Raw genomic sequence first — 68,896 nt, forward strand, 5'->3', positions numbered from 1 at the left:
ATACATTATTTACACAATGGGCCCCCCTTGATTGGCTAATTCCGGGATTCGCCTGTAAGCCAATCAGGTTGTGGATTCACTTCCACCTGGAGCTGGATTGGGTGGCTCCTGTGGACCAAGCAGACTGCTGCACTCTGAATCCTATTGTTCTAGGACCAATCAGACTGCTGCCTTTTGGATCCTATTCAACTCAGTACATTAGAGGTCAGGAAATCGCATGGCCTGGTCACCCCACTCTTTCCAAAAGGGAAGTAGGAGAGGATTTCTCGCAAGGAGTCCTCAACCAGGTAGCTCCAGCAAGATTTAGATTTCCTTCTTATGCAAGAGTGTGTGACTAAGTCCTACCCGGATGGAGCCAGGGGTGTAGTGTGGGAGTGTCAGGGGGGCAGTGGCCCTGGGTGCAAAATTTTTGAGTGGGCGCAAAGCAGGCAACCCCATGCAGACAACCCCAGAGCAGCCCAGCGCCCCTTTCCAACCCCATCGCCCAGCTGGGCTTCCCCCTACATGGGTGGGCAAGCAGCTCAGTGCACACCCAATTTACTCTGGTGGGGGGGGGGTCACTCCAGCCTAGGGCTGCCTACCTGGGCAGTTACCGGTACCTTTCCACAAGAGCTGACACTGGTGCCAAAATCCAGCATCGCCTGAGCTCTGTGAGTGCAGCTTTCTCCCGATTGAAGTGCAGAGTGTTTGAGAACCAGGACATTTGCAGGGAAATCAAAATGCTTGTTTACAAAGCTATTGTACTACCAACCTTACTATATGCTTGTGAAACGTGGACCACTTACAAACGCCATCTCCAACTCCTCAAAAGATTCCATCAACGGGGTCTCCGAAAAATTTGACACATCACTTGGGAAGACAGGCAAACTAATACCAGTGTACTGGAAGAAGCAAAGATCACCAGTGTTGAAGCAATGATTCTTCAACATCAACTTCGTTGGACAGGTCATGTTGTGCGGATGCCTGATGATCGCCTTCCAAAGCAACTACTCTATTCCAAACTTAAAAAGGGAAAGCATAATGCTGGTGGTCAACAAAAGAGGTTCAAAGACTCTCTCAAGGCAAATCTTTAAAAATGTAGTATAAACACCGACAACTGGGAAACACTGGCCTGTGAGTGCTCCAATTGGAGAACAGCCTTTACTAAAGGTGTCATGGGCTTGTAAGATGCTCGAACTCAGGACAAAAGGGAGAAATGTGCTAAGAGGAAGGCACCCTCGGCGGGATCAACTCCCGCCTGGAAACCTCTGTCCTCACTGTGGACGGACGTGTGGATCCAGAATTGGCCTCCACAGTCACTTATGGACTCACTGTTAAAACCGTGTTCAAGGAAGACAATCTTACTCGGCTACGAGGGATTGCCAAGCCATACATCCAGCCATATCCGGAATTCGGCCGTCCAAAATGGCGTCCGGGGAGGATTTCCGCAAATCGGCAAAATGTCCGGGGAAAACTGGACGTATGACAACCCATTTCGGAATATATTTTTCTTAAAAATAGCTTTAGAACCTCATTCTTTTGGGGGTTTTCCCAAAAAAATTAAACAACTTTGGCCAAAAGGAAAGGAAAGGAAAGGAAAGGAAAGGAAAGGAAAGGAAAAGCTTTTTCCGGGATTTTCACTTTTTGAAATATGGCAACCCTACTCCATCAGCTGACAACTGCCGCTATGCCACTGGTTGGAGGAACTCCCCTATGAAGAACGGTTGCAGCCTTTGGGACTTTTTAGCACTGGGAGCACAAGTCCCCCCCCCCCCGACACCCCCTTGCACTTGGAAGCTCCCTTCCGTCTCCCACCCATCGCAGCTCCGTTACTGAGCTTGGCGCACGTCAACAATATGCCTGTTCTGCTTCTTGTAATTAGAGAGACTGCATGGCGAGGGCACACGGCACTGTTTAAGATATAGGTCAAACCCTGAACCATCCCTGGCATCTTGGCCATGCCATGGGACCAAATCTTCTGTGCTGTTCATGAATGCATCCTGCATGAAGAAAGCAGGCAGGTAATTTTCTGGTACACCAAACACAGAAAATTGCTGATGTATTGACCAGACTGAAGTTGGTTGATGCAAATCCAGTAGACACACCGATGGTGACAGGTTACCAGGTAGATAGTACTGCTGGAGCATTTTCTGACACCACACTGTACAGATGCATTCTAGGCAAGCTGAATTCCATTGCTAGATGTCCAAGACCTGACATAGCTGTAGGCAGACATGCCAACAATCCTACTGTTCAGGAATGGAAAGCTCTGGTGCGCATAGCCCACTATTTGAAGGGGACTTTGCACTACAGACTGAAGTTCACAGGTCAGAAGACTGGAGGTCTTGAAATCTTTGCAGATGCTAGTTTGGGAAGTGACACCACGGATGGTACGAGCACTTCTGGAGTGCGCTACATGTACAACCACTGTCTGTTTGACTGGCTGTGCAAAAAGCAGACGACAGTGAGCCTAAGTTCCTGTGAAGCAGAACTCAATGCCTTGTCATTTCCACTTATGGATTGTGAATGGTTGATGCAACTGTTTAAGGACATCAAGGTTTCTGTGAAATGTCCTAAACAGGTGTATCAATAGATCCTGTTTGGCTTTGCTGAACTCAGAGAGTTGCAAGCAGAGGCACAGCAGGGCAGGAGGAACCCAAGGTCCTTCTCAGTCTGGGAAGGGCTCCCTCATGTTCCCAAGCTGCCTGTCTCAGGGCTCTCTGTGTCCTTCCATGACTGCGGAACAAAATACGACCCTTCTCTTCCCCAGACACTTCAGTCCTGCTGTGAAATCACCTCCTCATATCAACTTTTAGGAAACCAACCAACCACTGACAGGACTATACACCCTTAATGCAGTTAGGTCCTCAGAACGTTACCGACAAAAGAAGAATGGCAGATGAAATTGATGGACTATGCAGAATTAGATAAATTAACAGCAAGGATTCGAAACCTGCGGGACCAGAGATTCTTAGAAGACTGGAGTAAATATACAAACTATTTGAAAAGTAACTGTAATGAACAGATTACGCTAGCAGGACTGCAAGAAGTTTTGTAAGGAGGACCATTTCAAATATTGCAAGAAAGACTATGAGGAGAGTTATTAGTTAACGATAATTAAGAGTAATTGCGAAATAAAGAAATGCAGAATAAGTGATAACGGAAAATCATCAGAGGTGTTGACGGAAGTCTAAAATGTTGTATAAGATAAGAAGTTATGTTATATGATTGTTGGAATTGATATGTTAAAAAAATCAATAAAAATGTATATTTTAAAAAAAGAACGTCTTTAATTTTTAAAAAAGATTTATAGGCTCTTTTTCCTTTTTGCTGTATTTATTTATTTATCATACTTATATACCACCTTTATCTTCCAGGGGTCTTGAGGCCGTATACATTTCATCATCACAACAACCCTGTGAAGTAGGTTAGGCTGAGAGACAGCGACTGGCCCAGGCTCACCCGGTGAGATTCGAACCCTGGCCTCTCCCAGGTCTTGGTCCGTTACGCCACCACCTTGATATCTGTAGTGAACAAACACAGGCGGGGAAACGGCTGTGTATTTTTACTCGGTCAAAACAACGCCTTGCAATGTTTCCTCGTCAAAAGGAATATTACTTTATTCTGTTATTCGATAGAGAATGCGACACATCTTAACACCTTCCATCTCTCTTTCTGCCGTCTTGGTGGCTCAGCACACCTGGGTTCAAGTTTGTTTTAAAAAAAGGAACACCCCTCTTTCCCCATCTCTTTCCATGTTGTAACATCCCCTTACGATGCAATGCTGGATAGGTCCCGTTTCAATTTCCTGTTACTATATATAAAATTCCAGTCTGAACCGTATTGTTATAGGTTGGGGGGGTCAGTGTGGATGATCTCCTGAGTCGCTTCCAATTCTTGGGCTCCTTCATCTGTGTCAAAGTGAATTGCAGCTCCTCTCTGATCAGATATCCTAAGGATTGCCACTGTCTGCCTTAAGGTAGTCTCCCCTGGTGAAATTAATGTCTGAGACGGGTTTTGAGCTAGTGCACTGACCTCTGCACCAGCCCTTAGTCATGTGAGCACTAATTTCAGCAGGTCTATGCCGAGTAAAGTCAGTTGAAAAGAACCCGATGTGGATATTTCCCCCAGTGCTGCCCTGTAAGAATATTGCTAGACTCATTGTTCTTTCTGCATCGTTTTTTTGTACCTGCTCTTACTCCTTGTCTCACCTCCCCCTTGGTGACAGTTCTAAAAATATCTTCTTTTTTGGTGGCTTTTCTAACAGTGGCAAGAATATACTAGGGATATGCACAGTGCATTCACTTATTTATTTATAAAGTGTTTAGCTAAAAAAAAAGGCTTCCAGATCAATGAAATACAATCTAAAATAGATGGCATAAAAGGAAAGGGGAATGGGGAGGGAGGAGGAAAGGAATAAGCTCAAGTACTAGATCTTAAAGTTATAATGACCAGTTGGGGTGCAAACAGTGCAGAGAGCTTGGTGGAAGGGCTGCTGCAAGGTGACAGTTGTGGAAGAGCCCAAGGCAGCTCTGAGCAGCCGTGATAGAAACACCTGGCTTCCTTTTTCCCTCTTTCTGCTCTGCAGCCTCCTGGAATATGGGCATTTGCTCAGTGCCCTGTATGACTATTTCCAGCAATGTCTGCTTTTAAAATGTTTCAATCTAAGCCCTGATCCATAGTTTCAGACGGCATTATGCACCTTCAAACAGCCTTCCCAGACATGCCTATTTCTCCCATTGTTCTTCTGCATTCTGACTGCGAGTGCAAGAGAAGTGTTTTAGGGACACAGCTAACAACCTTTGGGGGGCGTAATATTCCAGCCAAAATGGCCACTCGTCAGCTTAAATCCTGGGCTCCCCAACACAGCACCATGGTAGTGAAATAAAAAAATTAAGGATAAATGTTCATAACTGCATATATAAACCACATGTCTGAAACCCCACAGAAAAAGTCCTGAAACCATTTTGTCCCTCCCAAATTGACCCCAAATAATTTCTCTGCAAGGTCGAAGGAAAATGGAAACACCTCCCCATTGTCTTTTCGTTCACAAATCCTGTCTGAAGGGTATGTCTGTGTATGAATAGGGTGAGCCTGTGATGTGGCTCAGGAAATAAGTATTTTGTCATTACAAAAGACTGGCCAGGCTCCCCAGGGTATCCAATCAAGTAAGCATTAAGAGGTAATCTGCCAGACAGGAGATAAACAACACACTCAGATTTCTGTTGTAGACCACCCTTTCTGTGATGTAGGTATGATGTCTCTGGGGGTGGTCTTGGACTCGAAGGCGGGCAATTTAAAATGTATATATAAGGGCGGGCACACCTTGGTTATGGGTCCTCCTCTTTTCCTGTGTGTGAAGGGGGCACCCTGTTGCAACAGTTAATAAAGATCAGGCTTGCTTTGCTTCTCAGTATTCTCTGGTTGGCCTCTGTTATTTTCTGCTACCGATAAAGAACCTGCAAAGGACTCTATAAGGGCTCTTGTGTCCCCCATAAGGGAATAAGGGCGGATTTTTGTTTATTACAGTAGCCTCATGCCCAGGCCCTTGGCCCCTCCCATTTTTAATTATTGTTTTTATGGGTTGCCTTTTTAACCAAGGATGGGGCTAAATAAAGTCATATTTATGTATATGACCACAGCTGTGCGGATGCTATTAGCCCAGAGATGGGAAGAAGATAAAGTCCCGACCAGAGAAGGCAGGCAGATCAAATTGACGGATTATGCCAAAATGGCCAAAATCACCGGAAGAATCAGAAATCAGGAAGACCAAAATTTCAATAAGGAATGAGGAACATTTATAACTTATCTTAAAGACCATTGTAAACAGTTTAAATCCTTAGTAGGATTGGAATATCACTCGTAGTTTAAAGGTGAATTTTGGACACAAAGGAGAGGTAAAAGATTTGGATTGTCATAAAGGATGCAGGAAGAAATGATTAACAGTGGGACCCACAAAGGGGAGGAGGGAAGTCTGGGAGATTCCTGGGAGTCTAGTTTCTATGTTGTATGTTGGATATGTGGCTGTAAAATTTTAATCTGAAAAACGAAATAAATACTTTAAAAATAATAATGAAGTGACTGGAAAGTGGGATGCAGGCATCTCGTGACCCCTTGACCTTCCCCCAGAATGTCTCTGTGCCCCACATGGGGCCCACAGGGAAGGAAGGGCAGGCAGACAAGCTAGACTAGAGGGATAAGGTGCACCGGATCAGGGCCGGGGCTTAGCTGAGGCCCCCAAACTTTTATTCAAGTTGGTGCCTTGGGGGGGGGGGGGGGCTTACAAAAACATATTCTACTAGTTTAAGTTGGTTTGCAAATGTATGTGCATTGTGCAATAGTGCATCAGATGTGTGTGCACTAAAATTCTGCTAAATTTTCAAGGGAACTTTTTGCAAACTGATGCAGACATGTGGAGAACTGGGAAAGAAAGGGAAAACGAGAAGCCACATTTGACAGATTCATCCGTTCTTCATTAGGGCAGAAAAAGTGTTGCTCACATATGAAGGTACGGATATTGCTGTCATAGATGTCCAATAATCAGGGAGAAAATTCCAAAAATCCAATTGATTGTAGACTTTTATTTGGATGAAACGTATTTTAAGATTTAAGCTCTTTTACGCTTGTTGAGGATTACATCATTTTTGTGGCTGTAAACTGGACGGTGGGGGAGCCTGCCATGAAGAATAAATTTTGGCAATATAATAATTTACAGGAAAATTATTATATTAGCAACTGTAAGTTAAAGATCCGATCCATTTGTGCTTATTAAACAACTCAGACCTTGACACACACACAAAACAGGGTTGGGGGAGATTATTGTGGAAAACTGAGACCACGAGGGGGTTTATGTGTCTTTTGCAGAAATAAGCCAGAAAAATCTGCTCCGTCAGGGTGGCAACTGGAACATAACATCCACTTCCGCTTCCCTTGCCAGGTTCATTATTGCCGAGAGCTTCACGGCCATTTTGGCGGCTTTATCCAGATCGTCGCAGGCCAAGATCCTCAGGCCGCTCTCGGCGATCAAAACCTTCGCGTCTTCGACCCGCGTGCCTTGCAACCGCATGACAATCGGTACTTTGAGATCCAGGTCTTTGACCGACATGATGATGGCGTTCGCGATGACGTCGCACCTCATGAGCCCCCCAAAAATGTTGACCAGGATGGCCTGCACGTTTCCGTTGGACGTGATGAGCTTGAAGGCCTCCGTCACTTGCTCCACGGTGGCGCCGCCTCCGACGTTGAGGTAGTTGGCCGGGGTTCCTCCGTAGAGCTTGATGATGTCCATGGTAGCCATCGCCAAGCCGGCGCCATTCACCAGGCACCCGATGTTCCCGTCTAAGCCGATGTAGTTGAGCTCCGCATGGGCGGCATCTCTGTCTTCCTCCGTCACCTGGGTCCAGTCCTGCAGGTCAAAGATCTTCTTCTGGCGAAACGCCGAGTTGCTGTCGAAAATGATCTTGGCATCCATGCACATCACCTTCCCCGTTGAGTCCTCCACCAGGGGGTTGATCTCCACCATGAGGGCGTCATGCTGAATGAAGAAGTCATAGAGCTTCATCATATTGTCTGCAGCGTCGTACGTCAGGTTAGAAGGGAAGCCCATCTTCTGGGCAAGCTTCAGGGCCTGGTCGTTCTGAAGGCCTTCGATAATGTCGACGGGCTCCTTGATGATGGCCTCAGGTTTCCCCGCCGCGATGTCTTCAATGTGGACGCCCCCCTGGGAGCTGGCGATGATCACTGGGCCCTGGAAGGACCTCTCCATCATGATCGCAAAGTAGTGTTCCCTCCGGAGGTACCTGCGCTCGCAGATGAGGACTTGGTTGCAGATCTGCCCCTCTTCTCCCGTCTGCTTGGTGAAGATCTTCTTGCCAATCATCAAGGAGGCGATCTCCCGGGCTTCTTCCGGAGAATAGACGATCCTCACTCCTCCTTTCAGGCCGCCCTCAAAGGTCCCTTTCTCCCGCCCTCCTGTCAAAACCTGCGCCTTAACCACCAGGTCCATGGTGCCCATGTCTCTTGCCACCTGGTAGGCTTCTTCCGGTGTCTTCGCAACCAGTCCGTAGGGAACGGAAACGCCGGCGTCTTTCAAGAGCTTCATGCACAGGTACTCGTGCAGAGACAAGCTCCTTTGTTGCTGCTTGGGCAGCCCGTGGCTATTGAATCCTGGGTTCCCACCCAGCACCCTGGCCATGACCGCCCTCCCCAGCAGCTTCACCATGCTCACCGCCTGCCTGCAGATCATGGAGGCAGCTTTCACCCACTTTTCCCACTTCTTCTCCTTCCCAGACTTGCCAACTGGCCCCTGGAGAGAGACTTCCCAAGGTTCCTTTTCCAACAGTCCACCTCCCTGGCCTTCTCATTGGCCAGGGCAAAGAGTTCACAGTGACATCATAGAATCATAGAACTGTAGAGGGGGAAGGGACCCTGGGGGTCATCCAGTCCAGCCCCCTGCAATGCAGGAATCACAACCCAGTGCTATAAGAATTCTAAGGTCCCAAATCCCCTTCATGGATCACTGCCTTGCCGTGGCGAAGGGGCTTGAATAACTCAGAGAAGCTATGAGCTACGCCCAACTATAAAATAAACGCTCATAAATGTACAAGGCAAACACATACATAAGTATATAAACCATATGTCTGAAATAGTACAGGAGAGCAGTCCTGAAGCCATTTTGACTCTTGCAAACCATTTTTACTCCCAAATTGACTTCAAATATTTCTCTGCAAGGAAGAAGGCCGTCCCTTTGTCTTTTTGCTTACAAATCCTGTAACTTGTGTATGAATAGGGTGAGCCTGTGGCCTGGATTCAGGAACTGATGTATTTACCATCACAAAAGAATGGCCAGGCTGCCCAGGTAAAGCAATCAGTGACCATTATCAAGTATCCTGGCAAACCGGATTTCTGCTGTAGGCTGCCCCCTTCTGTGATGTATGCATTATGTTTTTGGGGGTGGTCTTGAGCTACACGGTGGGCAATTTCAAAAGTTTATATAAGGGCTTGCGCACCATTGTTGTGGGTTCCTCCTCCCTCCTGCGTGGGGTGAGCGGGAGACCCTGTTGCAACAGTTGATAAAGATGAGGCTTACTAGCTGCTTTGCTTCTCAATATTCTCTGCTTGGCCTCTGTTATTTTCTCCAACCAATAGGGAACCCGCGTAAGGATTCTGTACAGGCTCTGGAATACCCCATAAGGGAAAAGAAGCAGGGTTTTTTATATAACACCAGTGACTGCAGAATGCTGCAGCACAATTGCTGATGGGAAGGTGGCCTTGCCAGCACAACACACCTGTGCTGAGAGATCTGCCCTTGTTGCCCATTTGCCGCTGGGACAAGTTAACTTTATTAGGGCATGCTGAACTTTCCAACGTTCACATTCCAAAACTGAGGGGTGCTAACAAGTTGCAACACAGCTTGGGAATTCAAAAGCTATTTTAGTTAAATTAATATAATTAGTAAGCGAAATATATGTAGAACTGCGTAGAAATAACTGCCAAGTACTTGCAGTTTTATTTTATATTGATTATTATTTATTTAGCATTACCTGACATTTTCAGAAGGTCAAATTAAAGTTCTTTGGTTTTCCAAGGGAAGTTTGTGTGATTTTTAACCAAACGTAGATTTACCAAGCTAAATGTTGTCCAGTCTCTAAAATAACAGCAAGCTTTAATTCCTCACACCCAAAAACATATTTTTAGAAATTCTCACTGAAAATTTAAATAATTAAGTTTCACCCCCTAAAACGACATGCCCAATAGGCATATGTACATTCCTTGGTAGAACAATAAACTCTGCACTTCTTCAGGGTGGGGAAAGTAAATATTGCAAACAAACATCACATCCCCTCCTAAAGGTAAAGGCAAAGGGACCCCTGACCATTAGGTCCAGTCATGACCGACTCTGGGGTTGCGGCGCTCATCTCGCTTTACTGGCCGAGGGAGCTGGCGTACAGCTTCCGGGTCATGTGGCCAGCAGGACTAAGCCACTTCTGGCGAACCAGAGCAGCGCACGGAAACGCCATTTACCTTCCCGCCGGAGCAGTACCTATTTATCTACTTGCACTTTGACGTGCTTTTCAACTGCTAGGTGCCCAGGAGCAGGGACCGAGCAACGGGAGCTCACCCCGTCACGGGGATTTGAACCGCCAACCTTCTGATTGGCAAGTCCTAGGCTCTGTGGTTTAACCCACAGCGCCACCCGCATCCCCACATCCCCTCCTACCTACCCACAAATCTTGAGGGGTGTCCCACTACAATAACATCATTTAGACACCAAAGAGGCGTGTCCGGTCAGGGTGGCGATGTAATCGTGGAATCTTGGCCCTAGCCAATGAGAAGGCAGGTTGAGGACCGTTAAAGAAGGAATCTTGGGAAATGCCCTGCACCTTAAAAGGGCAGTTGGAAGGTCTGTTGGAGGAGATCTGAGCAGGAGCAAGAGAAATCTCCAAAGAAGGGAACGGGAATCGCCCCTCATGATCTGCCGGTGGACCTTGCGAGTGGCTGGCCTGATGGCCAGAGAAGGTTGCCTGGTGTTTGGCGGGAGCCCAGGGTGGTTTAAAAGCCTTGGGCTGCAAACACAGCAGCGGAGGCGCTTGTCTCTGCATGAGTACCTGAGCATGGGGCTGCTGAAAGAAGCCGGCGTTTCCGTTCCTAACGGCCTGGTGGCCAAGACGCCGGAAGAAGCTTATAAGGCAGCGAAAGAGATTGGGACGGAAGACATAGTGGTGAAGGCGCAGGTTTTGGCGGGCGGCCGGGGCAAAGGGACATTCGAAGGGGGCCTGAAAGGAGGGGTGAAGATTGTCTCCTCTCCGGAAGAAGCCCGGGAGATCGCCTCCAGGATGATAGGCAAGAAGCTCTTCACCAAGCAGACGGGACAGCAGGGCCGGATCTGCAACCAAGTCCTCGTCTGTGAGCGCCGCTACCCGAGGAAGGAGTACTACTTTGCCATCACAATGGAAAGGTCCTTCCAGGGCCCCGTGCTCATCGGCAGCTCTCAGGGGGGTGTCAACATTGAAGACGTGGCCGCCGAGGACCCCGAAGCCATCGTCAAGGAGCCCGTTGACATCGTGGAAGGCATCCGGAAGGACCAGGCCCTGAAGCTCGCCCAGAAGATGGGCTTCCCCGCCAAGGTGGCGGATGAGGCTGCGGACAATATGATGAAGCTCTACAACATCTTCATTAAGTACGACGCCCTCATGGTGGAGATCAACCCCATGGTGGAGGACTCAACGGGGAAAGTGATGTGCATGGATGCCAAGATAAATTTCGACAGCAACTCGGCATTCCGCCAGAAGAAGATCTTCGCGCTGCAGGACTGGAGCCAAGAAGACACGAGGGACCGAGAGGCGGCCAGCGTGGACCTGAACTACGTGGGGTTAGATGGGAACATCGGGTGCTTGGTGAACGGCGCCGGCTTGGCAATGGCGACCATGGACATCATCAAGCTCCACGGAGGGACACCAGCCAACTTCCTGGACGTCGGAGGTGGTGCCACAGCTGAGCAGGTCAAAGAGGCCTTCAAGCTCATCACTTCGGACGACAGGGTCCAGTCCATCCTGGTGAACATTTTCGGCGGCATCATGCGCTGCGATATCATTGCGGAAGGGATCATCATGGCGGCCACTGAGCTGGAGCTAAGCATCCCAATTGTCGTGAGGCTTCAAGGGACACAGGTGGAGGCAGCCAAGGCCTTGATAGCAGAGAGTGGCTTGAAGATCTTAGCCTGCGACGACTTGGACAAAGCTGCTGAGATGGCCGTGAAGCTGTCGGAAATCATGACCTTGGCAAGGCAAGCTCACCTGGACGTGAAGTTTCAGCTGCGAACCTGAGGGAGTACCAGGTCCTCTTGGCTCATGTGCCCAACCCATTGCAGAATTCCGCTTTCAGTTGGTTCCCACCCACCCCAAATTTTGTGTGTTTTTTTCACTTAATAAGTACGTTTGTTTCTGGTCTTTAAGTCATGGTTGATAATTAAAATTGTCACTATTCATATGAACGTATTATATTGCTAATATTTACTGTTTCTTATGTTGCAGTTTTTATTTTCTCCAGTTTACAGCTTCATAAATGAAGTCAATTTTAACAAGTTTGTTTGTTGTCAAACAGAGTTTGAAGCTGAAAATGCAGTTATCCCTAATAAAAGTCTGAAATCAATTCAGTTTGCATCCCTGATTATTTGGCTAGAAAGTCTGCGCAACAGCAGAGTCCATCTTCACATTACCTCCTTGAAGTCGAAAGGGATCTTTGATATTTCTACGTTCTTCAGCAAGATGAATAAACTCAAACATACCACGTTCTTTGTGTGAACAGGCTATTTTACACTTGGCCTATTTGAATCAGCACTTGTTTTACCGTGATTCTTGAGTTGCCACAGAAAGTCCTGTAGTTTTTCTGGTTCTGATTTACTTTCATTTACAGTGGTGCCTCGCAAGACGAAATTAATTTGTTCCGCGAGTCTCTTCGTCTAGCGGTTTTTTCGTCTTGCGAAGCAACCCTATTAGCGGCTTAGCAGATTAGTGCTATTAGCGGTTTAGCGGCTATTAGCGGCTATTAAAGGCTTAAGGGATTAGCGGATTAGCTGCTAAAAGGCTATTAGCGGTTTAGTGGCTTAGAAAAAGGGGGTGGGGAGCAGAAAAAAATCTCAAGACTCGCAAGACATTTTCGTCTTGCGAAGCAAGCCCATAGGGAAATTCGTCCTGCGAAGCGCATCGAAAAACAGAAAACCCTTTCATCTAGCGGGTTTTCCATCTTGCGAGGCATTCGTCTTGCGGGGCACCACTGTATTTACTTATTTAGCAGGGAAGACACAGTTGAATTTGCAACTCACCATTGAGGATGTGGAACTGGTCAGCCGAGTCGCAAAACCCTGAGGGAAAGGACCAAAGGAAGAAAAATGAGCAATTATCTCAGTTGTGGAGAGTAAAGAAAACCTGCTGGGGAACTCTAACCGCACCCAAACATAAGATTTAATCAATGGCAGCAACATGGCATACCATGATGCATGAATTTTTTTATATATTGAAATTAAAGGGGGGGGTGAAAAATCTACAGCCTGGAATCTTTTGCAGCATCACAACTTTATGATGATAAGGGGACTCAGCTTGCGGGGCTCTGCAAAACATGGGGTTTTCACTGCAAAACTGTTGCCAAAACTTGGCACCAGTTTAGAGTGATTTGAACACTGTCGGATTTTTGAGTGTCAGCCTCGTATTTGAGATATGGATTACTCAGATTTGGGGTGCTGCAAAATGTGGGGTTTTTGCTGAATAGCAACAGCAAAACTTTGGCACACGGGGGGGCATGCCAAATTTTGGCTTTCGTGGTTAATTATCTGGGGGGGGGGGGAGCGGTAACCTCATGGCTTTTAAAACCCCGAATGGGCCCATAGCCTTTTGTGGGTGTGAAACGATCTCATACTCATTCACTCCTCTCTTTTACGTTGAAAGTGCTAGCAGCCGGGGACTTTCTAAGGGCAGAACGTGAGCCCTTGACTGCAGCCTCACCCCATAACGCATCATCCATTGAGGCATCCAATGGTGTCAGGATCCGCAGGGACCCCAAATCCAGAGACCTGTCAAGTCCACTATGTCACCCAAGAATAATGGCACCCACGGGATGGACCTCTCTGACAGAGGGGGGCCTTTCCCCATCACTTGTGGAGGGCCAGGGGACTTCTGCATGTTCAGTATTATGTATTCAGGGGTCTGTGTTTGCCTGAGCTTGAGTCTGGACTAAGAATTCTGAGCTCCTGTGTTCTGATTCGATACATGGTGTCCAATCACAGAACACTTCAGGATTTGGGCCTCTGCCATTGGCCCTTGAACTCTGAGTCGTGATTCGCAGCTTGGAAGTTTAGACAGCCAATCACGTTGGGAGTGGGAGTGGCCCAGGCCTTCAGAAATGTATATAAGCAGTTGCTTTGCCCCTGTTTCCCAGTTATGTAGTTCTAGAAAGGTTCTTGCTGTTATCACTATGTCCTGCCTCGTGGGAACCTACCTACTCTTCACTATCCCAGCCGGACCCCAGAAATTATAGCCCCATCCTCTACTCACCATAGACAGGGAAGTAGTAGGTCGTGTCCTCGTTCAGGCCTATGCCAGCCACATGCTGCTCAAATTTAGCCGTGACGGCGTCGTTCACCCGGACGGCTCGTCCTTTCATAAATTTAAGTGAAGCGTTAATGCTGTCTTTGTTGCCTAAGCAGCTGACAGGCAAATCACAATTCCCCCCTCCTACCCATGGAAAGGTCCAGTTCTGCAATGTCTGAAGTGAGTATGCGCTGCTCTGTCAACAAGTCTCTTGGCGTAAGTCTCTGCTCCTGGAATGCCTCTGGCGTGGATGGAGAGAAGCCTAGGGCAGTGATTCATACAGAGAAGCAACGGGAAACCTTGGGGCAATTTGCCTGCATCTCTGCAGGGTGAGCAGCTGAATGCAGACCCTCCGGGTGTCCCAATTTCCTAGGGACAGTCCTGGAACTACAGAAGCCGTCCCAGTTTCTGATTTGATCCCACTGTCCTGCTCGCCCCTTTTCCTCCACATCTCGGAGAACAATTGAAAGTGTGAAAACAGAGTCCTGTTTCTATGGAAGGAGAAGCAAAAGTCTACCCCTAGCATTTAGCACTTTTGAAGTAGACTACCCCTGAGCCGAGGGACGCGGGTGGCGCTGTGGTCTAAAGCACTGAGCCTCTTGGGCTTGCCGATCAGAAGGTCGGCGGTTCGAATCCCCGCGACGGGGTGAGCTCCCGTTGCTCGGTCCCTGCTCCTGCCAACCTAGCAGTTTGAAAGCACGTCAAAGTGCAAGTAGATAAATAGGTACCGCTCCAGCGGGAAGGTAAACAGCATTTCCGTGCGCTGCTCTGGTTCGCCAAAAGCGGCTTCATCATGCTGGCCATGTGACCTGGAAGCTGTATCCTGGCTCCCTCAGCCAATAAAGCAAGATGAGTGCCACAACCCCAGAGTCATCTGCGACTGGACCTAATGGTCAGCGGTCCCTTTACCTTTACCGCTGAGCCTGGGGGCTCCATTCCTATCCTGGCTAACAAGGGCATAAGCAGAGTCCTGCTGACCGAGACCACAGGCAAACTGGGCCAGTGTCCTTCTTGCCACTGCTTCCAGGGGTCTCCCAAGAGGGGCTTGAAGACCTTTCCTCGTTTTTGCCCCACCACTGATACTTGGAGGTGCACTGCCTCTGTAGGTTCTTTTTAGCTCTCAAGGCTGAGCTTAGACAGAGCTCCCCCCCCTCCTTCAGGAATGTTTCCAGCCCACCAGAAACATGCACAGCGATTCCAAGGAGTCCTCACCATAAAGCTTCGCTGAGATCTTCCGGGCTTTCTGGTAATACACGATGGCATAGCTGCTATAATCCGTTTCCACCACCGCCACGTCCACAGGGCTGCCACGGCCTGCGGGGGGAGGGGGGAATACACAGAGCGCCCTAGGTCAGCGCATGGAGAAATGGCGCTTTGCCTGCTCCCCTGCAAGCAAAGGGGCTTCTGAGGTGCTTTTACCCCTGTGCCTTTAAAGAGCAGCACAGCAGGCAGAAATCCAACAGGTGACATTCCCCCAGTATAGAGACCTGGTGGAGCAGAGTTTGGCTTGCTTTGCGGAATATATAGCCCAGTTGCTGGTTGGCTGCTGAAGACACCAGATAAGAATGGCATTTTGAAGTAGAAGATTTATGGAAGTCTGGCCGTGCCAGCTTACCAAGGATGACTCCCTTAAGCATAATAATAATAATTATAATAATAATAATAATAATAATAATTTATTTATTTATTATTTGTACCCCGCCCATCTGGCTGGGTTTCCCCAGCCACTCTGGGCGGCTTCACTAAGATGTCACACATTAAAAACTTCCCTTAACAGGGCAGGGACTTGTTATCTATATAAACATAAACCTCAGACTACAATTCTCCCTTTCTTTTAAGTATGTAGGTTGTATCTATGTGGGCTTCAAAACTTTAGAAGCGAGGGGGGGGGCCTAGAAGGGCTGGACACACGTCAAGTTGCAGGCTGGACATCCAGACAGTTGCATCCAATGCGTGTTTTGCCAGCTACCCTCTGCTGATGTTTGTAGCGTATTGATTGGATTTTATATGAATTCTTTGTCCGTAAACCCTATAAAAGTTCCAGGGGGGTAACACACACACACCCATCCAGCCTTTGTGGAAGGGACTGCACTGAACCTATTTACTGCAGTAAATAAACTTTTGGACTCTTTCTTCAGCCCAACTCAGGAGGAGTTAATGGCACTAGTGAGACAGCAGATTTGCCCTGCAACATCAGGGCAGCAGAAGCATTACGACATAAACCTTCAGCTCCACCCAAAACTCCCTTAGCCAGCTCTACTTTATTCTATAAATGCTCCTGGCAACATGGGAATGATGGTTGTGCCCAGGGTTGCTTTGCAGGAGTCAGCAAACAGCTGTGCGCCGGTCCACCGTCCCTCAGACCTTGTGGGGGGCTGGACTATATTTTGGAAAAAATACATGAACGAATTCCTATGCCCCACAAATAACCCAGAGATGCATTTTAAATAAAAGCACACATTCTACTCATGTAAAAACACACTGATGCCCTGACTGTCCATGGGCCGGATTGAGAAGGCGATTGGGCCGGATCCGGCCTCCGGGCCTTAGGTTGCCTACCCCTGCTGTTGTAGAGTTGTAGGGGTTGTAGAGATATCAACTGGGAGTGCTTGAAACATGTGCAGTAGTAGAAAAGCTGGGGATTATTGCTCAGGGGAAGGGGGAACTGGGAGAAATGTGAGGGAGGTCCCCATGGGCAAAACCACCCCAATCCTCGCCCACCTTTCAAGAGGAACCTGCCAGGAATCTTGGTGGGGAAGAAGGTTTGCTGGATGTTCCAACAGACGCCGTCCCTGCGGAGATGGAGGAGAAGACCAAGCATTCAGGGCAGTATTCCAGCGGCCGGTCCACGTCAGGCCGGATCCTGTTCCATAGGCTGTTTGCCTAGGAACAGCCAGCACCAGAAAAACACATCCCTACTTCCCCAGGAAAAAAACAAAGGCATTGGCTCTATGTGCGCATGTAATAGTTGCTCGAAAGAGCATTCCTTTGGGTTACCACATTTATACCTCACCAGATTTCCTCCAAAGGTGACAGACATAGTCCTCCAGGGAAAAACTTTCTGACAGTAAGAGCTATTCGACTGTAGAACGGTCTCCCTCGGGAGGTGGTGGAATCTCCTTCCTTGGAGGTTTTTAAGCAGAGGTTGGATGGCCATCTGCCAGGGATGTTGTAGCTATTGGTGTTTTGCAACTTTGACCTGTTGCAGGACCTTAGCCAGACCTTAGCAGAGCATACGCAGAGTTCCAGAAATCAATCAGTTGCAGGCAGGATGGACGAAGCAGGAACAAGACGCTGCTACCAGTAACTTGGTTACTTACAGGTGATTATTGAAAACAGCAGACTCTGCAAGTTACTATGTACAAGAACAGATGCGGATCTTAACTAGCTCTCTCTTAACAAACTCCAAACGACTCTCAAAACACCACACTGACCAACAACACTATCCAGTCAGTAAGGTCATAAGTCATCATGCCTGTGTGACACATCAACCAATGGTAGAGCTGTATCCAAGATCCCATATCTCTAGGCAGAATAACTCCTCTGCTCAGTCATCCTTGGCTTTTGGCCACCTTCTAATTGCTTTGTGTGAAGCTGCACAGAATGGCATGTAGTAGAAAAATCCCAACAGTAGCTGAGATTCCTCTAATGCAGGTGGTTGGAGTAGAGGAACCTTGGGGTCCCTTCCAACTCTACCATTCTATGATTCTTGGGGACCAACAAAGAGGATGACCTTTCCTCCACACCCCATTCATCTGGGCCCAGCGGATCCCGCCGGCTTCCTCGGATACTCACAGCGGGCGGAAGGTGCTCACCAACAAGGATCCCTGAGAGCTTGCACCACCCACTGAGACCACCAGGTTGGTTGCTTCAAGCCGGTGGCTGTTCTCACTCAAGTAGCTGCATTGTGAGGCCACCCCGACCAGGAACCATTTCCCAGCAAACTGGAAGAGGGGAGAGAGAGAGTCAACTTGGGACAACCTAGGAAAAGCAATGACAAACCCTGACAGCATCTTAAAAAGCAGAGATGTCACCTTGCCAACAAAGGTCCGTATAGTCAAAGCTATGGTTTTCCCAGTAGTGATGTATGGAAGTGAGAGCTGGACCATAAAGAAGGCTGATCGCCAAAGAATGGATGCTTTTGAATTCTGGTGCTGGAGGAGACTCTTGAGAGTCCCATGGACTGCAAGAAGATCAAACCTCTCCATTCTGAAGGAAATCAGCCCTGAGTGCTCACTGGAAGGACAGATCGTGAAGCTGAGGCTCCAATACTTTGGCCACCTCATGAGAAGAGAAGACTGCCTGGAAAAGACCCTGATGTTGGGAAAGATGTCGGGCACAAGGAGAAGGAGACTACAGAGGACGAGATGGGGGGACAGTGTTCTCGAAGGCACCAACATGAGTTTGACCAAACTGCGGGAGGCAGTGGAAGACAGGAGTGCCTGGCGTGCTCTGCTCCAGGGGGTCACAAAGAGTCGGACATGATTAAATGACTAAACAACAACAAAAAATTTCCATCGGAGAATGTTGAGGGGGTGTATATCAGAGTAGGTCCTCTGAAATGGATGGATATGAGTCTGACTTCAGTTCATTAATATCAGTGTGTATCCTCTTGAGTAGAACTTGGTTGGATACAGCCCACTGAATGTGAGAGGGTAAATAACACTAACAATATTGTTGAGCGATTTTAAAAAATAAGATTTGTGTGGATGGGGGAGTTCGTTTTTTCGTTCCTCCAAACCAAGGATATCCAACCTGATGTCCTCCATCTGTTTTGGACCACAACTTCCATAAACCCCACCTACAGGTCAGGGATGATGGGAGCTGCCCATCACCACCTGCAGGTCACCCCGTTAGCCTTTTCTGCCCCAAATCACACTGGAAAGCATAGACAACTTGCAAAAGCATTGAGTCTTGTAGCACCTTAACAACCAACAGATTTTTGGTCCCTTGCGTTTTAAACTTTGTCATGGGGTGTGACAGGTGGATTTAAATTATCTAAGCTAAATGGAATTACTTGGCATGGATCAAATTTAGAATTTGAGAACCAAGGTGTGGCATATCCCGCCAGTGTGTAAATATCACATTATGGAGCGAGGTTCTTGACAAGGCACACAAGCTCAGGGGTGTTTTTTCAAGAGGTGGGGGTTGCTGGGAGGGAAGTTCCCACCTGGCTTCCCCTTCACCTGTGGACCCAGGACTGAGGACGCCTTTGTGACTGGCTTGACACCTGCCAGGTGTGCAAAACAGAGACAGAAAGGTAAAGCACAACGCTGTAAGAAACGCCATCATGCAAGAGGAGGGCAGGGACAGGGTCCAGATTGCTCCAGGGCATTTGGACAGAGCTCTTTCTGGAACCTTCCTTCTGATGCAGATATTAAAGAGGATTTGCTGTCAACAGGGGATGAACGAAAACCCTTCCGGTGAGATCCAGGAGCACCGGCTGGTGCGACAGGGGAGGAAAACACTCCGATTAATATCTTGCAGCCACCTTTAGAAACATCCTGGAGGGTAAAGAAGCAGGGCATTCCATGACATCACAGCATCTCAGCCAATGATTGAGAGGCAGTTTTGGACAGCTCTAGCTCGGCTATCTTGCCCCACTCCAACCCCAGAAGAAATTGTGTTTCCCTTTCCAAATCCATCTGCTCACCTGGCCAAGATCGAAGTTGGCCTGGACGGCAATCTTGTCGATGGGATTCTCTGGGGCTGGGCGTTTTTGGGGGCGCCGGGCAGCGCCGGGTGCTGCAAGGAGCAGGGGGAGCAAGAGGACGAAAGGGAACGAGGTGGGACCCATGGCTGGACTGAGAAGAGCTTGTGGGGCAGGAGAGCAGGGGGCGAGAGCTGGTCGGTCATTAACCAGCCCTATGAATCTTCCTGGAAGTCCGAAGCCAGGGCTGACCCAAAGGGAGCAAAGTCTCGCTAGCTTGTGAAATCGACGCCTGTCAGCAGACGGCAGAGACTTCCCTGGCGCCACCATGAAAAGGGAAGTGGAGCAGAGGTGTGTACACCTGTCTTATTCTGCTTTAAAGAAAAATACAAGTGGTCTGCATAGATTGTCCACCCCACCTCCCATCCCAGGATCTTCATGGCAAGACCTCTGGTTCTCTACAAACCTGGAGGTTCCATATTGCCTTCAAACAGTTACCATCAAGGCTGCCTTTCCCCCATGAAATTTGCCTAATCTCCCCTCCCCTTGACAAAATGACCACAACCTTATCTTGTGGCAGTGAGTTCCATCAATTAGCCTAGGCGTTGTGCTGTGATGTGCCTGCTTTCGTAAGGAGTCCTGCAGACATCAGACCAACATCTTAATTTCCCACAGGGGTGTGTCAGATGGCCAAATGCAGCCTTGGCCGACCGGGGGGGGGGGGGGGGGACCACAGCTCCTGTCATTCCCCCAGCAGCACATCTGGAGGCCACCAGCTTAGCCAAGGTTACCCCAATAGGAAGGCTGCGCACAAGGCAAGATGGCAACAGCCCTCCCCAGTTTTATGCCTCCGTTTCAGGGCTACTGAGATAAGGCTACATCTAACTCCCCATTCCTTTTCACACAGTGGACACAGCTGGACAGGTGTTGCCGCCTTGGGGGAAATAGCCGCTCTCCACAGGTAAAGTACCTTTGGAAATGGAGGCTCCGTGGAGATTACTATTTCTTTCCCTGGCGATTTTCTTCCTTGTTGCAAGAGGGATAACGGATTTACTTCTTTTTCCCTGTTACAATTGACTTTAATATGACCAGGGTGGAACAAAGGTTTTGGTGGGAAATGGCAGAGTTACAGTTCAAGCTCAATTCTGAATCTGAACCAAGCTTTGGTTTGCACAGTGTAAACAACTCTGCATTTGCTCATTGGTGTACCAATGCCAGGATATTTGTGTTATCGGCAACTCTCTCTCCCTCTCTGGCCATGGTTAATTGTGCAATTATAACCTCTGCCCATATCTTTGTCTCATGGCCTTCTGACCTCACAATTCACAATCCTTAGCTCTAAAAAAACAACAACAACTTGTGCATATCTTTTTTAAAAAAAAAGTATTGCAAGGACTGCTGCTGTTTTGTGGAAACATCCCATAAACACAAAGTTATGAGAGAAAAACTGCTCCTTTTCCCTTATGGGGTACCCAAGAACCCATATAGAGTCCTTTTGTAGGTTCTCTATCGGTAGGAGAAAATAACAGAGACCAACCAGAGAATATTGAGAAGCAAAGCAGCTAGTAAGCTTGATCTTTATTAAGGCTGTTGCAACGGGGGGCTCCCCTCACACGCAGGAGGAAGGAGAGGAACCGAGAACAGTGGTGTGCAAACTCCTATATAGACTTTTGAAATTCCCACCCTCCAGTTCAAGACCACCCCCCGTCATACATACATCACAGAAGGGGTGTATCCCAGGACCACCTCCCCCAATACATCATACATACATCACAGGAAGGGCGGACTACAACAGAAATCTGAGCGCATTGTTTTTCCCCCCTTGTCTGCTAGGTTGCTTGACTGGATTCCCTGGGCATCCTGGCCACTCTTGTTACTCTATTCCTGAATCCAGGTCACAGGCTCACACCCTATTCATATCTTTAATGTGCCCTTAAGACAGGATTGTGAAAGAGACAATGGGGAGATTTCCTATTTCCTTCGACCTTGCAGAGAAATATTTGAGGTCATTTTGGGAGAGAGAAAATGGTTTCAGGACTTTTCTGTGGGTTTCGGACATGTGTTTTACATATTTGTATGTTTGCTTGGTACATTTATGAACATTATTATAGATAGATAGATAGATAGATAGATATGATATATATATATATAATTATATATATATATAAATAATATATATATATCTATATATATATATGATATATAGGTTTTGGTGTCCTCGGGTGTCTTCCCGTGTAAAAGTTGGGGTGTCTAGGCGACGTTTCGACGAGGTCTCACTCGTCATCTTCAGGCTGGTGCTTTCGGCTTCTTGTTACTGGAACAGAGCAGGATCTCAGTGTTTGAGTTCCTATAAATACTGTTGAGGAGGTGTGGTGTATAGCCTCCAATGTTCTGGGCAGAGAGGAGGTTCCCAGGCTAGTGTGCCTTTTCTTCTTTTGTTCCTTAATTACTTGAGGGATATCTTGAGTGATTTCTTGAGTGATTTCCTGAATCCCACTTAGGTGGGTCATTAGGTGTGGATTAGTTGCTAAAGCCTTCGTGTCTTGAACTCTTGAACTTTGTGAAGAGTTTTTCTGAGAAGATGGCTGTACTGCACTTGGCTGTGCTCTGGCTTGGCTTCGTGTATAGGGGCGAGCTGTGGTTTTGTGGCCTGTGCCAGCCAGATCTGTGTAGGGATTGCAGGGGGGTGCAGCATCCGGAGGTGCCACCCTGGTTTGGCTACTGGATGGTGTCTGTAATTTATCTGTGGAGAGGGTCTGGGTTTGGGTCTGGTGTGGTTGATTGGTGATGGCGTTCTGTGTGCCTCTGGATCTGGTGTCAGATTTTGTGGGGAGGGCTAATTTCCAGATGTCTGGCAAGCGGGATGTGTCGTCACGCTTGTTCATGTTGTGAGGGTGTTTCTCTATCTCGATGGCTTCCATGATTATTCTCTTGTGGTGATGTTCCATGTTAAAGAGCAATTTGGAATCTGCAAAATTAATTTCGTGTCCTGTTTCTTTCATGTGTTGGAAAAGAGAGGAAGTTTTTTCTTCTTTTTTGACGGCATTCTTGTGTTCTGCGATCCGTGCATTTATTCGTCTGTTTGTTTGTCCAATGTACGTGGCTGGGCAGACTTTGCAGGGTATTTCATAGACCCCTTGGTTTTCCAACTGAATTTTATCCTTGGGGTTTCTGAGGATATTGGCTATTTTTTGGTTGGTGCAAAAGGCTGTTTTGATATTGTGTTTATGGAGGATTTTGCTAATTTTATCTGTAGTGCCCTTGATATAAGGAAGGAGGGCTATGCCATTGTTTTCTTCTGTGTCTTGGTTTTTGGGGGGTGTTTCTTTTTGGATTAGCTTCGTAACCCTGTTTTGCTGGTATCCATTGGCAATTAACACATTTGAGAGATTCTGTAACTCAGTTGTCAAGTGGTCTTCGTCAGCCAGGCGTTTGGTTCTGGAGATGAGAGTCTTGGCTACGGAGTTTATTTGTGCAGGGTGGTGGTGTGATTGTGCATGTAAGTAGCGGTTGGTGTGTGTTTTTTTCCGGTAGATAGTGTGTCCTAGGGAGCCATCAGGTTTTTTGTAGATTAGGACGTCAAGGAAGGGAAGTTGGTTGTTGGCTTCTATTTCCATAGTGAATTGTATTTTGGGGTGTAGGCTGTTGAGATGTGTGAGGAAGCTATCCAGTTTTTCCTTCCCGTGTGGCCAAATTACAAAGGTGTCGTCAACATATCTGAGCCAAAGTTTGGGTTTGTGTTCTGACTTGTCTAAAGCATTGGTTTCAAAGTGTTCCATGTACAGGTTAGCGATGACCGGTGAGAGGGGTGATCCCATAGGTGCTCCTTCTATCTGTTTGTATCTTTGTCCATTGTGGATGAAGTACGTGTTGGTTAGGCAGTGGTTGGTCAGGTCCAAGATGTATTCGGGGGGATTGTATTTGTTTTGAATGGCTGTCAAGGCTTCATTAATGGGCACTTGTGTGAAGAGAGATACAACATCGAAGCTCACAAGTAGGTCATTGGGTTGTAGGTTTTGCTTCTTTATTGTTTCTATGAACTGGAAGGAGTTTGGAACGTGTGAAGAGATGGATTCTGCATAGGGCTGAAGTTGCTTGGCGAGAAATTTAGCGAGATTTTGTAGAGGTGAGCCTATGGAGCTGACTATTGGTCTGAGTGGTGTTCCTTCTTTGTGTATCTTGGGGAGGCCGTAGAGTTTGGGGCATCTGGATGATTTTTCTCTGGGGATGATTCTTAGCTGGATTTCTTCACTGATAGGAGAGGCTTTTATTTTGGATTTGGTGGTTTTTTCCAGATAGGTGGTGGGATCTGTTTTTATAGGTTGGTAGGTAGGGTCTTGGAGTAGATTTGATAGTTTTGCTTGGTAGTCCGATGTGTTCATCACAACAGTGGCATTACCTTTGTCTGCTGGGAGAATGATTATGTTGTTGTCTTTCCTCAGGTTGGTGAGTGCTTTCTGTTCTTCTTTGTGTAAATTGCTTCTGGGTGGTTTGCTGGAGCAGAGGATGTTGGTGACTTCAAGTCTGATTTTATTGGCTTCATCTGGATTGATTTTGGTTAGGCTAGCTTCGACTCCGCATATGATGTTTTCCGTGGGGATGCGTCTCGGGGCGACTGCAAATTTGAAGCCTTTGGAGAGTACTTTGGTTTCAGTTGAGGTGAGGATCCTGTCTGATATGTTATGTACTGTTTGTTTCATGGGTTGTTGTGGAGGGTGGCTGGGCTTCTGGCGTTTCTCTAGTTTGTGGAGTTTGTTGGTGTGTGTGTCTGTCTTGTGTGAGGTCTCCGTTTCAGCTCTCCAGACGGCTAGTTGTTTGCATTTGTCCCAGAGTGCAGGGTGGATTTTGTTACAGAGTTTGAGGTGAAGAGTGAGTAGATCTTTGTTGGTTTGGTTTAGTAGGTATCTTTTCTTGTGTAGTTCGTTTCTGATTAGAGATAGTTCAGTTCGTTTCAGGATCCTTTCGGTAGCTGGGGTTTTAGAGTGGAATTTAAGTTGGAAGCATGTGGGAATTAAGTTGTTGTCTCGGCAGTTGCGTAGGAACAAGAGATCACATAAGATGGTGGCTCTTCGGATTTCTAGTTTCTCGTAGGTTCTTGTCAGCTGGAAGGTTTCCTCCCCGTAGAGGTGAGATATTTGCTTTCGTAGATTTTCACGGGTACAGGAATGCAGGTTTTGGTGTCCTCGGGTGTCTTCCCGTGTAAAAGTTGGGGTGTCTAGGCGACGTTTCGACGAGGTCTCACTCGTCATCTTCAGGCTGGTGCTTTCGGCTTCTTGTTACTGGAACAGAGCAGGATCTCAGTGTTTGAGTTCCTATAAATACTGTTGAGGAGGTGTGGTGTATAGCCTCCAATGTTCTGGGCAGAGAGGAGGTTCCCAGGCTAGTGTGCCTTTTCTTCTTTTGTTCCTTAATTACTTGAGGGATATCTTGAGTGATTTCTTGAGTGATTTCCTGAATCCCACTTAGGTGGGTCATTAGGTGTGGATTAGTTGCTAAAGCCTTCGTGTCTTGAACTCTTGAACTTTGTGAAGAGTTTTTCTGAGAAGATGGCTGTACTGCACTTGGCTGTGCTCTGGCTTGGCTTCGTGTATAGGGGCGAGCTGTGGTTTTGTGGCCTGTGCCAGCCAGATCTGTGTAGGGATTGCAGGGGGGTGCAGCATCCGGAGGTGCCACCCTGGTTTGGCTACTGGATGGTGTCTGTAATTTATCTGTGGAGAGGGTCTGGGTTTGGGTCTGGTGTGGTTGATTGGTGATGGCGTTCTGTGTGCCTCTGGATCTGGTGTCAGATTTTGTGGGGAGGGCTAATTTCCAGATGTCTGGCAAGCGGGATGTGTCGTCACGCTTGTTCATGTTGTGAGGGTGTTTCTCTATCTCGATGGCTTCCATGATTATTCTCTTGTGGTGATGTTCCATGTTAAAGAGCAATTTGGAATCTGCAAAATTAATTTCGTGTCCTGTTTCTTTCATGTGTTGGAAAAGAGAGGAAGTTTTTTCTTCTTTTTTGACGGCATTCTTGTGTTCTGCGATCCGTGCATTTATTCGTCTGTTTGTTTGTCCAATGTACGTGGCTGGGCAGACTTTGCAGGGTATTTCATAGACCCCTTGGTTTTCCAACTGAATTTTATCCTTGGGGTTTCTGAGGATATTGGCTATTTTTTGGTTGGTGCAAAAGGCTGTTTTGATATTGTGTTTATGGAGGATTTTGCTAATTTTATCTGTAGTGCCCTTGATATAAGGAAGGAGGGCTATGCCATTGTTTTCTTCTGTGTCTTGGTTTTTGGGGGGTGTTTCTTTTTGGATTAGCTTCGTAACCCTGTTTTGCTGGTATCCATTGGCAATTAACACATTTGAGAGATTCTGTAACTCAGTTGTCAAGTGGTCTTCGTCAGCCAGGCGTTTGGTTCTGGAGATGAGAGTCTTGGCTACGGAGTTTATTTGTGCAGGGTGGTGGTGTGATTGTGCATGTAAGTAGCGGTTGGTGTGTGTTTTTTTCCGGTAGATAGTGTGTCCTAGGGAGCCATCAGGTTTTTTGTAGATTAGGACGTCAAGGAAGGGAAGTTGGTTGTTGGCTTCTATTTCCATAGTGAATTGTATTTTGGGGTGTAGGCTGTTGAGATGTGTGAGGAAGCTATCCAGTTTTTCCTTCCCGTGTGGCCAAATTACAAAGGTGTCGTCAACATATCTGAGCCAAAGTTTGGGTTTGTGTTCTGACTTGTCTAAAGCATTGGTTTCAAAGTGTTCCATGTACAGGTTAGCGATGACCGGTGAGAGGGGTGATCCCATAGGTGCTCCTTCTATCTGTTTGTATCTTTGTCCATTGTGGATGAAGTACGTGTTGGTTAGGCAGTGGTTGGTCAGGTCCAAGATGTATTCGGGGGGATTGTATTTGTTTTGAATGGCTGTCAAGGCTTCATTAATGGGCACTTGTGTGAAGAGAGATACAACATCGAAGCTCACAAGTAGGTCATTGGGTTGTAGGTTTTGCTTCTTTATTGTTTCTATGAACTGGAAGGAGTTTGGAACGTGTGAAGAGATGGATTCTGCATAGGGCTGAAGTTGCTTGGCGAGAAATTTAGCGAGATTTTGTAGAGGTGAGCCTATGGAGCTGACTATTGGTCTGAGTGGTGTTCCTTCTTTGTGTATCTTGGGGAGGCCGTAGAGTTTGGGGCATCTGGATGATTTTTCTCTGGGGATGATTCTTAGCTGGATTTCTTCACTGATAGGAGAGGCTTTTATTTTGGATTTGGTGGTTTTTTCCAGATAGGTGGTGGGATCTGTTTTTATAGGTTGGTAGGTAGGGTCTTGGAGTAGATTTGATAGTTTTGCTTGGTAGTCCGATGTGTTCATCACAACAGTGGCATTACCTTTGTCTGCTGGGAGAATGATTATGTTGTTGTCTTTCCTCAGGTTGGTGAGTGCTTTCTGTTCTTCTTTGTGTAAATTGCTTCTGGGTGGTTTGCTGGAGCAGAGGATGTTGGTGACTTCAAGTCTGATTTTATTGGCTTCATCTGGATTGATTTTGGTTAGGCTAGCTTCGACTCCGCATATGATGTTTTCCGTGGGGATGCGTCTCGGGGCGACTGCAAAGTTGAAGCCTTTGGAGAGTACTTTGGTTTCAGTTGAGGTGAGGATCCTGTCTGATATGTTATGTACTGTTTGTTTCATGGGTTGTTGTGGAGGGTGGCTGGGCTTCTGGCGTTTCTCTAGTTTGTGGAGTTTGTTGGTGTGTGTGTCTGTCTTGTGTGAGGTCTCCGTTTCAGCTCTCCAGACGGCTAGTTGTTTGCATTTGTCCCAGAGTGCAGGGTGGATTTTGTTACAGAGTTTGAGGTGAAGAGTGAGTAGATCTTTGTTGGTTTGGTTTAGTAGGTATCTTTTCTTGTGTAGTTCGTTTCTGATTAGAGATAGTTCAGTTCGTTTCAGGATCCTTTCGGTAGCTGGGGTTTTAGAGTGGAATTTAAGTTGGAAGCATGTGGGAATTAAGTTGTTGTCTCGGCAGTTGCGTAGGAACAAGAGATCACATAAGATGGTGGCTCTTCGGATTTCTAGTTTCTCGTAGGTTCTTGTCAGCTGGAAGGTTTCCTCCCCGTAGAGGTGAGATATTTGCTTTCGTAGATTTTCACGGGTACAGGAATGCAGGTTTTGGTGTCCTCGGGTGTCTTCCCGTGTAAAAGTTGGGGTGTCTGGCGACGTTTGGTGGCTGGCACAGGCCACAAAACCACAGCTCGCCCCTATACACGAAGCCAAGCCAGAGCACAACCAAGTGCAGTACAGCCATCTTCTCAGAAAAACTCTTCACAAAGTTCAAGAGTTCAAGACACGAAGGCTTTAGCAACTAATCCACACCTAATGACCCACCTAAGTGGGATTCAGGAAATCACTCAAGAAATCACTCAAGATATCCCTCAAGTAATTAAGGAACAAAAGAAGAAAAGGCACACTAGCCTGGGAACCTCCTCTCTGCCCAGAACATTGGAGGCTATACACCACACCTCCTCAACAGTATTTATAGGAACTCAAACACTAAGATCCTGCTCTGTTCCAGTAACAAGAAGCCGAAAGCACCAGCCTGAAGATGACGAGTGAGACCTCGTCGAAACGTCGCCTAGACACCCCAACTTTTACACGGGAAGACACCCGAGGACACCAAAACCTGCAACCATATATATATATATATATATGACCGTATATATATATGACCTTAAAATTATTATAACGGTAACATAATGACCAATATGTTTTAATGGGGACCCATCTTCACGAATTCTCCTTCCCTCTCTCTCAATTAAACCAAAACCCCCCATTTTGATTCTGCAATGCACAATATTCCGCCAGGAGGCGCCGCGGCCGAGCTCCCTCTTGTGGCCAAACAGCCAATTGCTCCCCCTTCGCCGTCTCCGGGCTCGCCGCGCCTGCGCAGGGAGAGCGGCGGACGAGGGAGGGGAACCACGGAGACAGGAGGCCTAGAGTGGTTAAGCATAGAGCAGGGAACGGAAGGCGGCTTCTGACGGTGGCGGCCGGAAGCGGAAGGGCCCTTCCGGAAATGATGTAGGAAGCAGCTGGTAGGAGGTCTGTTGTTGTGGGGGGGAAGGGTGGGGGGAGTCGCCTGGGATGCGGGGGGAGGGGAGGCCTGGGGGGGAGGGGTCCCCAAAGAGATGCGAGGGGGAGGGGAGTCTGTATGGAGGGGGGAGGGGGGCCAGTTTGGGGAATAAGGAGGAGGGGGGCTGAGAACCAGAAGAAACCAGTCAAAAAGCCCAAGAGGGGAGCTGGGAAGGGGGGGGAAGAAATGGGGAGAGTATCTCTATGGGGGGGCAGGAGGCAGTTTTGGCTGGTTTGTTATTTATTATTATTTATTTCCTAACATTTATGCACCACCCCGTTGCAGAAAACCACAATGCAGCAAAAATAAGATAAAACTGACAAAGGGACCCACGGAGGGGAGGGTGGGAGGTCTGGAGATTCAGAGAAATCTCTAAATGTGGATATGTATTTTTTATTTTTCTAATTTTACACTTGTAAAATCAAATTAAAATTATTTTTTTTAAAAAAGATAAAACTGCAAAATAGAGGGGGAACCCACAACCCTACTTTTAAAAACACACCATTGTGAAAATACTGAAGCAGATGGCAACGGCCTTGATTTCCTCAGCATCTGGGTGAAGCTTATCTAAGCAGGGAATTTTTTTAGCAGATGGCACCTGCCTGGGCCCAAGGGGCAGGGAGCTCCAAAGTGCCGGTGCTGCCACATTAAGCGACCATGTTCTTGCCACATAAGACCTGTTCTGCAGGGCCAATTCTGCCACTTGAAGAGTGCCAGTGGGCACCAGGAGGCACACAATCTGCTAGGTAAATTGGTCCTGAGTTGTTGAGGGCTTTATATGCTCATAGTAGCACCTTGAACTAGGCCCAGCAGCAAATTATCAGCCGGTGCACATCTCTGAGCAGAGGTGTTACATGCTGACATGGCCTCACAAGGTTTGAAGCAGAAGGGAGAGGGGGTTACCCCCTACAAATCAAGTTATTTGGCAACAAGCAGCGTCTGAAACTCCTATTGTTCTAGGTTCATTTGTGACAATGAATTTCATTAGCGCAAGCAGTTTTTGAGCTCTGGGCGCAGTAGGGCGCCTAAGATATGAGATTAAGACTGCAGAGTGGGAGGAAAGGAGAACCCCAGCTACTCTGAAGGCTGGAGAAGAGACCCTCTTAAGAATATTAGGGGGTGGGCAGGGGAAGGACTAGTCCATGTGAAAAATGAGCATAAGATTTTAGCTGCAGTTCATTCATTTTCAGCTTTGTATTCTTGCCATAAAAAAGTGGGTCATTCCATTGTTGCTCCCATAACCATGGTTTAAGGTGCCATTTAGCTCCTGGCTTCCATATCTCAGTTTCTAACACTGACAACAAGAAATTGTACAGATTGCTGCTTGAGTTTGCTTTCCCCCCCCCTTCCATCCTCATCCATTTCTCCTCTCATGTGTCTCTCTTTCTTGAAGAACGCAAGCTTGCAGGAGCAGGCACTGTTTTGTTTTCACCGACTGTGACCAGGGATTTGAACCCTGGTTTCCAAGTTCCTAGTCCAAACACCACACCACGCTGTCTCTCTTTTTTGTCATAGCCGCTTCTTCGCCTACCGTTCTAGAGCATCCTTTGCCCAAACCTGTCCCCCTTTCCCTTGGTCTTGCAGGGCGCTTGGCAGTGACAGGATGCCACGATGGACGGTGGGGTTCTCCCTGACAGCATCCTTTTTGAGATATTCCTGTACTTGGACTACTCGGACGTCCTCTCAGCGGGGCTCGTGTGCCGGCAGTGGCATGCCGTGGCGCAGGACGAAGTGCTCTGGAAGGACCTTTTCTACAGATACTATCCAGTAGCCCGGGACGTCCCACGACACCCAGGTATGTCCTCCCTTGCAGAGCAGGCAGCCTCAAAACTGGGAAAGAGTAATTGCTGTGCCCCTAATCTGTTGCCCCGTACTGGTGTCAGCTCGATTTGGAGGTGAGGCTTATAGCTGAGGAATGAGGAAAATTGGAAACAGACTGGAGAGTGACTCTCGCACTCAAGGCAGAGAGAGGAAGCAAGGAATAAGACTTGTAGATCTTCAGCTGAGATAGCTCAGCCTGTAGAGCAGACGACTCTTAATCTCAGGGTTGTGGGTTTGAGCCCCACGTTGGGCAAAATATTCCTGCATTGCAGGGGGTTGGACTAGATGACCCTCGGGTTCCCTTCCAACTCTACCATTCTGTGATAATCGCAGCAGAAAGAGAGGCCAGCTGGAATAATGCAGGATAATAGAAATGCTGCCTGAGTCTTGGTCTCTGGGTATTTATTGATTTCATTTATTTGTTTGGAGCAGGGGTCAGCAACCTTTTTCAGCCGTGGGCCGGTCCATCGTCCCGCAGACCATGTGGTGGGCCAGACTGTTATTTTGAAGGGGGGAAATGAACAAATTCCTATGCTCCACAAATAACCCAGAGATGTATTTTAAATAAAAGCACACATTCTACTCATGTAAAAACACTAGGCAGGCCCCACAAATAACCCAGAGATGCATTTTAAATAAAAGGACACATTCTACTCTTATAAAAACACGCTGATTCCTGGACCGTCCGCAGTCCCGATTGAGAAGGCGATCGGGCCGCATCTGGCCCACAGGCCTTAGGTTGCCTACCCCTGGTTTAGAGCATGTATGCTGGGCACTCCTAGTGAAAAGGCTCCTAGAGCAGCATATATACAAACAAAACAAGACAGTCTCTGCCCCTGCAGGCTTACAGTCTACAACCCATGGCACACAAGGAAAGAGGGAGGAGAGGGAGAAGGAAAATCAAAACCTGGACACCAGTTTCTGAACAGTTGCTCCTATGATGGCCAAATGCTGGCCCATTTCCGGGGCTGGAGGTGCCTGAGGGAGAGGCAGCCTGATGCAATGGCTGCCCCTTGAGGGAAAGGAGGCTTGATGGAGGTGGTCTGGTAATCCCTTCAGATTTTCAGCAAGGGGTGGTGGGTCCTGCTGCCCTCCTCCTCCTCTTCCTCTTTCCTCTGCAGCTGCCACTTCCTGGTATGGCGAGTTCCAGCGGCTGTCTGACACCATCCCCTGCGTGGAAGTTCAGACGTTGGCAGAGCACAGCGACCAAGTCCTCCACCTCAGCTTCTCCCACAATGGCTACCTGCTGGCCTCCTGCTCCAAGGACTGTACCGTTAAGGTGACGCAGGGCAGAGGGGGAACGAATCCTAACTATAACACACTGTGTTTCAAGCAGTTGAAGCTTTGCTCCGTAATCCTCACAGCAACCCTGGAAGGTAGGTTGCTTGTTTTGATCCCTGCGTCGGTGACGGGAATTGAGAGCAGAGAGACCCAGCTTGAGAGCCCCGTCTCAGCCTTGAAGAGAACAGGGTGATTTGGGCCCAGTCATCTTTTCTGCTTCACCTACCTTGCAGGGTTGTTGTGAGGATGGCATAAGCAGGCGAGGGAGTCTCATGTGCGCTGCCGAAACCTTCCTGGAGGAAAGGCGGGTATTGCCGGGGGTTGGGCTGGATGACCCTCAGGGTCCCTTCCAGCACTAGGGTTCTGTGAAAGGGCGGGGGGGGGCATTCTAAGGCAGGACTGTGTGTCCTGTACTTTAAATACACACGTAACCTCTCAGGGTCATGAATTTGAGTCCCATGTTGGGCAGAAGATTTCTGCATTCCTGCAGCTCTTCCAATGATTTCCCATAGAAACACTAAATTCTCCAACTCAAGACGAACATTCATGGTCTCTTTTATACAGTCAAACCTTAGTCACCGGACATAATCCATTCCGGAAGACCGTTCGACTTCCAAAACGTCTGACAACCAAGGCGTTGCTACCCTTTGGTTGCAAGAGCTTCTTGCACTCAAACAGAAGCCGCGTTGGACATTCAAGTTCCGAAAAATGTTTGAAAACCAGAGCGTTTACTTTTGGGTTTTCGGCATTCGGGAGCCAAAGCGTTCAAAAACTGAGCCGTTCAAGAACTGAGGTTTGACTGTATTGCATTATTTCTGGAGTGGGTTTTGCTGATCATGAGAGGGACAAAAATCTAAACCAGGGTTTCCCAAACTTGGGTCTCCAGCTGTTGTCGTCATCCCTGACAACTGGCCCTGCTCTTTGGGATGATAGGAGTTGTAGTCCAACAGCAGCTAGAGACCCAAGTGAAATTCTATATCAGGAGTAAGCTGCGCTGGGACACAGTGGAACATTTCAGAGGGGAGACAAGCAGAAGATTGGGCCCTCAGCTCCTCAGAGGACATCGCCCGCCCTCTTCCAAGTGTGTCTCCCCAGCGATAAGGACTAGTAACTTAGAGCTGCCCTTTTGCTGCCCAGCCGTCTTGATGGGCCTCCCTTTCCTACTTTCTCTTGGCAGATCTGGAACAATGGCCTGCCTCTCTCCCTGCTCCACAGCACCAGCATGAAGAAGTACAACTGGAAGTACACCCAGTTCTCCCAGTTCAACGCAGACGACTCCCTCCTCCTTGTCTCTGGGGTCTTCGTGGGGCCCCGGACTACTTCCTCAGGCGAGATCGCTGTCATCGATCTGGGTAAAAAGCAACGGGCTTTGCTGTTCCTCCCTTGTCACCCCACAAAGCTTAAGAATGAGCTTCCTGGAAGCTGCCTTCCTTTAGCAAAGTCTGCTGGTGTCAAGGACTGGCTGGATGAGGAGGAACAGAGGGAAGCACCTGCCAGAGAACCCCCTAGGGAAGCCACAGAAGGGGGAGGCTCAGAGCTCGGGGAGTGGGGTGGTGGACTGGTCAGAGGGGGAAGGAATGGTTGGGTGCTGAAGAGGCAACAGGCTTTTGCAAGCAAGAGGAGCCAGGTGCAGAAAGCAGTTCAGTCTCTGCAGAGGAAGCAAAGGCAGAGGGGAGAGGCCGCAGAAGCTGCACGGGAACTGGCTGCTCTTCCTGTGCTAAGGTCCCCTCCCCACTTGACTACAGGGACATGGAGGGCATTGCAAGTAGCAGAACAAATAATAATAATAATAATAATAATTTTTTATTTGTACCCCGACCATCTGGCTGGGTTTCCCCAGCCACTCTGGGCGGCTTCCAACAAAGACCAAAAATACACTAAAATGTTACACATTAAAAACTTCCTTCAGATGTCTTCTGAATGTCAAGTAGTTGTTTATCTCTTTTACATCTCATGGGAGGGCATTCCACAGAGCAGGCGCCACCACCAAGAAGGCCCTCCACCTGGTTCCCTGTAGCACAGATTCCCCCCACCCCCTAGCATAGTTTTAAGGCTGTTTGCAAAACATCTATCTGTGGAGGAAGAGACTTAGAGCGAAGTAGAAAGCAACCGGCAACAGTTTGATAGGGGGTCAGTCCTACTTCACAGGGTTGTTGTGAGGATGAAATGGGGAGTGGGAGAACCACGTGGCCACACTGAGATCCTTGGAAGATAAAAGGCAGTTTTTAAATGTCTTAAATAATAAAAAAACAACGAAAGCCATATTAGGTTCTCGGCGTTTTCTCCTTCCAGAAAACTTTGCCCTCCTGTCCCGGGTTCGCAACAAGCCCTACGACGTGTTTGGCTGCTGGCTGAACGAGACCCACCTGATCTCTGGGAACCTGCACCGTATGGGGAACTACACCTCCTGCTCTGTGCTGTGGCTGAACAACGCCTTCCAGGTGGGCAAGGGGGGGGGCTGCCCGCTAGGGCTGGGCGAGATATTTGAAAACAGTTTCGAAGTCCATATCATGATACCAGTTTCATAATTTATGACCTGGTGTGTGTGTGTGTGTGTGTGTGTCCTATGCAAAAATCACAATGTGGGGAAAACTGAAGCCATCCAGTGCCTCTCCGCAGCTCCATCCTTATTTCAGGCATTGTGATATAACAGTATATTGAAATGTTTAGCTGGTGATGCATCACGATGTAGAAAACCAAATATTGCCCTGCTGTACTGCCCAGGTGCCGGGGGCTGTTGGCTTTTGCAGGGAAAGGGAACCAGCTACCTCACCCTCCCTCTGTATTCGGAATCCGAGTGCATGCTTTGATAGGCAGCAGAGAAATGCACAAAACGAGTGCGGGAAAGGACATCGTTGAGGGAATCTGCTTGCTCTGGCAATATGAAGTGTGTTTGGGCAGGGAAAACTCAGCCTTGAGCAGGCCTGGTGGAGAGGAGGAACCCAGCTCTGAGAGCACAACTTAATTTATGTGTGTGTGTAAAGCTAAAGCGAGGGGCTGCCTGCATAGAAGCCTGTGTGGTTTACAGGTGTGTTGGGCTCCCCTTTCATGGTTTCCCCCGTGACCAAGTAAAGCTGCCTTAAATGTCACAGCAGAAGGAGACCCACAGCACCTCCCTCCTCTTGGGCTTGCAGGGCGTCGAGTCCGAGAACATGAACGTGGTAAAGAGGCTGTTCAAGATCCAGAACCTGAACGCCAGCAAGATCCGGATGGTGACCGTGGCAGACTGCAGCCGCTACGACCCCTCTGACCTCCTCCTGAACCATGGGGAGCACTTGGAGGGCGGGACCAGGAGCCCCTGCCAGGCCCCCAACCTCTGCAGCGACAGCGAGGAGGAGGAAGAGCAGGCGGAGGAGCAGCAGCAGGCCAAGCAGAAGGCAGCGCCAGAACCGGGCTCCTCGGGGGCAGAGAACCAGGCGGGCGCTGGCAGTGGGCTGGGCCGCTTCCTGACGGACATCATCGAGGGGCGAGTCCGGCCGGTCATGACGGAGCTACAGATGGAAGCCAAAGTCGCCCAGCTCCTGGCGCAGAACAGGACAAAGCCCCCCGAGCCCAACTTGCTGTCCACGGAGGGGAGCACTAAGAAATACTTGATCTTCACCACCGGCTGCCTCGCCTTCTCCCCACACCAGATTGGTAAGGGGGGGTATTTGTGTGGGGCTCTGGCAGCCCTGTTTAGGGAAGCTTTTAATGTTTGATGCATTACTGTATTTTAATATTCTGTTGGAAGCAGCCCAGAGTGGCTGGGGAAACCCAGCCAGATGGGCGGGGTATAAATAATAAATTATTATTATAGTATTATTATATTATTATTGGGCAGTGTGAAAAACAGCCTCTCCACTACATTGGCTCCCAGCATGTTTCTGAGCACAATTCAAAGTGTTGGTGCTGACCTTGAAAACCCTAAATGGCCTCGGCCCAGGATACCTGAAGGAGTGTCTCCACCCCCATCATTAGGCCCGGACACTGAGGTCCAGCTCCGAGGGCCTTCTGGCGGTTCCCTCCCTGCGAGAAGTGAGGTTACAGGGACCCAGGCAAAGGGCCTTCTCGGTGGTGGCGCCCGCCCTGTGGAACGCCCTCCTGGCAGATGCCAAGGAAATAAACAACTATATGACATTTAGAAGACATCTGAAGGCAGCCCTGTTTAGGGAAGGTTTTAATGTTTGATGCTTAGTCGTGTTTTTAATATTCTGTTGGGAGCCATCGAGGATGGCTGGGGAAACCCAGCCAGATCGGCAGAATATAAATAATAAATTATTATTATTAAATTATTATTAGTTTCTGGGGAGAAAGAGGGAAGCGGTCGTCATTTTCATACCCCCCCGCCCCCACATTCTGAAAGGACCTCCTGTTCTGACCCCAGGCACTGAAGACTGCCAGAGATACACTGATGTAAAAAATGGAGACCCAGGTGTTGGTTTTTTATTTTGATAACATTTCCATGGAATCATAGAGTTGGACGGGACCCTGAGGGTCATCCAGCCCAACCCCCTGCAATGCAGGAATCTCAACTCAAGCATCCATGGCAGATGACCACCCAACCTCTGCTTAAAAGCCTCCAAGGATGGAGAATCCACAACCTTCTGAGGGAGACCGTTTCACTGTTGAGCATCTCTTGGCCTCAGAAAGTTGTTCCTGATCTTCTTGCCTCTTCCCCCACCCTCTGTGCTCCCCCAGGAATTAAGCAGATCTCGCCTCACCAGATGACGACCGCAGGCCCCGTCCTTGGAGAGGAGAGAAACTCAGACAAGTTCTTTGATTCACTCGACCACGTCATTGATTTCCACGGGCATATTATCGGCATGGGCCTCTCCCCTGACCACAGGTAACGGGGGGCAGGCGGGGGGGCTGCCAACCATATGGAAGGAGGAGGAGGAGGAAGGGGGAAATCTCCTCCGAAGGGTGGGAGACAACAGGGTTCTTTTGCAGGCAGGAATTCCCCAGGTGTCTTCCCCGAAAGCTCCAGAAGGCCCAGGCAAGTTTGGTCCCCAGTGGTATCTGGGAAAGACCCTGCCTTGTTTGACATCCTGGAAATTGAATTGAATTTTATTATTACAGTCACAGACCAGTTCCGGCTCACTTACAATATCAGGAAAATCATAAAACACAACAGGAATACGTTGAATTGCAATTGGGTATAACGGAGACAATTCAGATATAGCGGCAATTAAAAATATATATTAAATCTTGATCACTAAAATATAACCTAAACTTGTCGTTTAAAACATTAATCATTTTGGTAGTACAGCTTGTTCCCTAAGTTTTATGGCAGACGCACAGAATTTGGCCACCCTTAGCGTGATCTCCAGATCTTTGTCCTCCACCAGGAGTTTTAGACAGACACCCTGGAGAATGTGGTCTTGGAAGTTTAAAAGGGAAGATCCACTCATCCTTCAAACGGTTGGGAGATTTGGGACAGATCAAAGGAAGTCCTGCTTCGCACAGCGCCTAGTGAACCTGTGGAACTCCCTCCCACTGGAAGCAGGGTTGCCCACTGGCCTGGTTGGCTTCAAGAGAGGATTAGGCAAATTCGTGGAAGAGGAGAGGGCTGTCAGTGGCTCTGCTCTGCCTCCATGGAGGCAGCCGTGCTTCTGAAGACCAGTTCCTGGAAACCCCAGGAGGGGAGAGGGCTGCTCTTGCGCTCGGATCCTGCTCGCGGGTTTCCCTCTGGGGCATCTGGTTGGCCACTGTGAGAACAGGATGCTGCACAAGATTGGGCGCCCTTTGGCCTGATCCTGCAGGCTCTCCCTACATTCTTAGTCATGAGAGCAGCTTGCCAGAAAAGACAGCCCAGTCTCCAAGGGGAGGCAGCCTCCATGTGTCAGGTGCAGAAGCCTCTTCAGAGTGACAAGAACTTTAAGGAGCCCCCCTCGCCACTGCCTGTGCTGGTCACAGTCCTGAGCTTTAGCTATTCATGGCTAAATGGATGAAGCTGCCTTATCTCAGGGGTCCATCTAGCCTAGTATCGCCTGCCCCAATTGGCAGCAGCACCTCTTCAGGATTGGGGGCAGAGAAAGGTCTTCTTCCCCCCTTAACTGCTCCCTTTCCTGGGTCATGCGGAGGCAAGCGGGGGGGGCGGAGAGCCCCAGTGAACTCCCTCTTCCAGTGTGGTGTAGTGATTAAGAGCGGTGGACTCGTAATCTGGTGAACCGGGTTCGCGTCTCCGCTCCTCCACCTGCAGCTGCTGGGTGACCTTGGGCCAGTCACACTTCTCTGAAGTCTCTCAGCCCCACTCACCTCACAGAGTGTTTGTTGTGGTGGAGGAAGGGAAAGGAGAATGCTAGCTGCTTTGAGACTCCTGAGGGTAGTGATAAAGCGGGATATCAAATCCAAACTCCTCCTCTTCTTCCTCCCCGCCTCGCCTGCAGGTACTTGTATGTGAACAGCCGGGCCTGGCCCCAGGACTCTGTCATTTCCGACCCTTTGCACCCGCCCCCCATCTCTGAGGAGATCGACCTCCACGTGGTGGACCTCAAGACCATGACGGAGGCCCAGGGACCCTTGCGAGGCCACCGGGCGCACACTCCCAGCAACGACTTCTTCTTCATATTCTTGGATGTCAGCAGAGACTTCGTGGCCAGGTGAGCTGCAGGAGCTGGTCAGAGTCCTTTGGTCTGTGGGGTGGAGTGGGGGTCCGAACAGCACTTCCCTGCTCTTTCAGCCTTTCCCTCTGCCACCCTCCCCTCCGCCTGAATGCCCTTCCTCACCGCAGTGGCCTGCAGGCCGTTGCGAGAACCAGCAGTGGGGAAGTCCAGTCTGGCATCTGAGCCCCTGGCCTGGTGGACCCGCTTTGCTGAAGGTGACTGGCCTTTTGGCTGACCCTCAATACATCTCTCTCAATGCAGGCTGCAGCTACAGAGCTCGTTGCAACAGCTTGTGTGGATGCCTTAAAGAAAGAATGAATTGTTGGATTTAGTCCTCATAATCACAAGATTTTGAGGCTGAGAACATCAGTAACTGAAAGGAGGGGAGGAGCTTCCTGCAATCTGGGACAGATACTTGTATAAATTAAATCAGTATATTGATTGATTGATTGATTGATTGATTGATTGGATGATTGGTTGCCTTCCCTTCACCGCAAGATCCCAGAGCAGGATACGGCATTATACTGGAGTAGGAAAATAATGCCAAGATATTTCACATCTGGCAACCAATGCCCCACTTTTGTTTTAGATTGTACAGTCTATGAGTAGACAAGTCTAAAAAGCCCAGGACACAAATTTTCACAGCCCTCTAGCAGCTCTGGTGCCTCATTTACAGTCGTACCTTGCTTGACGAACACCTTGCGAGTTGAATGTTTTGGCTCCTGAATGCCGCAAATGTTTCGGTTTGCGAACTATTTTTGGAAGTTGAACATCTGATGGGGCTTCCATGGCTTCCGATTGGCTGCAGGAGCTTCCTGAAGCCAATCAGAAGCTGCGCTTTGGTTTCCGAACGTTTTGGAAGTCGAACAGACTTCCAGAACAGATTCCGTTCGACTTCCAAGGTACGAATGTATTTAGCATTAACTATGGAAGTGTATACTTCATTCTGAACAAACAAAGCTTCCTGATTTATATTTTGCTCTCGGAGTCTTTGTTTGGTCAGACTCAAGTATATAATTGCAGAATTGATGCTAAATACTTTACTTCTGGTCAGTGAGCCTACACAGCTGCTAGAAGGCTGTGAAATATTATGTCCCAGGCTTTTTAGACTCATCTAAAAAAGTATTATCTGAAACCCAAGGAGTGTTTTGGTTACCAGATGTGAAAAATATGGGCATTATTTTCAGCTCTCCTACCCCACTATTAAAAACAATTTAAAAACACCTTGCAACCGTAAAAAGAAGGTGGATCCTCATTGCAAGCAAGATTTACCTGCCCCTGTAGTAAAAGGCCATTTGCCAGACCTGGTACCAGCCACTCAGTAATAATACTGAGGACTAGAATCTTGATGTCTTCTGCAGCCGCTCAGTGGGGACAGCCTCTGCGGCAGAAGGCAAGTCCCCGCTTTGTCACGACCGTTCTCTCTCATATCCCTTGCAGTGGGGCGGAGGATCACCACGGCTACGTCTGGGACCGGCACTACGGGATCTGCTTGGCCAAGCTGCAGCACAGCGACGTGGTCAACTCGGTGGCCTTCAGCCCCATGGAACAGGAACTCTTGTTGACGGCCAGCGATGACGGGGCCATCAAAGTGTGGCGCTCCCCCCGCACTGTAAGGCTCCTTCAGGCTGAGAAGCCCCGGCCACAGAAGCGCTCCTTCTCTTGGGTCACGAACCGGAGGAGGTGAACTGAACCATCGTGGCCCTGCAACCTGCAAGATCACCGTGTCTGCTTGCTGCAGCCGGGCTGCCTCGTGAAAAACCCTGCCGTAGAAAGACAGCGGGCCCAGTGGCCTAGGGTGAGATCAGAAGGGGGTTCTGGAGTTTTCGGGTGGGGTTCGCTGGCTAAGAGGGGAAACCCGTTTGGCTGCAGTTGCCCTGGGCTCAAAATGGTTAGGGGTGCAGATTTTGACACCCGGGGCTGCCTCAGCACAGCTATGTGCTTCCACCACTGGGGTCCCTTCAAAATGGCTTCTTCATGAGAACCAGGAAGTGATCTCTCCAGACACCGGAACGACTCTTCTTTTCTTATCTCTGCGGCTGCAATCACCATTAGGCAGTTGAATGCACATGTGTATACTCCGTTTGTTTCCATCGCTCCCACCACCACCACCCTCTGCACAGCCCGGGCACTGGCAACCCACACTATGGCACTGCTTCTCAGTTAAGGCAACTATGGCAGAGCCCTGGGGAAATCGCAAGAGGGCACAGTATTAACATGTCACACCAGAAACCTCCAAGCCCCTTTCTCCTGCCACCCAAACGCTGATCTCCTTCTGTTTCCATGGGCAGAAACAGACACGTTTCCACAGTGCTCCTGTTCTACAGCCGATCATGAAATAGTGCCCTGGACGAGCCCCTCCCACTCATCTCTAGGTAGATTGAAAAACACATTTAACTTATTATTTTCCCTGGGCACCTGGACCCTACGATCTGGCAGGTTTGTGTTTTAGCTAGGAATCAGTCTGTGTGGAAGCCTCACACTCCAGAGAGTCCAGGGTCTCTGGCTCTGCCCAGTAAACCAATCGGAAACATCCCTTTGGCTGTTTCTGGGCTGAGCCGCCACCTGCTCCTCGTTCCCTCCTGGTTGCAGAGCTTCTGCGGCCAGGGCGGCGCTCACCCTGGTTTGAGCACCCTGGTTGCAGAAGCTCTTTGCTTTTGTCCAGAGCACTCCCAAACACCCACTTTGCCTTTACACGGAGGCCAGGAGGCAAAGAGAGAGTTGCCGAGCGGGAGGAGGGGGGCGAGCAAGCACAGTGCCAAATGGGGAGGGAATTTGAGGATTAGCTTTTCCTTTTTCCTAGCTGCCAAGTCCCTACTTGCTAGTTCGGATGTATCTCTGGGTGCCCCATCTGGCTTCCTTTCACCACTTGAAAGCTTGCGTGGAAATAAAGCAGCCTCTCCACAGACCTCTCTCCTGGGTGTACCTTTTGGGCACTTCCCCGCTTCCTGTGGCATCCGTGGAAACGTGGGGCTTCTGTTTCCAAAGTTGTAGCAAGACAAGGCTGCTGAGCCATTAGCAGAAATCAGTGGAGCCATTTAAAAATAGATTTCAGAAGCCTGGGAGCTCGGAGGGCGGGGATGGCGGGTCAGGGCAGGGAAAGGAGCTATAAAGGAAGAACAGAAATAAAGGCTGGTTGGTTGGTTCTCGTAAGTCCTCCTGAAGAACAGGGTGGGAGAGAGACTGGCAGATATTGGTCCAATACTGTATTAATTGCAGAGTCTGGCTCTCCTTCTAAGATGTGGCAAAGTATTTTCCGTGACGTTGCTAGAGGGTGCACTTTGAAAAACCCACACGAAAGATTTGCATGGATCAGAGAATTGGAAAACTGGCATAATTACAAGTAACGGCAGAGACTGTTCCTGCTGGATACTTGGATCCAGGTTTTGTTTTTTTCTAGAGAAAGAGGTGGTGGATTTTACATTCAGCTCCAGACACTGTGACGCCCCCCCCCCCCAGCACACGGCGCCAAGAGCTGGTGGAACGCACCAAAGAGGTGCTGGAACTCTGTTCCGGTGAGTTCCAGCTGGAGAAAAAGCCCTGCTTGGAACCACAGAATTGTCGAGTTGGAAGGAAGCCCAAGGCTCAGCTGGTCCAGCCTCCTGCTATGCAGGAATTCTGTGAAGAATATTGAATGTGGGGTGTATATGAAATATGAAAGAAGAATCTCAAACAACAACAAAAGCCCCATTCAGTTTTTTAAAAGAACAGTTTAAGCAGTTCCAACATGTGAAAGCATCGGCCCTCTCTGTCACAGTCCGGTTCATGAGCGATCGAAGTCCCGGCAGGGGACATCAGGACCAGGGGCAAGATGGCGGGGTGGGAGCAGGAACGGGAGTCCAGAAGCCAGGAGTCAGGAAGCCAAGAGTCCGAGGGTCAGGAAGCAAGAAACCAAACACAGCAAGGCAGGGAACATGTTGCTGTGGCAAAGAGCTGGAGGGAAATGCTGACCTTATAACCCTTCCCAGCTCTTGCCACCAGGTGCTGTGAGTTACCAATCGGCCTCACCTGTGAGGTCACGCCTTGCCCCTTCAGAACAAACATAGGAAGGCCCCAGTCCTGCAAAGACCTATTGGTCACAGGGCCTGGCTCCTGCACGCATACCTGACTCTGCTTTGCAGCTGGTGCTGCAGCCGGGAGGTGTAGATTGACTGCAGGTGCAAAGATCATAGAATTGTAAAGGGACCATCTAGTCCAACCCCCTGCTCAGCAGGTGCAAAGCTAGCGGGAGGGAGGGGTAGTTGCAGATGGCAAGAGGGCGGACGGGTCTCCTGACTCCTCCTCTGATTTTGGCTTTAGGTGTGATCTTTGAAACACAACCCCCTGTGTCAGTTGCGGACCTAATGTAGAAATAAATATCTAGCAGTAAGAGCTGATCAGCCGTGGGATGGAAAGTGGTGGACATTCCTTCCTTCCTTGGAGGTTGGGTGGCTGTCTGTCAGAGATGCTTGGATTGAGATTCCTGCATTGCAGGGGTTGGACCAAATGATCTTCAAGGTTTCTTCCAACTCGACAAATTCCATGATTCTTTCCCAAAAAGGGTGCATGTTCAGTTTTAAGTGTTCAGGGTGAGAGTGAATTTCGAGCAGCAAGTACGAGAGGCTGGCATTTTAAATATTTTGAGTGTGACTAAATACAACCTATCAGCACTTAAGAATACAAAAAAACACCCACATCTTTTTTGAGCAACTTCTGCTTGTCTTGGTGGTAGTCCTTATTTGTGAATAAAAGAAGGAAATGGCAAAGTGGAAGTCTGAGATTGCAGCTTTCTGAGATGCAGATGCACATCAGAGCCGAGGGCGATTGCAGCAGTTTTTGCATCCCGAAGTTTAAAGTTGTGGGATGACCTTCTCAGAGGGTTTGTGCTGTGAACCAGATTATATTGTTGACATGGCTTGTTTTCATATTCTGGGAACACTTCTCAGGATTATGTTGCTCCTCTCCTTAAACAATGAATCAGTAGCCACAAAAGTCTTTACGTTAGGAAACATTCCATTATCTGGAACGCACCAGAGGCTTTTATCCATTTGTTTAGGAGGTATAAACAATTTGCAAACCAGACCAGACATCTCTTCCTCCAGACTCCAGAACCAGTTTCAATCCATGTGCAAACACTCAAGGTTTACGGCGTCATTCTGTACTTTGGTGCTATGGTTGCAGTCCTTGATGCAGCCACCTTGGAGTAACCACCACGGAACTTAGTGGAACTTACTTCTGAGTAGGCAAGGATAGCCTTGCCCTGTTAAAAATAACAACAAAAATTGGGTTGAAAGAAAAATTGCATTCGGCTTGCACTGTGGGTCTTGAAACACTGTGGTCCTTCAATGAAATTGGGACCAGTTTCGTGGCAGGCAAACCATGCCCCTCTGTACCAAACTTTTGTGTGCTGGGGGCCCTCAGCTCTGCCTCCCATGAGCTGCCCTGCCTCCCCACAAGGTCCAGCAATCGCTGGTGCTTTGCTGCGCTTGCCCACATTAAAAAAAAATAATAATTTATTATTTATACCCCGCCCATCTGACTGGGGCTCCCCAGCCACTTCGGGTGGCTTCCAACCAAATATCAAAAACAGGTGTCTTTTAAAAGTAAAATAGTTGTTTATTGCCTTGACATCTGCTGGGAGGGCATTCCACAGGGCAGGCGCCACCACCGAGAAAGCCCTCTGCCTGGTTCCCTGTAACCTCACTTCTCGCACGGAGGGAACCGCCAGAAGGCCCTCAGAGCTGGACCTCAGTGTCTGGGCAGAACGATGGGGATGGAGACGCTCCTCCAGGTATACAGGACCGAATCATCTAGACCAACCCCCTGCAATGCAGGAATCCTTTGCCCAACGTGAGACTCACAACCCTGAGAATAAGAGTCTTGTGCTCTGTCAGCTGAGCTACATTCCCTGACTGGGAATCGAACCCGGGCTGCAGCAGTGAGAGCACTGGATCCTAACCACCAAGCAACCCGCAGGTGATGGTCTCTGCCTGCGGGGGAAGCAGATACTCTCTCACCTCACCTCCCTCTCCTTCCAGGCTGGAACGGGGTGGGGGGTGGGGGGGCAGGTCCTGAGATGATTTACAGCCACAAGTCAAGTGGGAATCGAGCCTCCCTTCCTGAGATTGTGCTCGCTATCAAGTCTCGGGAGATCAGGGACAGGTATATAAAGGAAAAAACGGCTTGCGGCTGCATGAACGCTGCAAGCTCAGCCTGGGTTGCAGCTGCTGCGCTGGATTGAGTTTCTCTCCATTTTGCAGAGCTAATGGCCGGCCGTTGGGCTTCCTGCTCCATTTCTAGGGTCTGTCTCTGGTCCCGTATTTTGGCCAGGAAGGACACCCCTCCCCAGAGAGGCTTTTGGAACTGCAGTCTGCCAGGGAAGGTCCTGAAGGAGCCCAAATACATGGAGAAGCCAAGCAGCAGCAGGAGGAGGATTACAGCAGTGCCCCTACCCTTAACCCAAACTGGCAGGAATGAGAGTGGCCAGTCCCTCACCTTTTTTTATTAATGCCCCCAGACACCCCTCCCACTTCATCTCCTTTCAAAAGCCAGACCAGGCAAAGCAGGGAGGGCTTCACTTTCTCACACAAATAACCACGTTGCACCTTTCCTTCCTTCCCCATCTATGCAGCCATCCCCCAGCTGCTTCCTCAGAGCAACCATCCTTGCAAAACTGCAAAGAAGGATGAGCCAGGAAAATGCCAGCAGGGCAAGGAAGTCTCAGCGACGGAGGTGGCATCGCTCAGTTGCCCCGTGTGCAGCCGGGCTAAGCTTGGCCTGAAAGCCTCCTCCCTGTTTTCCTTTAGAAGCAGAGTGGGACCTTGAGCAAGGGCAAGCACAACTCCTTTCTCAGGGCAGCAACTAGCTGACTGGGGTTAGGGACTGCTAAGCTGCAGCTGTCCCCATGTTGCTAGCCTCCTGAACTGCCAGGTGTGGGAAGCCTGGCTCTTTTCACCCTCCCTTTCCAATGATTCAGCACTTGGTGACTCCTTGCCCCAGAGCATGTACAGAGTAACACCCACATTGGCTGATCACAAAGTGTCCCTATTTTCCTTTCTCTCTCTCTCTCTCTCTCTCTCTCTCTCTCTCTCTTTTAAATTCATTTTTATTCAATTTCCCACTTTAACAATCAAATCAAATCACATTTAAATATTCCAAATTATACATATCAAATAATCCAAATATTCTGCCAGACTATAAATTTTTTAATAGGACTTCCCCTGCTTCAAGTTTGGAGGGCTCTGATCATCTCATACTTCTACTGCTTTTCATAGTTATTTCCGATGGTTCTTCTAATTCTTCCTGTTGTTAGCCTTCCTTCTTTCACGGCCTCTGAGTTGTTCCCACAAACGAGTTGAAACAAGCACTGATATGTTTCTGTGTGGATTTTATGTCTATGATTCCCCTCTATATGTTTGCAGCATCTCAGCCGCCATCTTCACTCAGTTCCGATGAAATCAAGTCTAAGCGTCTGCTCATTATTTTTCCCAGACCAGTTGCATCAAACATTAGCCTTTCCAGGGCAGGTTTACGAAATCAAACTGGAAATACAAATATAATGACATATTAAAGCCTCACCTCCCCCTTTGGCTATTTGTAATTCTGCAGCTCGGTCTTGACTTCCATCATGGCGGATTTCCAAATTAAAAGTGCAACACAACTCCTGCACAAATTCTAGGAAACCTTCCAAAGTTTTTTAACATCTCTCCAGCGGCTAATGAGATCCTGCTTCTGTCTAATATCAACAAATTAGAAAATCTTTTATCCTCTTCCAAGCAAATCAAAGATCAAAAGCCTTAATTATATAATATTGTTATTTCCACACAGTTTATAGTTTTTTAGAGCCATATTTATGTCAACAAATAAAAAACTGATTTGATCCCGGAATGTCCTGCTTGTCCTTAATAGGACATCCCTATTTTCATCGGAGAAATGTTGAAGGGGTGGGAATAGGAAAACAATTCTGAATCAGAACGAATGGCAGAAAATCCTATTCAGCTGTAAACCAATGGGTTTTCCAGGGGGCCAGGACAGCAGGGCAAACAGAGGTTTGGATAAGTCCTACATCTTACATAATAAATAATAATAATAATAATAAATTTTATTTATACCCTGCCCTCCCCAGCCAAGACTGGGCTAAGGGCGGCTAACAACCAATAATAAAAACAAGTTGATTAAAATACAACTGAAAAACAAGATTGGTAAAAAACATTGGTAACCTCCAATATATGAACCTATACATCATATTATGGTGAGCATACTTCTTCCCCTCCCCATTTTTTATTCTCACTACAACCCCGTGAAGTAGACTTTGCTGGGGGAGAAAGAGGGAGAGATTCTTAAGGGAGATTCAAAAGGTTTGAACTGGGGTCTCCCCAGTCTTAGCCTGAGACTCCAATCCCACACTTGGGGGCCTCATTACTGCATGTCTGGGTTGGTTGGTTGTGGGTGCTTTTTAAAGAAGATTACAGACAAGTAACTGAAAGGTATAACCACAAGAAGTGTGGTTCACCTGATTTACAAGATATGCAGAAACATACATCTATAACTGAACACATGAGAAACACCCGAGTAGCAAGAATAAAACGCTCTATATTGCATCATGGAAAAAATTACACCAATTAAATGTTACTTATCCCAAATTTATTAAGAGACTTGTGGAAGAGACAAAAGTAGATTTCCCCTTTTTTTCATGTACTCAAGAAAATCCCACCAAACGGAGACAAAAGCGATTGCCTTTGTTTTGACTTTCAAAAAACGAGTGTGCCGCTAGGTTTTTCATGTAACGCGATGGTTCATATATTATCCACCATAATGAGGTGTTAATTTCAGACAATGTTTTCCATCTTTGGGCAATCGACAGTCCTGCAGCAATAAGAAAGTAATTCAACAAATCTTTTATTTTGCATTTTTATTCTCTACTAATAGTAATAATAATAAAATAATAATAATAATAATAATAATAATAATAATAATAATAATAATAATAATACCACCAACTGGGGCAAGAACAAAATTTCCTTTTGGGATCTTATTTATTTCACCAAAAACCCTCTGTCAAAACTGCTGCACCACCGTGCAGTTCCATCAAAGGTGGTGGTAGGTGCCCTTCACGCCACAATTCCTCCAGCCGTCCAGAGATGCACTCAAGGACATTGCTGTGTTTGTGTTGAAGGTACTCTCTCTAGACCAGGCTTCCTCAAACTCGGCCCTCCAGATGTTTTGAGACTACAATTCCCATCATCCCTGACCACTGGTCCTGCTAGCTAGGGATCATGGGAGTTGTAGGCCAAAATCATCTGGAGGGCTGAGTTTGAGGAAGCCTGCTTTAGACCTTCTGCATTCCCCATTCTGCGCCAGGGGCTTCAACATTCTGGGCACGTTCTTAACACAGTCCAAGGAAGCAGATCCTCCTCCACCTTATCCTATTGCTCAACATCCTCTTCATGCTCAGGGTTGATCCAAACATCCTCTGGTCCCTCTGCTTTCCCTTGGGGGAAACTGCTCTTTAGAGCTCTGTTGGAACAAGCAGCAATCTGGGTTTTCTACAGATTGATGTTTGCTCCGATCTAGAGCTAAAGAATGGGTTTTCCCTGGGAAAGGAGGGGGGCAGGGGGGAAACTGCTTGGACCCATGCTTTCTTGGCATGGGACAAGTGTGGACAATCCCTCATGTAGTTTGAAGGTGTCCTGAGGGTCATCTAGTCCAACCCCCTGCAATGATAGATAGATAGATTAGATATAGATAGATAGATAGATAGATAGATAGATAGATAGATAGATAGATGATAGATAGCTATCTTTATTGTCATTGTCCCATGCAGAACAATGAAATTGAAAAACTACATAAAAGTACATAAAACTACTACAAAACTACATAACTACATAAAACATTCAAAAACCCCTAAAAACTCTAAAACCCCATTTTAAAATACACTATACTATAGAGACCAGGAATCTCAACTAAAGCATCCTGGTCAGATTGCCATCCAGCCTCATCTTGGAGACCTCCAAGGACGGAGAGTCCACCCCCTTCCACCACTTTGACTGCCTTGACATCTTGGGCTATCCATCAATGCATATAACAGCGTAACTTTCCTACTACATCAGGAAAGGAAGGCATGCAGTGGAGGAAGGCAGCACAAGGGGGGTCTCCCACCCAAAGATGGGTCCCATCTAAAACTCCTCTTGGACCAGCTCCTCACTGGGCTTGCTCTCAAACCCGTCTCCGTAAACTGCAATGACCCGAACAGCGGCCACCTTCTTCAGAGAACGTTTGGGGAGCCAACAGCTCTCAACTTTCTCTCCCGTTCTCTGCTCTTTCCATGTGCCGTCTGCTCTCCTCCTGAGCTGCACCTTGTACTCTTTTATCACGATGCCGGCTGCAACGAAGCTGGGGCTGCCCCACGTGACCTGGAGTTGGCTGCTGAAGCAGGAACTTATTGGCCTCAGGGCTGGTTTCCCTGGGGGGCTGGAATGGCAGGTGGTCACCACCCTGCGCACATCACAGAATGGACTGAGGCCTGTTTTGGCCTCTACAGCATATCTAAATTCATATTTTGTTTCTGGCTCCAGTCCTGTGACCCAAAACTTTTCCTGACTGCCTTTTACATGTGCAAACACCCATTTTTTCTCCCCCAGAACTCTGTGCTGGACATAATATCCCGAGATCACCCCTTTCTCAGACTCTGCCGGCTTAAATGTCAGCTGGAACCGGTTCCAGGAGACAGCATCCGCCAGCAGAGGGCGAGGTTTGGAGAGAAGATCTAATTTGGTTCCTTCCAGAGACCCACTTTGGTATCGGATGATCACGGCACCTGGATCACTCTTCTCGGCCTGCGAGGTCACCACAAACAGGGCCTCCCCAGGCTGAGAAAACAGAGAGTATTCTGCAAAGACCATGGCTGCCTTCTGGACTCTCTTTAATAGGTCTTCGTCCTCAAACCACGGAGCGAAGCTCTTGTCTCCTGCAGAAGTCTCTGGCTTGAGTTCGGATACTTGATCCAAGGCTGCGTTTAACTTCTCCAAGTAGGGCTCCTTCGCTTGCAATGAGGTGAACGTAAATGCAAGGACGGTGTCAAGTTTGTGATCGAGCACCCTCTTCACCACGTCATCCTGGGAGAATACCTTCCCCTTTGACAAGCCCAGGAAGAAGTTGACGTAATAGATCTCTCGGAATTTCAGATCCAGGAATTTGTGGAGCCACTGGCTTCTGAACACCGACTGCTGGTGCTTCCTCACGGTGTCCCCCAAGGCACTTTCTTGCGCTGCTCCGGCACGAATCGCAGGCAAGAGCCCTGCCACCTGCTTCTGCAACGCCCGCCTGTACTGCCAGCACAGATCTTGGAACTGCAGGATTTTCTTATGGATTTCTGGGAAGACGGTGGCCGTTGGCTCCCTCAGGAGGTCGTTGCACCTCCTGTCGACTTCCCCCAGCTGCTCCAGAGTTTCCTCGATGTCAGAGATCAGCTTAGAGCTGATCTGACGCACGAGCCTTGCAGCCTTGGACTCCAGCCTGTTCAGGGGATACAGCCAGACCTTCACAGGCACTGCCTTCTCCCCTTGGTCACCCAGCATTTTGGGGAGGCTGGAATAGACTTTCAAGGCTTCCTGGTAGCTGGTTGGGTTGCTTTCTAGCGCAATGTCCCCATGGAAGGTACAGCTGAATTTTTCAGCCACAGCCTCTTTCTCACCATTCAGCTTGGTCTCTGTGTCTCCTTGGCAAACCAGAGGAACTTTGGCCACCATCACGTGGAGTTTGGCTTGAATATCTCGGACACTCTCGGAGGAAGAAGACATTTGGTCAAACACAAAGAAGGCGTGGGCTCCATACAGGATGCCAACGACCACGTGGGTGCTCAGCCCTTCGCTGAAGACCTCTGGGTAAGTGATACGTTGGAGCCCCAAATGGTGCATGGTCAGCTGCTCAAAATGTGTGGTGGCCGAGTACTGGAGGGTTATTCGGGCCTGGCATGTGGACTTCCGGGCATCCAAGAGAAATTTGGCTGATCCGTCCACCTTGACCAGCCCCGCCAAGAAACTGGCCTTCAACGATCCTGAGACATTCAGTGCATGGGTTTTGTGTAAGATCATGTCACATTCAACGACTTGCGTTGCGGTGTTGGGCTGTGGCCGCGCATCAATGTTCTCCTTCAGCACCCCTGGATCCCACAAAGTGATGCCTGCAATTGAACAGAGACGCAGCGAGAGAGAGGTCAGTGCAATGGGATGTGGAATTGCATGTGAAATATTGTATGCTCTGTTATGCGCAATCCCTTCGCCAATGTGTATGCAGACAGTTCTATTGCGGTTGCAAAAGAATATGACAATGCACATCTTCCTAGGTTTGGCTACTGGGAGACAATAAAGACTTCTGCAACATAAGAACATCAGAAGAGCATCTGCTGGATCAGGCCAAAGGGGCCCATCTAGTGCAGGATCCTGTCCTCATGGTGGCTGACCAGATGCTAGATTTGGCTACGTGCTGCCATCACTGATGGCAAGTGAAGTCCAATGGCGAGTGAGGGCACTGTGATGTAAACGAGCATAAGAGTCTTGCTGGACCCTTCTAGTCCAGGATGCTGTTCTCACAGTACTGCCTCCATCTGTGATAACCATCATGGCTAATAGCCATCAAGAGCCCTCTCCAGCTGTTTTGGTGCACAGCTCTCGCCAGCCCCAGCCAGTACAGCTGTATGATGCTGTGGGGCGGCTGGGAGTCACTGCCGGGTGAAAGGACGGAAAGCAATATAATAATAATTTATTATTTATACCCCGCCCATTTGGCTGAGTTTCCCCAGCCACTCTGGGTGGCTTCCAATCAAGTGTTAAAAAACAATACAGTGGCTTCCTGTTTCCTGCGGTGGAAAATGGCGGATTCCACACGATCGGACTTCAGCCTTTCCGATAATTCAGGGCTGATATGGGGGTAATTAGCCCTGGCAGCCTCCCCAAGGCAGGGGCGGACTGTCTCGCGGTTTGCCCCAGATTGCCGATGTGGCAGACGGCAGGGGCACTGGGTCACAGAGCAAGGGACGGACTGACACTCCTGCGATGCCACCCCATAGCCAGACGCATCTGTTTGGGGAAATATAAAGATTTGAAAAACAAACAGACATGCTCTGAACTGACGAAGCTGGGGGGAAACCTGCAGAATGTACAGTCTCTGGTGCAAAAGATCAAACTTCAAAGAGATCCTCATCATGATGTTTGGAATCTGGAGGGGCTCGGTAAGTTTTTTCTTCTTCCTCTAACATTAACAGTCCGTATTGCATGCCAAGCCTCATTAAGAACCTAAATTGCTCTGCAAAAAGTGAGTACAGATGGACTTTCATATATAATTGGGACTTATCCGCAGCTGCTTTTCTTCTAAGATTTGAAATGCCTGTTAAAGACGAAAACAAAAGAACAAAGAACAAAAATGGCGTCTACCCACTATGCATTATGGAATATCTGAAATACTTCCCTGATTAAGAGAAACAGGAGCTAACTGATGGTTGGTTATAAAGACTGGAAACAATATTATATATACAACTGTTTGCAAAAAGAGGTTTTTTATTATGAGCAACAGAGAGGGATGTTTGGCAGCCCCCCTCTAGGGCCCGGAGAGGGGACTGGGTGGATTCCAAAGGCCAATTGTTAACTGTCTGATATATGGCTACATTGCAAACAGTCTGCTTAAGAATAAATCAACAAGGAGTTTCAGAAGGAGGTTTCTCTCTGTTTCTTTCATAACACCTGGACGGGAAAGATTACCTATTTGGGAGCTGCCAAATAACAATTCTCAAAGAGCTGGACAGAACTCTGAATTTGGATGCAATTAAATGAAGCCGTGCGATATACGGACAATATACAATATACGGACAAATCTGCACTCCATAGGGGGAAAAAGTATCTGTTTTCTGACATGAATGAGGATCACAGAACCAGAGTCAAAACATGGAGGAAAAGATCGGATATGGAATTATGAAAAACATGGATGATGATGAGAGGCAGGACTATGATGTTGAAAGCGCTTCGGAATTCAGACCGTGGGAAGCCAAAACAAAACTTATTACAATTTGGAAGACAATTGGACTTTTTTATTTTAGTTTTTTATTTTCTTTGGATTTGATTTGATATGTTAATTAGATGTTTTAATTGGAAAATTAATAAACACTTTTTAAAAAAGTGTTTAAAAGAATACAGCATTAAATATTCAAAACTTCCCTAAACAGGGCTGCCTTCAGATGTCTTTTAAAGAGAAGATAGCTGCTTATTTCCTTCACATCTGAAGGGAGGGCATTCCACAGGGCAGGCGCCACTACAGAGAAGGCCCTCTGCCAGGTTCCCTGTAACCTCACTTCTCTCAATGAGGGAACTGCCAGAAGGCCCTCAGACCTGGACCTCAGTGTCCGGGCTGAATGATCGGGGTGGAGATGCTCCTTCAGGTATACTGGACCGAGGCCGTATAGGGCTTTAAAGGTCAGCACCAACACTTTGAATTGTGCTCGGAAAAGTACTGGGAGCCAATGCAGATCTCTCAGGACCGGTGTTATGTGGTCCCGGCAGCAAAATCAGTGACTGCACCCCTGATCTCTTCCCTGCCTTCCTGAACTTGAGGCTGAAAAGCAGAGGCTTCTGTTGAGGAGGAGGAAGAAAACTTTAGCGGAAGTGGAAAACAGGTTTGTGTCCGTTTGCATTTCTTGGTACAGAAAGTATTGATCTGATGTGTAGAGATCTTTCCTATTCTAATTAGTTCAAGGGGGCATGGGAAGTTTCTCTGTGTGAAAGAAACAAGCAGAAGGTTCATGATGTTTGGGTTATTCCTTCAGAGAAGCAGTCCTGTTATCTCTTTCTGTCACGGTCATGCTGACTATACAGTGGTACCTCAGGTTAAGAACTTAATTCGTTCTGGAGGTCCGTTCTTAACCTGAAACTGTTCTTAACCTGAGGTACCGCTTTAGCTAATGGGGCCTCCCACTGCCGCCGCTGTGCGATTTCTGTTCTCATCCTGAAGCAAAGTTCTTACCCCAAGTTACTATTTCTGGGTTAGGGGAGTCTGTAACCTGAAGCATCTGTAATCTGAAGCGTCTGTTACCCGAGGTACCACTGACTGTAATCATAAGGCCAGAAGGAGCCTGGGTTTCACTCCTTCTGGTGTGGTGTTCTGTATGTAGTGCTAAGTTTTAATCTTATTATGTTATTGTAAGTTTAAGTTAAGTCTGCTGCAACTGGACTTCTTACGGGCAGTGCCAATCCTGAATGGATTTGTGACCATTTCGCTCAGTTGCCTTCAGTAACAGTAAAGCTCTGCTGGATGAAGTATTCATCGCCTCTGGTCTATTTTGGGGGGAATCCTGCAACGTGTTTAAGTTTTTACTCTGCTAATTATACATTGGAGTTCTGATTTGGATCAATAAGAGTAGAATTCCATGACAGTTTTGGCGCCTTCCAGAAAGTGGCATCACCACAACATCACAAACTGGAGCTGAAATGTTGATGGCCAAATAAAATCCCAAGACTCTCCGGCCACCACCTTTGAGGCCTTCTTAGAGGGTTTGAGAGGAAAGAGGGCTGCCACCCCCCGCTGCTACCCAGCCCCCACAATGGCTCATGGTGGTTTGCCAGAAAATCTCCTTCTCTCTGGGCACCGGGAGAGGCAGAGGGATGGTCCATTTACCTGGGATGAGGTTGTCCCTTCGGCAGTCGTAGAGCATCCCCAGCTGAAACGGGCGGCCGAGAGCTGCCATCTCGATCACCTGCTCTTCTTCAGCCATTGTGTCACCCGGGTTGCTGCCTGGGCCCAGGGGTGGCTTTTCTGCAAGAGATGGGACAGGAAAAGAACGGCAGGAGGTGAAAGTTCTAAAGAAGCACAAGAGGAAAAGGTGGAGAAACCGAGTCCTCCTGGGAAGACTACCTAGCCATTCCTCTGACTCTTTCCCTCCATTACGTTGACCAAAAGTGGTTGAGGATTTTCCAGCTTCCAAGATTCACCTGGCTTTGCCCCTGATAGATCTGTGCTTTGCGCCGCAGAAGAGCTAAAAGCCTAGCATGCTCCCTCTTCCATGTGACAGCCCTTGAGATATTTGAAGATGGCTGTCACGCCTCCTCTCAGTCTCCTCTTTTCTCCATTGTGCCTTATTCCAAAAAGAAACAGGAGTTTGCATCTCTTGGTGCAGAAAGTATTGATTTGATGTGTAGAGATCTTTCCTATTCTACTTAATTCAAGAGGGTTCTGGGAGCTTCTCTGTGTTAAAGAAACAAGCAGAAGGTTCATGATGTTTGGGTTATTTCTTCCGAGAAGCTGAGTACAGCTGGTTTAAAATGGTTCTCTTATTTCTTCTATCACGGTCATGCTGACTATAATAATAAGGCCAGAAGGAGCCTGGGTTTCACTTTCTCTTTCTATCTCTTTTCCTTCTGGCGTGGTGTTCTGTACATAGTATGCTTGGCATTAAGGTTTTAGTCTTATTATAAGTTATTGTAAGTTTAACTGGATTTCTGATGGACAGGGCCAATCCTGAATGCATTAGATTTGTGACCATGATGCTCATTTGCCTTCAGTAGCAGTGAAGCTCTGCTGGATGAAGTATTCACTGCCTCTGGTCTATTCTTACTCCGCTAAGTATACGTTGGAGTTCTGATCTGGATCAATATTGAGTAGAATTTCATGACAGAGTTCTGGGCAAGTGCCTGCAACCTCGGGAATCTCACACCGCTTGGAGACTGGGGTGCAAAACTATCTTCCTATTTAAATCGCCCTTTATTCATTCATAAGGACTGTGGTCTTACTGAGGGCGGCATGCAGAGGGTCCTAGATTCAATTCACGGCATTGCTGGGTGGGGCTGCAACCCCAGGAAGCTTCTGCCAGTCCGTCCTGCACTCTGCTGAGCTCGATGGAGCAGCTCAGTGCAGAGCAGGTTCCTGGTGAGGGACTGTTGGTCTCCTCTGGATGGGGGTAGCAGTGGGATCTCACTTCCTCTTAAGAAGCAGGTCCTCCCGGATAAACCCAGCACTGCCGATGAAGTCTGAGGGGGCATCAGAGGGCCTTTTTTATCTGCTTGCACTGCTGTGCCAACTGCACCCTTCCTGGAAGAGAGAGGGATCTGGCCCCTGCAGGCAGACATGCTGGCCAGATTAGATCAGCAAGGCGTTCTCTGCAGACGGCTGCCTTTGGAAGCGGTCCAGAACGCAGTAGAACCCCATGTTGTTATCAGAGTCATTTTGCTAGCGGAGTTTCTAGACTGGTCGACATTAAAAGCCCAACAAGGAAACACGTCATATAAAAGCAAAGTTTTGATAGCTCAAGGATGGAAACATCAAGATCTGCTGACTATCGAGGAATGGCAAACAAAGATGGTAGAGTACGCAGAATTAGCCAGGCTGACCGGACTAATTCGGAAGAAATTTATAACTTACCTTGAGAAACACTGTTTACATATAAGAACACTGGCAGGTCTGAGAGAAACCTTACAACGTATAAATGATGGAGCATTCTATGTGAGATTATAGAAAGAACTATGTATAGCTATGAACAGTATGCTGATATAAATCAACATGTAAATATTATAGTGTGGAAACAAGAAAACCAGAAGAGGGGTAGAGGGAAGTGGTAAACCTGAGAGTTTTAGGTTACCAATATTGTAAGAATGTATACATATATAATATGAAAATCAATAAAAACAATGGCAAAAAAATTAATAAAAGCAATCTCCCGTAATGAAAACATTCCCGTGGTCACAACGCTGCCTGCAGCTGGATGTGGGGAATTAACCATCCTAAACTGGGATTGCCCAAAGGAACGGAAAACCCCCCAGTCGTAGGTGGCTGTCTTGAGTTGTACCCTCCAACATTTCTCCAGTGAAAATAGGGATGTCCTAAGGAAAATCGTTAAGCAGTATGTGGACCGAGAACTCCCAGAAGTGCAAGCTGGATTTCGAAGGGGCAGAGGAACCAGAGACCTAATTGCAAACATGCGCTGGATTATGGAGAAAGCTAGAGAGTTCCAGAAAGACATCTACTTCTGCTTTATTGACTATGCAAAAGCCTTTGACTGTGTTGACCACAGCAAACTATGGCAAGTTCTTAAAGAAATGGGAGTGCCTGATCACCTCATCTGTCTCCTGAGAAATCTCTATGTGGGACAAGAAGCTACAGTTAGAACTGGATATGGAACAACTGATTGGTTCAAAATTGGGAAAGGAGTACGACAAGGCTGTATATTGTCTCCCTGCTTATTTAACTTATATGCAGAATTCATCATGCGAAAGGCTGGGCTGGATGAATCCCAAGCCGGAATTAAGATTGCCGGAAGAAATATCAACAACTTCAGATATGCAGATGACACAACCTTGATGGCAGAAAGTGAGGAGGAATTAAAGAACCTTTGAATGAGGGTGAAAGAGGAGAGCGCAAAATATGGTCTGAAGCTCAACACCTAAAAAACGAAGATCATGGTCACTGGTCCCATCACCTCCTGGCAAATAGAAGGAGAAGAAATGGAGGCAGTGAGAGATTTTACTTTCTTGGGCTCCATGATCACTGCAGACGGTGACAGCAGTCACGAAATTAAAAGACGCCTGCTCCTTGGGAGAAAGGCGATGGCAAACCTAAACAGCATCTTAAAAAGCAGAGATATCACCTTGCCAACAAAGGTCCTTATAGTTAAAGCTATGGTTTTCCCAGTAGTGATGTATGGAAGTGAGAACTGGACCATAAAGAAGGCTGAAGAATGGATGCTTTTGAATTCTGGTGCTGGAGGAAACTCTTGAGAGTCCCATGGACTGCAAGAAGATTCAACCTCTCCATTCTTAAGGAAATCAGCCCTGAGTGCTCACTGGAAGGACAGATCGTGAAGCTGAGGCTCCAAGACTTTGGCCACTTCATGAGAAGAGAAGACTCCCTGGAAAAGACCCTGATGCTGGGAAAGATGGAGGGCACAAGGAGAAGGGGACGACAGAGGACGAGATGGTGGGACAGTGTTCTTGAAGCTACCAGCATGAGTTTGACCAAACTGCGGGAGGCAGTGGAGGACAGAAGTGCCTGGCGTGCTCTGGTCCAGGGGGTCACGAAGAGTAGGACACGACTAAACGACTAAACAACAACAAAAGGAAAATCGGGACCTTCCGGGTCAAATCAGTAACGGGGATGGCTTCCGTAAATCTGAGACTGTCCCTGGAAAATAGGGGCACTGGGAGGGTCTGCTGCCTTATACGTTAGGTGTCACCACACTGAATGAAGTTCCTAATCTGTGCAACTGACTGAGGTGCTGTGAGAACCGTCTTCAAATACCTGAAGGGCCTCACATGGAAAATGGAGCTGGCTTGTTTTCTGCTGCTCCAGAGGGTAGGACTCGAACCCATGGATCCAAATTGCAAAAAAGAGAGATTCTGACTAAACGTTGGGAGTAACTTTCTGACTGTGAGAGTGTAACTCGGATGCGGCAGACTCTCCTCCCATGGAGGTTTTTAAGCAGAGGTTGGGTGGCTGGTTAGGGATCCTTGAGCTGCGATTCTTGCATTGCAGGGGGTTGGACTAGATGGCCCTTGCTGTCCCTTACCCCTCTACCATTCTGTGTGCCCAGTGCCACCGGCAGGTCCTCAGCAGCAGCCCACAGTATTTTAATATTGGAAGCCGCCCAGAGTGGCTAGGGAAGTCCAGCCAGATGGGTGGGATATAATTAATAAATTATTATTATTATTATTATTATTATTATTATTATGGTGTCTTTGAGGTTACCTCGTCCCAAGCTGTAGAGGACTTGCTGAGAGATAGAGGGAACTTGACCCGTCACGCTCCCATTGTCCCTCTCCCAAATAAAGGTCTTGCCCCAGGGCTGGTTTGGGGTCTGGATTATTGGCCTCATCCCTGCAGGGCCTGGAGCCGGACCCCCAGGACTCCTTCAAGACCCTTCCCCCCAAAGGGAGTTTTAGTGATCAGGCGTTGTCAAGAAACAGTGGGTCCAAGGTGGGCTTCCTTGAGGGCAGGAGTCAGTCCCTCCTCCAAGGAACCCACACAGCCAGGTGTATTTGTCTTCCACCTTTCCTCGCAGGAGCTCAAGGTGCCCTGCATGGCCCCACCCGCCATATTATCCTCACAAGACCCCTGTGAGGTAGGCTAGTCTGAGAGTTGGCCCCAGGGTCTCCCCCCCCCCCCCAGCTGGAACTTGGCAGAATTTAGTTCCGGTTCTTCTCCAGTGGAGAGAACAAAGGAGAGATTCATTTCTTTATCTAGAAAAATAGCCCTGGCTGGCCCCAAGATCACCCAGGGATCTTCACGGCCAGGTGGGTCTCTCTGAACCCTGGTCTCTCCCTAGTCCTCTTCCAACACGCTAACCACTGGGCCACAGTGTTTCCTCTGACCACAGGTATGCTGACAGCAGCCTGGACAAAGCCAGCCACACACACAGGATCCCCGCCTAGCTTGAAGAAGCCAAGCGGGGTCAAGGGTCGAGAGAGGATGGGGTCAGCCACAACACTTGAAGGATCCTGTCTATGCTTATTCCTGCGTCGCAGGGGGTTGGACTAGATGCCCCCCGAGGCCCCCCTCCAGCTCTATGATTCTATGTCATCAGCAACGACGGCTGAAACAGACCCTGCAAAGACAGAGCAGTGGGTATTACAGGTGAGGACATTAATAGGCAAGATGTTAATTTGTTTTTATATGCAACAGCAGCAGCAAGAGTATTGTTAGCCCAGAAATGGAAGCAAGAAGAAATTCCGACGAAAGAAGAATGGCAGCTGAAATTAATGGACTACGCAGAATTAGATAAAATGACAGGAAGGATTCGAAACTTGCGGGACTAGAGATTCACAGAAGATTGGAAGAAATATACGAACTATTTGAAGAGCAACTGTAACCAACAAATTACACTAGTAGGACTACAAGACGTTTTGTAAGGAGGAATATATGAAATATTGCAAAGTAGAGAAAGAATAGAGAGATTAGTTTTGAAATTTAAATGTAGTAGTGAAAGTAAGAAATGTAAAGTAAGTGAACAGATTGGAAAATTTTCAGATGTGATTGATGGAAGACTTCTACATGACTTCTACATGAGATGCATCTTGGAGTCCCGCCAAGGGGACACAAAGCCCAGAGCCCCCTCCTGTTGTTTCTCCCCCAGCATCAAGAGGTAGACTTCCTCTGAACCTGGAGGTCCCAATGTTCCTAGATCCCTATAGGTCTGTTCTAGAGTAGGTGTGGGTCAAGGACTTCATGGTAGTGGCAGCTCCCTCCTGCCCTCTCTGAACTGCGCCCAATCTCCATCCTTGAATGCCACTCCCCACAGATGCTTCTTACCTGGGAATTCCAGACCTGGGCCTTGCCTTCTGCGTCTGGGATCCAAAACAAAAATATATACACCCCACAGCTAGCACTGGGTGAGGCAGGGCCCACGAGGAGCCGGACCCCACAAATTTAATCCGTGGTCATGAAGTGGACCGTGCCCGAACGTTGCAGCCACAGATCCGAGCCCTGCCAGACTCCCAAGCCGCTTCACCGACAAAAGTGCAAGTTTGGCCCTTGAGATACGTTGTGTGTTCCACCCTGATAAGGCCTGTGCTCAGCCTCACGAGCTCTGGGTGGGGGCCCTGCCGGGGAGGTGGCTTGTTTCTCCTTGGCCTTCTGGCGCACGGCAAGGCCGTCCTCTGAAGGCCCTCCAAGAATCTGCCTAAATCCCCTGCAGCAGGGAGTTCCAGGGTTTAACTATTTGCTGCATAAAGGTTTTTCTTTTCTTTTCTCTGCCCTTCCCAGCTTCCAAAGACACACACATACCAGAAATGGGTTTTCCCAACATCCAAATTAACCCGCCTCGTGACAATATTGCATTTATTCACTGAGCGCCTTTCCGACAGGGAACCTCAAGGCAAAGCACATGGGAATTTCTCAGTGGGTCTCCAATCCAGTGACTGACCAGGGGACCAGGGTGAGGGGGGTCACCATTCACCCCACAGGGAAATCACCAAAGGAAAGTTTGAAAGAATATTGGAGGTTAGATACTCAGGAACAGATTTTAGATGAAGATTGGGAAAGAATCTTTCCACAACCACCCTTTGTTGTGACCTCTAGGATAATCCAGGAACAGGATGAAGCTGGTACAAAAATGGTATTATATCATATTACAAAATTTGGAAGTAAGAATTGCTGGAGGAAATGTGGAGTGATGGGAACGTACAGTCAGATGTGGTGGGACTGTCCGTTAGTTAATGAATTTTGGAAACAGATTGGTATAGAAATATCGAAAATTGTGGGAAGGAACATGGAAATAACTAAATTAATGGTTCTTATTACCCTGAGTAGTACCGAGTTAAAAACAAAAGAGGAATGCAAATGGGTAAAACTGATGGTAATTGCAGCCAGACAGGTTATAGCGAGTAATTGGAAAAATGCAGAAGAGCTAGGGGTGAACCAATGGAGGAAAAAACTGAATAATATTATAATTTTAGAATGCCTAACTGTGAACATACATAGAATGAAAGGGTTTAAGGTCAGTGAGAAAGAGGAGGATTGGTTTGAGAAGATATTGAATTATTTGAGTAGGTTTGAACAATTTGGGGCAATTAAAATGTTAAAAGTTAAATAAACCTTGTGGAAGGAGGAGTGTTAAGGTATATAGAAGTGTACATATGGTTAATTTGATTATGTTAATATCAAATATTATTGAATATGTATATTATTGAATATTGCATAACCAATGTATCAGCCGCCTGGGGGGTTTCACTGTTTCCGTTTTGGTGGTTGGTAAAAAAACAAAAACAAAACACCATTCACCCCACAGGCGAAAGCAACCGCAGTTGGCAGATGCCACCAACCAGGAGCTGCAAACCCCATTGCCGTTGCCTGTGCAACCTGAAATTAAAACTGTTACTAGCAGATAAGAGATCTGCCCTTCACTGACCAGCTTGGGCTCAAAAGGAAATATCAGGCAGCTGGGCAGCCCCATTCCTCGGCCGGAGTGCCCCACTGGGATTGCAGGACCAACAATGGAATAAACTGGCAATAAAGGAGATTCCAGCTAAACACTGGGGAAAGCTTTCTGGCAGCAAGAGCTTTTCGACACTGGAAAGTGCTGGACTCTCCTTCCCTGGGTGACCCCCCCCCCCAGCGATTCTTGAACCGGGATTCCTGCATTGCATGGGGTTGGACTAGATGACCCTGGGGTGCCCCTTCCAACTCTGTAACTCAGTTTCTAAATTTTAGAGCCCCTAGAGCGCCCCTGAATCAAGACTCTCTTGCCCACCCCCCGCAGGGTCCAAACAGAGGTGATTTCCCAAGCAGTCACATTCAGCCACTTCCGATTTCATCATTGTTGGTTTATTTGCTTTCAGCTATCTCAAAAACTGTACCAGGGGAGCGGGGAAGAGGGGAGTTTTTGCTACTTTTTCACTCATTCTACTGCTTGTCCTTCAACCACCACTTTAATCTTCAAACGAACATTTCCTTGAAGTGCCTCAAGCCTAGCATTTCGAACTATTAAGAAACATCAATGAATTTGATCATGCCGGCATCGCCGGCATCTCCTATAATTGAAAACTAATCTGGATTTCAAACGAGCCTATCAATTTATCGTCCCGATTCACACACACCCTCCTCTCCCCCCCCCCGATAAAACCCCCGGCCAAAGCAAAAGCTCCCCTACCCCGCCCACCGCGCCCCCCATGGGGCAAGTGCATCGCTGCTCCCGAACTCTCCAAGAGTTTGGGAACCAACCAAGCTGCAATCGCTCCTGTTTGCTACAGCGAGGAAGACGTTAACAGACAGGTGTCAGTCCGCTGGGGCAGTTATAGCTTTGTCCTGAAGTCGTAGCCCACAGCCAACATTTGCAGACCCACGGCCCGGGCGCCCCACAAAAGAGGAAAGTTTCCTCTGTTCCGTTCATCCATGCCCGTCTGCCCATCTCTGGGCGCCAACCCCCACGAGATCTCTGGGGCCAGGAGGTCTTCCGGTTGCCCGCTTAACCGATAAATTAAAACAGCCCCTTCTCTGCCTCCTCCCGAGTCCCGCTAAGGGTCTGTGAAGCCAGCCTCCTGTTTGAATTTCGCCAGGGTCTCCATGGGCGAGCAGGAGAGCAGCAGAGGGTGAACCTGCAGGAAGGGGTTCAGGTTCCCCCCGTTGTCTCCGTAGCACGGCAGAAGCCGGCTCTCGGCGTGCGCCGCCTGGTGCGCCTTGAGCTCCTTGCGCTGCCCGAAGACGGCGCCGCACTCGGTGCAGGGGTAGACGCGCTCGACGGTGTGGGTGAGGTGGTGCGTCCTCAGGTTGCCCTTGTACTTGAAGCTCTTTCCGCACTCGAGGCAGGTGAAGGGCCTCTCGCCGGTGTGGATGCGCCGGTGCTTCATGAGGGTGGTCTTGAGGTTGAAGGTCTTGCCGCACTCGCCGCAGACGAAGGGCCGCTCGCCCGTGTGGATGCGCTGGTGGGTGATGAGAGTGCTCTTGCGGTTGAAGCTCTTGCCGCAGGCCGTGCACTCAAAGGGCTTCTCGCCCGTGTGGATGCGCTGGTGCTTGATCAGCTCCCCGTTGTGGCTGAAGCACTTCCCGCACTCGCCGCACGCAAAGGGCCGCTCGCCCGTGTGGATGCGCTGGTGGCGGGTCAGGTCCCCGTTGCGGCTGAAGCTCTTGCCGCACTCGGCGCAGCCGAAGGGCCGGTCCCCCACGTGGATCTTCTGGTGGAGGATGAAGGTCTTCTTGGCGCAGAAGCCCTTCCCACACTCGCCGCAGACGAAGGGCCGCTCGCCGCGGTGGATCTTCTGGTGCGTGACGAAGTTGGCCTTGCGGTTGAAGGCCTTGCCGCAGTCGGCGCACGAGTAGGGCTTCTCGCCCGTGTGGATGCGCTGGTGCAGCACAAAGGTCTGCTTGGAGCAGAAGCTCTTGCCGCACACGGTGCACTCGAAGGGCTTCTCACCCGTGTGAATGCGCAGGTGGCGCATCAGGTCCCCCTTCTGGCTGAAGCTCTTCCCGCACTCGGAGCACGGGAAGGGCTTCTCCCCCGTGTGCACCCGCAAGTGCGTCACCAGGTTGCCCCGGTGCTGGAACCGCTTGCCGCACATGCTGCAGGCGAAGGGGCGGTCACAGGCTGCGTGGCTCTTGGGGCGCCGTGCTCCCTCGGGGGTGCCAGCAGGGTCCGGTGGGGTCCGAGGACGAGGCTTCTCCCGAGGGCTGCCGGAGCCTCCAGGGGCAGGCGGTTTCTTCTGCTCCGGGCCAGCCTGCTTCGCCCACTGGCTGCCACTACCCTTGCCGCTGCGGACACTCTGGGAGGAGGCGGCAGCTGCTTCCGCTCTCCTCCGACTCGGCTGGATGTCGCCATCTGGTGGTGAGGAAGGGAAAGGGCAAGGCATCAGAAGATAAGACAAGAGATTTGAAATGAAATGAAATTTCTTACGGTCCCAGACCAGCTTCACATACTGTACTAAGCGAACATTAAAACACAATAGAATTAAGTTTGAATTAACAATCAAATATAATAATAAACAATATGAATACGACAGCCATTAGAAATGTGGTTTAGGTCTTAGTCTCTAAAATATTATCTAGAGTTTGCATCTGAGGCCTTAGTCTTTGTAGTAGCACAGCCGGTTCCCTGAGTTTTATGGCAGCCGCACAAAATTTGCCCCACCCCCCACCCCCAGCGTGATCTCAGCCCTGAGTGCTCACTGGAAGGGCAGATCCTGAAGCTGAGGCTCCAAGACTTTGGCCACCTCATGAGAAGAGAAGACTCCCTGGAAAAGACCCTGATGTTGGGAATGATGGAGGGCACAAGGAGAAGGGGACGACAGAGGATGAGATGGTGGGACAGTGTTCTCGAAGCTACCAGCATGAGTTTGACCAAACTGCGGGAGGCAGTGGGAGACAGGAGGGCCTGGCGTGCTCTGGTCCAGGGGGTCAGGAAGAGTCGGACACAGCTAAACGACTAAACAACAACAAAGCATGATCTCTGGATCCTTATCCTCTATGAGGGATTTTAAGCGATAAAATGTTTAAAAGGACTTTCCCAAAAAAAGCAGAGTCCTTTTCATTGGGGATAATTCAGACAGAAATTCCCATGTGTCAAAAAAAGGTTATTTCTGTATGCCACTACTGCGGCCCATGTTTTGTTGGCCCAAAAATGGAAAACGTGTGAAGTCCCAACTAAAGAAGAATGGCAACTTAAGTTGACAGAATATGCGCAGCCTGCAGATTTAACATAAAGAATACGATAACAAGAAGAACATACGTTTAGAGAAGATTATAAAACGTTCATTGAATATATAGGGGGGGGGAATTGTGTACACTTGAAAACACTGGTGGCATTAAGATAAATTCAACAGTGTAAATAAGTTTTGATAGATGCAATGATGGAATACTGAATGGTTTAGCTTTTGTAAACTAAGATATGGAAAATGAACCATGGAAAGAGAAGCAGGAAACTCAGTTATATTTTAAGGATGTTTAAACGAGTATTCTAAATTGTAAAACAGAAAATTTAATAAAAATTATACATAAAAAGAAGAAGACAAGAGCCGGGCATTTGGCAGGAGCCAGAATGCTTCTGCAGAAGCAGCACAGCTAAGTCTGTGACACAGAGATGTATAGTCGGAAGGGACCATGAAGATCATCTAGTCCAACCCCCTGCAAAGCAGGAATTTTTCTGCCCAACATGGGGCTCGGACCCACGACCCTGAGATTAAGAGCCTCATGCTCTACCGACATTTATCCAGGTGTTTTATGGCTTGAAAAAAAGGGCATGTGTTTAATGCAGGGTGCATCATGGGAAATTCCAGCATTGTAGGGGGTTAGACTGCATGACCTTTGGGGGTCTCTTCCAACTGCACAATTCTTTGATTCTATGAAATGGCTCTCCAACAGAGCATCGAGGTGCAGCCATTTGGTCTGCCTGTCTGTTTGTGAGGTAGTATCAGTGAGCCTCTGAGCATGCACAGACTGCACATTTGGGAATATGGCGAGGCAGGCAGCTAAAGCGGCTAAGCTGAGGTTCAGAAAAGAGCAGGCAAAACGATCCGGGGGTGGAGAGACTCCTGGATGAGGAAACACTGCAGCGTTGGGGAGTTTTTAGTTTAGGGGAAAAGCAAGCGAGAAGCAACATGATAGAAGCTTATAAAATTATTTTCTGGCCTGCAGAAAAGAGGCTGGAGGAAAGTTTTCCCCCCCTCTCTCCTAACACCAGAACTTGTGGAAATGGCAATGAATGTCGGGAGATTTGGGACAGGAAAAATAAAGTCCTTTGTCATGCAGTACATTGTTCAACTGTGGAACTCACTCCCACTGGATTATTATTTGTTAAATGTGTATACCGCCCTATACCTGCAGGTCTCAGGACAATTACAACGTAAAATCACAATATAAAAACACTAGGGCCCTTCAGGATTTAACTTCCTTCTGTCGGGCCTGTAAAACAGAGCTATTCCGCCTGGCCTTTAATTTGAATTCAGCCTGATCTTTTATTTCCCTTCTCTTCCCTCCCCCTCCTCTTTCATGAAGATAACCCGCTCTGAGACCCCACAGCTAATCCTCCCCTGGCCTCCTCGCTGGCCCAAGTAGGACCAATTCAGCCAACTAGCCCTGGGGATTATCTAATGCTTATTTCCCCTAAATTGATTTCTGAATTTTGAATTTTATTGTTCTTCATGCTTTTATACTGTATTTTATGCTGCTTTTATAATTAAGTGTTTTAAATTTGTTGTTAGCCGCCCTGAGCCCGGTTTTTGAACCGGGAAGGGCTGGGTATAAATAAAAATTTTATTATTATTATTATACATGTAATAAAAACGATAACAAAGAAGACCTAATAGACACGCACGCCCCCCCCGCAACGCTCCTGCACTTCTCCTTCAGCCAAGGTGGGAGAGTCGCAGAACTCACCCATGAGAAGGCTGCCACGGGATGCTCCTGTTCCCATCTCTCCTGGGGGGCACCCAAAGTCGTCTTCTTCCTCCTCCTCCTCCTCCTCCTCCTCTGCCTCCATCTTCACAATAACATCAGGTCGGATGTCGGCTGTATGGAGGGAGAGAGGGAGAGAGGATTTGTCAGGGATTCTTCAGCTGCCTTTCCTGCACTGCAGGGGGTTGGACTAGATGACCCTCAGGGTCCCCTTCCAACTCTCCAACCCTTTGGTTCTGTGAGGCAAGGGGCTGCAGCATCCGGGAGCCCCTCTGCTTGGACAGAAGCACCCCCAAATCGGCCAGCCTGCGAGGCTTGGCCATGCCCCTTGACAGCCTTCCTCACAGCCACAAACGGGCTGTGGGGCAGAGACCCAGCTGCCCCAAAGAGGCTTATTATAGCCCACCCTCCCACACTGACGCCTCGCCCCTCACGCCAAAAGCAGCACAGGCTCCCTGGACTCACAGGAGTCCGTGTCATCGCCGGATTCCCCACCGCTGTAGTCCCAAGGGTCTTCTGCATACGAGTCGTCCTCTGGCTCCACCTTAATGGCCACCTCTGGCTTGATCCCTGAAAGAGGAGAGAAAATCCAGGAGTCTCGTTTACCGTATTTTTTGCTCCATAAGACGCACCTAGTTTTTAGAGGAGGAAAACAAGAAAAAAAATATTCTGAACGAAACAGTGGATGTATGATTTTTGTGGTTCACGCTGTGGCCACAGACATGTGATTTGACGGTGAGTTTGTGGTAGCCCAATGCAAAAATCCTGAGAATCCAGGTGGATCTGTGCTTTGTAACCACGTTTTTGCACCATTGCAGCCCCAGGCAACAGTGGGTGCGTCATTTTCGTGGTGCCGGCTGTAGCCATGGACATGCTATGTGATCTGATGGTGAATTTGGGGTGACCCAATGCAAAGATCCTGAGGATCCATGTGGATCCATTCTTTGTAACCACGTTTTTGCACCATTGCAGCCCCAAGCAACAGTGGGTGCGTGATTTTTTTGGTGTAGGCTGTAGCCATGGACATGCTATGTGATCTGATGGTGAATTTGGGGTGACCCAATGCAAAGATTCTGAGGATCCATGTTGATCCATGCTTTCTAACCATGTTTTTTCACCATTGCAGCCCCAGGCAACAGTGGGTGCGTGGTTTTTTTGTTGCAGGCTGTAGCCATGGACATGCTATGTGATCTGATGGTGAATTTGGGGTGACCCAATGTAAAAATCCTGAGGATCCATGAGCTTTTACCTCCCCCCTCGCAGGCAGCCTCCGCTAGCGTCTCTTATCTCTCTTCTGATCCCACTGATCAGCTGTTTCCTTTCAACACTCCCTTCCCTTTTGTTTGCCTTAATGTCTTTTCCTTAGCTGGAGCAGTTTTTTGCTCTGCCTTTTCTTCTAATTTCTCTCCTCATTGCTTTAGTCTTCCTGTTTCCCCCCCTTGCAAGTTTGCTGTCTTTAGCCCCCTACTCCCAGGCAGCCTCCTTTATCTCTAGCGTCCCTTATCTCTCTCCCCAGCTTTGTTCAACACCGACTTCCCTCTTTCCAAAAAAAAGCATGATCTGCTTTTTGTCCCTGGGCAATTTGGCTCCAGGGACCACACATTCGCTCCATAAGACACACAGACATTTCCCCTTACTTTTTAGGAAGAAAAAAGTGTGTCCTATGGAGTGAAAAATACAGTACTGCTCTAGCCGGGTGCCCTCTTGGGGAGCACAGACCTCTGCCTCTGACACACACTTCTGAACAAAGGGGGCTTGCACCCAGAAAGACGCCTGCAAATCCATAGGCAGAAGGGAATCAGGTGTGGAGCGGCGTCTCCTCATTTCATAAAGCATATACACCTCTTAAGGCAAAGAGAAGAGTTTGCTGGTTGAGGCCCGTCTAGTCCTGGATCCAACCAGATGCCCTGCTGGGAATACACACACAAAACCAACCATCTCCCCTCCTGCGTTTTCCAGATCCATTAACTGTAAAAAAGACCCTCCAAAGCGGTTTGCAAAAAAAGACAGAGCAATAACATTACCGCGAAGAAGAATTATCAGTAATTTAAAACTTTCAAAAAGTTAAAACGGCAGACTAAGAACAGGTTAAAACTCACAGCGGCTTTCTAAACATCTGCTTCTCTAAACAAGAACGCTTTCGGGAGGTGCCAAAAAGAGAATGGTGAAAACGCCTGCCTGGTGTCACTAGGCAGGGAGTTGCAAAGGGCATAGGTGCTGCCGCACGGAAAGAACAAGTTTGTAAAGAATGTGGAACAGGCATTAGGTGACACGACAAAGCATTCCCCTCAGGAAAGGGACACGGGGCCATTTTTGTTTCCTGGCTTTCAGCAAATCCAGGGAAACGAACGGATTTTCCACAAGGCAGGTTACAGCAATTTAAAAACACTGCGTTCAAGATCGGTTTGAAGCCAGTGGTGTTGCTGCTTTTGGCATCTGCCTGTCTTGAGAGAAAACGGGGGGCCCAAAGATGCCCCCAACACATGTGCTCAATGCCTTGAGGCGGACCTGACAGTCCAGGAAAGAGGGAAAAGTGAACTTTAACATACTTTTCAGTATGTCTCAGACTATA

The 68,896-nt window shown here is 48.3% G+C and overlaps 6 protein-coding genes across 16 annotated transcripts in view; 2 read left to right on the plus strand and 4 right to left on the minus strand.

Annotated features, from left to right (window-relative positions):
- Positions 1-3,296: 3,296 nt before the first annotated feature.
- On the minus strand, positions 3,297-19,987 carry C8G (complement C8 gamma chain). Its single transcript, XM_083406775.1, has 7 exons — positions 19,717-19,987; positions 17,859-18,007; positions 16,785-16,855; positions 15,276-15,377; positions 14,028-14,129; positions 12,803-12,841; positions 3,297-3,503 (listed from the first exon to the last, which is right to left on the minus strand). Exons 1-7 carry the CDS (start codon positions 19,858-19,860, stop codon positions 3,484-3,486), a joined length of 627 nt encoding a protein of 208 aa, XP_083262901.1. The 5' UTR covers positions 19,861-19,987; the 3' UTR covers positions 3,297-3,483.
- Positions 6,541-8,463, minus strand: LOC310660984 (succinate--CoA ligase [ADP-forming] subunit beta, mitochondrial-like). The gene has a single exon (XM_083406648.1). The coding sequence runs from the start codon at positions 8,222-8,224 to the stop codon at positions 6,869-6,871; it is 1,356 nt and encodes a 451-aa protein (XP_083262774.1). The 5' UTR covers positions 8,225-8,463; the 3' UTR covers positions 6,541-6,868.
- LOC310660985 (succinate--CoA ligase [ADP-forming] subunit beta, mitochondrial-like) lies at positions 10,239-12,129 on the plus strand. The gene has a single exon (XM_083406649.1). The coding sequence runs from the start codon at positions 10,449-10,451 to the stop codon at positions 11,802-11,804; it is 1,356 nt and encodes a 451-aa protein (XP_083262775.1). The 5' UTR covers positions 10,239-10,448; the 3' UTR covers positions 11,805-12,129.
- An 8,684-nt stretch (positions 19,988-28,671) lies between the features above and the next one.
- FBXW5 (F-box and WD repeat domain containing 5) lies at positions 28,672-43,241 on the plus strand. Of its 5 annotated transcripts, none has more exons than XM_083406462.1 (9): positions 28,672-28,779; positions 30,395-30,605; positions 31,753-31,910; positions 33,090-33,264; positions 34,205-34,353; positions 35,047-35,548; positions 36,590-36,737; positions 38,281-38,493; positions 39,937-43,241. In XM_083406462.1, the coding sequence occupies exons 2-9, from the start codon at positions 30,422-30,424 to the stop codon at positions 40,181-40,183; spliced, it is 1,776 nt and encodes a 591-aa protein (XP_083262588.1). In that variant the 5' UTR covers positions 28,672-28,779; positions 30,395-30,421; the 3' UTR covers positions 40,184-43,241. The 5 variants fall into 5 exon arrangements, with proteins under 5 accessions (XP_083262588.1, XP_083262590.1, XP_083262589.1 ...); XM_083406464.1 differs by having other exon boundaries at positions 28,715-28,758; XM_083406463.1 differs by having other exon boundaries at positions 28,728-28,772.
- A 3,809-nt stretch (positions 43,242-47,050) lies between these two features.
- On the minus strand, positions 47,051-60,550 carry LOC310660879 (verrucotoxin subunit beta-like). Of its 7 annotated transcripts, none has more exons than XM_083406335.1 (4): positions 59,755-60,550; positions 54,136-54,273; positions 49,292-51,858; positions 47,051-47,340 (listed from the first exon to the last, which is right to left on the minus strand). In XM_083406335.1, the coding sequence occupies exons 3-4, from the start codon at positions 50,862-50,864 to the stop codon at positions 47,174-47,176; spliced, it is 1,740 nt and encodes a 579-aa protein (XP_083262461.1). In that variant the 5' UTR covers positions 50,865-51,858; positions 54,136-54,273; positions 59,755-60,550; the 3' UTR covers positions 47,051-47,173. The 7 variants fall into 7 exon arrangements, with proteins under 7 accessions (XP_083262461.1, XP_083262460.1, XP_083262456.1 ...); XM_083406334.1 differs by having other exon boundaries at positions 49,268-51,858; XM_083406330.1 differs by lacking the exon at positions 47,051-47,340 and having other exon boundaries at positions 47,372-50,656; positions 59,755-60,543.
- A 1,201-nt stretch (positions 60,551-61,751) lies between these two features.
- Positions 61,752-68,896, minus strand: part of LOC310660930 (uncharacterized protein) — a 13,799-nt gene continuing 6,654 nt past the window's right edge. Inside the window, exons 5-7 of the mRNA XM_083406514.1 lie at positions 66,790-66,894; positions 66,307-66,438; positions 61,752-63,754 (exon numbers count right to left, since the gene is read on the minus strand). Coding sequence (XP_083262640.1) covers positions 62,457-63,754; positions 66,307-66,438; positions 66,790-66,894 — 1,535 coding nt within the window. The 3' untranslated portion in view covers positions 61,752-62,456. The remainder of the gene's footprint in view (positions 63,755-66,306; positions 66,439-66,789; positions 66,895-68,896) is intronic.

Source organism: Podarcis tiliguerta (assembly GCF_965153285.1).
Source record: "Podarcis tiliguerta genome assembly, chromosome: 12".
Lineage (NCBI taxonomy): Eukaryota > Metazoa > Chordata > Lepidosauria > Squamata > Lacertidae > Podarcis > Podarcis tiliguerta.

Bases quoted from the DNA above. Each gene is read 5' to 3' on its own strand.
- C8G (XM_083406775.1), bottom strand. From the start codon at position 19,860: ATGGGTCCCACCTCGTTCCCTTTCGTCCTCTTGCTCCCCCTGCTCCTT. The intron at 18,008-19,716 runs GTGAGCAGATGG...CCCCTCTTCCAG, and splicing joins CCAACTTCGATCTTGGCCAG to TTTGCTGGGAAATGGTTCCT. The intron at 14,130-15,275 runs GTGAGGACTCCT...AATTTATGAAAG, and splicing joins GATCTCAGCGAAGCTTTATG to GACGAGCCGTCCGGGTGAAC.
- LOC310660985 (XM_083406649.1), top strand. From the start codon at position 10,449: ATGATCTGCCGGTGGACCTTGCGAGTGGCTGGCCTGATGGCCAGAGAA.
- FBXW5 (XM_083406462.1), top strand. From the start codon at position 30,422: ATGGACGGTGGGGTTCTCCCTGACAGCATCCTTTTTGAGATATTCCTG. The intron at 31,911-33,089 runs GTGACGCAGGGC...TTCTCTTGGCAG, and splicing joins CCAAGGACTGTACCGTTAAG to ATCTGGAACAATGGCCTGCC. The intron at 38,494-39,936 runs GTGAGCTGCAGG...TATCCCTTGCAG, and splicing joins AGCAGAGACTTCGTGGCCAG to TGGGGCGGAGGATCACCACG.
- LOC310660984 (XM_083406648.1), bottom strand. From the start codon at position 8,224: ATGATCTGCAGGCAGGCGGTGAGCATGGTGAAGCTGCTGGGGAGGGCG.
- LOC310660879 (XM_083406329.1), bottom strand. From the start codon at position 50,864: ATGTTCTTATGTTGCAGAAGTCTTTATTGTCTCCCAGTAGCCAAACCT.